Consider the following 71,195-nt stretch of genomic DNA (forward strand, 5'->3'; position numbering starts at 1 on the left):
AATATTAGACTGGAAAAAGATTCGATTCTCACTCACGAAGTCAAATTCTGTCTTAACTGAAACCTGGCAACCCTTTATGAAACACCTGTCCAACATCACCACCTCGATGACACCTTGGATATCATCTTTTTTTTTTTTTTCTGATACCAACCTGTATTGTAAAAAAAAAAAAGTGAAAACAGGAATAAAAAGATAAATAATAATTATTAATTAATGTATTAATAAATAAAATAAAATAAAATAAAATAAAATAAAATAAAATAAAATAAAATAAAATAAAATGAAATAAAATAAAATAAAATAAAATAAAATAAAATAAAATAAAATAAAATAAAATAAAATAAAATAACCACTACATGGATATTTATTGATAACTGTCTCATAGTTCCATGGATGGATGGATGGATGGGTGGATGGATGGATGGTGGATGGATGGATGGGTGGGTGGATGGCGGTATGCAGTCACCTTTTGGATGGCGGCCTGCCTCAGCCAATGGGCTGTCAGTGTTTGTTAAATGGAGCAGTGCAGTGGAGGCCGGTTTCATAACGCCGGGACTCGTTATTGAAGACGGGATGAAGTCAGCAGCCAAACTGAGAAGAGCCTTTGTTTGGTGACGGAGCAGCGTCTCCGAGGACGGAGCGACACCGCGCACAACTTCACACATTATTATGGTTTTAGAGGGGAAAAAAAAGCTTTATTTATCTCTATTTATATTTTCCCTCTTTTATTTCCTACTATTTTATACTTGCTGCACACCATAACCTTTAAAAATAATAATAATAATAATAATTATTATTATTATTATAATTATAAGAAGAAGAATAGTAATAACAATTTGATTATTTGTAATTGTTACGTCAAGAGGACCAGAAGCAATATCACAGTTTAACCTTTATAAAAAACCTTTCTGGGGGGTTTTTCTAATCTGCCAATCGATTTTTAAATTGATCCGTTGTGTGTAAAATGTCTCTCCAGGACTTCGAGGGTTAAAGGAAGCCAGCACCAGAATGTTAATGAGATAAAGTCTATTTGAAGGAATCTAATAAACCCCTGAAAGACAAACGCAGCCTTCTGTTAATCAAACTGCCTGTTTTAAAACGTGATCGTATAACTTTATTGAAAATATAAAGTATAAAGTGTTTCTTTTATAGACGTAAAAGAGGGAAAAAAAACTGCTGAATAAAAGCGACATGATGATGGAGAAAAGATGTGTTCCAGTTTGCCCCGGAACTGGGAATTTCCTCGTAGTTTTGTTTGTGGTTCCCACTTAGAAAGAAGGATGTGGGAAAGTGGGAATTCAGAAGGTTGATAGGCCCCGCCCCCTTTGGAATGGAACTCCACCTTTCAAAGTGTTGGGCTCGAAAAACTTGGAACTTTTCTGGAGAAATAAAATAGTTTGTTCCTGATGGAGGTCTGAGCCTCTGATGGAGGTCTGATGGAGGTCTGATGGAGGTCTGAGCCTCTGATGGAGGTCTGAGCCTCTGATAGAGATCTGATGGAGGTTTGAGCCTCTGATGGAGGTCTGATGGAGGTCTGATGGAGGTCTGAGCCTCTGATGGAGGTCTGAGCCTCTGATGGAGATCTGATGGAGGTTTGAGCCTCTGATGGAGGTCTGATGGAGGTTTGAGCCTCTGATGGAGGTCTGATGGAGCTCTGAGCCTCTGATGGAGGTGTGATGGAGGTCTGAACCAGTCTGATGGAGGTCTGATGGAGGTTTGAGCCTCTGATGGAGGTGTGATGGAGGTCTGAACCAGTCTGATGGAGGTCTGATGGAGGTTTGAGCCTCTGATCGAGGTCTGATGGAGGTCTGAACCAGTCTGATGGAGGTCTGATGGAGGTCTGAACCAGTCTGATGGAGATCTGATGGAGGTTTGAGCCTCTGATGGAGGTCTGATGGAGGTCTGAACCAGTCTGATGGAGGTCTGATGGAGGTTTGTTCTGCTTCCTTCAGTCTCTGCTTGTTTGTGTATTTTTCTACCAGTCAGTCGATGTTTCTATTCGAGGCCTTTAAACCCGATGTGAATCCATCTTTTCTTTCTGTGGAGGGGGAGGAGCTGGTGGGGGGGGGAGGGGGGGGGGGGGGGGGGGGCATACCAGCGCGTCTCTCCGGTAACGAGTCGTGTCAAGGCGCTGCACAAACTTGCACAAGGCCGCTCGAGTCCATCAGAACATCAACAGAACCTCCAACTGCACCCCCACCCCCACCCCCACCCCCACCCAAACACACACACACACACACACACACACACACACACACACACACACACACACACACACACACACACACACACACACACACGCCACTGTGAGCGGACAGGTGTGTCCGGTCCAGATGACCCGGACGGTACCGGGTCGTGTCGTCCTCCACGGGCAGGTTCTGCGCTCCCCGCGCCGGGGGCCCCGGTGACCCCGGAGGATTACCGAGCGGCACATATGTGTGAGATCAGCGGCTGCGTCGGCGCGTCCAGCGGATGATAAATGGGCTTGGCACTTTGCGCGCGGCGCCGCATCGCAGCGGCTCCACGAACCATTCCTCTGAATAATGGAAGAATATGAACAAGCACCGAAATCAGCGCAGCGGCTTTAGACGCACGATGTCACGTTACTGGGGGGGTGGGGGGTGTTTATGAGGCTTTAGATCGTTTAGGCCCGAAAGAAGCGAAAGATCCAGAACGACGGAGGGTTAGGGGGGGGGCGGGGGGGGAGGGGGGTGAGGGTTGTGTGCAGAAAAATAAACCACACAAACACTGCGCGCACGCACAAAGAAGAGACGCACCAAGTCGCTGGAAACGCAGCGCATTGTTGTTCTCCCGGGAGGCTCTAATAATGAGATTAAAGACATTGGCGGGGGATTAGTGCGGTTCGGGACGCGGAGGACCTGCTGCGGTCCGGAGGTGATGGAGACGCTTCTCCTCCAGGAATCCGCCTGAAAACACGTCAGCGCGGGAGGTGACGGGCGGAGATGGCCGTTTCGGGTGTTTATCTGGGATGGAGACGCACGCGCGGCGCACAATTGAGGCGCTATAGCGCGCGCACGGCCGCAGGCGGGTCAGAAAGACGCCCGTTTCCTCCGTCCGCAGGACATTTCTCCCCGTCGAGACGCGCCGAGGCCCAGCCTCCTCCACCTCATGCAAAAATCAAATATATATATATATATATATATCAAGTGACAAGACGAATGCCGATGGAAAGAACCGGGACGCGGCGCGCGGCGCGTTTTTCCCGGCTCTCCGCGCGGTGCCCCGGTGTTTTGCACCGGCGTGTGATCGGACACAATAACGGAGAAACGTCGGTGTTTTTCTTACCTGAGTGCAGAGAAGCGGCGTCGTCTCTTCAGCGGCAGCGGCTCACCGGGGCGCACACGGCTTCTGCTGCAGTGGAGGCGGGCGGCCGGAGCGGGGCGCTGCGGAGCGCGCGCGCGCGCGCACACACACACACACACACACACACACACACACACACACACACACACACACACACACACCGGGGGGGTAGGGAAGGCTCCTCCGCCAGGGAGCGCGCAACGGGGCCGGCCGAGGAGCGCGCGCCGCGGGTCCGGTTCTCCTGAGGTTGTAAACAAAGAGGCAAATACAGGAGACATTAAAAAAAAAAAAAAAAACATTTTCACTTTTCTCACACGTCAAATTTGCATTTAATTGTTTCGAGGTCAAACACCGAGGTGAAGCTCAGACACTCTTAAAGTGGCACCACTGGACGGAACGACACGTTTGTTCTGTGAACTTGAAAAGTTTTCCACTTCAGAAAGTTTTAATCTGTCGTTGGGAATCATTGAGGACTGGACTGGAGGCGGCAGGCCGACGCCTCGAGCCTCATTTACAAACACAAACACCACAAAAAAAAACAAAAAAACCCCACAATGTTTGCTTCAAATAAACATCTTTATATTGTCACTGCATTAGAACGACGAGTTACGCTACTACTCCACCAGGAGGCGCTGTGCTGAATTAACACTGCAGCCAAAGAAGAAAATAAAGTGACAGTGACAGCAATTTAAAATTTTTATTTACATTTAGATTTTTTTTTCTGGATTTTTTATTTTCTAGATAAAAAAAAAAAAAAACAATCTTTGAATTCGTTGTTTTGGTTCATTCGGGTCATAAAAGAGGAGAAAATAAAAACCCCAGATGAAGCAGAATGCCGGCGACAATCAGAGCGACAGTCGCTGATCAGAGGCACAAAGGTCGAGTGTTGAAACACGAAGCCTGCGGGGCTGAACACTGCTCCGTTGTGTCGTCACCCCCTCCTCACCCCCCCCCCCCCACCCTCTCACCCCCTCACCCTCTCCTCGCCATCGTCACACAGCAGGTGCCAACTTTTACACCAAGTCGAGAGAAACTGAGGAAAACAGCAGTGGAATTATTGACGCAGAGGCTGTTTGGGAAGGTCGAGGACGAGACAAGACTCTTTGTGTCCTCCATCTCTTTCTTCACCCCCCCCCCCCCTCCTCCCCTCCTCCACCCCCTCCCACCCTCCACCCTCCGTCTCTGTTTTGTTATTTTTTTTTGTGGGAAATCTGCCCGGAGCAGCAGCTGCCACGAGCCGTTTGGCTGAAGATGATTTGGGTTTTATCGCCCAGATCTCCGCCAACCCTTTAAATCCTCACGTGGCCCCAAAGATCCACTTCACTGACCGCGGGAAATTCCAGTTTTTTCCAGGGTGCCTGGACTCCCTGGAAATCCATTTCAACTGTGGCAATAAAGTTTTTTCCTGTGAGTTTCTATCCACATTGCTGCTGTCTCACCTGCCGCTGCCACTAGGGGGCATCGTACCGTCTGGAATTTAAATACCCGTTACCTTGATAGATGAAAGAGGAAGTTCACTGTCACAGCACTACTTTTTAAAAAAATTCCTTTTCTAACATTTTAAAGACGCCCCACGGAGCGAAACCCAGCATTTACAGCAGTAACCGTTTAATTTTAACCACGTCACGTTAGAAGAATGCAGAAAATCCATCGCTCATGATACGACTTCCAGAGAAATTCGATGTGATTTCATCTGGCGAGCGTTTGTGGCGGATTGATTTCACTGAAAAGACCTTCTGTTTGGTGGATTCTTCTCTCGTGGCGGATCGATTCCACATAAACACTTCGGCCGGCGCATGAAAACATCTTCCTCTGTGACGGGAATGTTTGTGTCCCTTTGAAGTAGAGTAGAAAGAGAAAAAGAAAAAGAACTCATTCTGGTAAAGTGTGTGTAAAACGCTTGTGGCAGCAGATCCACATTAAAGCCTCCATCACAACCGGAACATTCTGCAGTGCCTGACTCCATCTGCCTCCACCTGCCTCCATCTGCCTCCATCACTCTGGAGGAAATGTTGAGAAACGGGACTTTAAAACCACGAGGACAAGAGTCCAGAGGGAGACGCTGCAGTTCCGCAGCTCCTCCACTAGAGGGAGACGCTGCAGCATCAACTGTGAACCACAGGAGGTAAACAATGCAGTTCCACAGTTCACCACTAGAGGGAGACAATGCAGTTCCACAGTTCACCACTAGAGAGAGACGATGCAGTTCCACAGTTCACCACTAGAGGGAGACGCTGCAGCTCCACAGCCTGAGTTCTCCTTCATGCAGCGTCCTAAAAAAAAATAAAAAAAACAAAAAAAGACGAGAGAGGCAGAGATAAAGGGAGAGAAGTGAAAAGACAGACTTGAGGAGGAGTGTGTGGAGGTCTGAGTGGTGGTCTGGGTGGAGGTCTGGGTGGAGGTCTGAGTGTAGGCCGAGGGGCCTCAGTACCCCCTGGAGGGGTGAAGGGTGGAGGCTCCACTGCAGCACTGAGCCGGTCTGAACTCAGGACGTCCAGCAGTTCAGGGGTTAACATGAAGGATCAAACGTTCCCCGTCTCCCCTCAATGGTCTCACCCGCTGGTTCACATGCCGCCCCCCCCCCCCCCCCACCCCACCCCCCTCCAGCCGTCCCCCCGTCTGGACGGTGTTGTCTTTGCCTGATGTAGCTCACACTCCTCCAGCTGCTGCGCCCAGAGTGAGTGAGAGTGTTTGTGAGCCGCCATGGAGATGAACGGGAACCAGCAGGCTGTTCAAGACGGATCCTTCATCTTCACCTCCGAGTCCGTGGGAGAGGGGCACCCTGGTGAGTACCGGGCCAGAGTACTGGGCCAGAGTACTGGGGCCAGAGTACTGGGGCCAGAGTTTCGTACCAGTGTACCGGGCCAGAGTACCTTACTAGAGTACAGGGCCAGAGTACCTTGCCAGAGTACCAGACCAGAGTATCGTGCCAGAGAACTGGGCCAGAGTACCGTACCAGAGTACTGTGCCAGAGCACCATACCAGAGTACCGTGCCAGAGTACCGTACCAGAGTACTGTACCAGAGTACTGTGCCAGAATACCGTGCCAGAGCACCGTGCCAGAGCACCGTACCAGAGCACCGTACCAGAGTACCATACCGGAGTACCGTACCAGAGTACCATACCAGAGCACCAGGCCAGAGTACCGTACCAGAGTACCGTACCAGAGTACCGGGCCAGAGCAGCGGTCTGGAGGAGCGTCCAGCTCGTTTCTGTCTCACTGATCATCGATGACTCCGAGGAATGTGCAGAGTGCAGACTTCCAGAGTCGTCCTCTCAGGGATCCTGGAACGACTCAACTTCTCCCGTCAACAAAACGATCTGAGGGTAGCGTCAGGACGGGTCCCGTCACGAAGGTCGTCAAAAACAACGTGTCTCGTGACATTTGACGTGTTGCAGCGCGGGGCAGATTACAGGCCAGATTACAGGCCAGATTACAGGCCAGATTACAGGGAGGTGTGCAGGTCATCAAAAAAACAAAACGTTTAAATTCTTCTACAGGAGGGAAATAAAAGATCCTTCTTCTTTCTGCACCGTCTCATTCAAACACACAGAACCTGTTGAACGGGATTATTTGAAAGACTAAACAATCGGAAGTCAAACGTTGATGGTGCTAATCCTAATCTGGGACCTCCGAACAGCGGCTAGGAATCTGGTCCGTCCAGAGTCTGGAGAAAAAACTAATTCTTGTTCTCTTCAGATAAAATCTGCGACCAGATCAGCGACGCCGTGCTGGACGCTCACCTGAGACAAGACCCCGACGCCAAGGTGGCCTGTGGTGAGTAACTAGTTACTTTAACCCAACTAGCAGACCGGGAGGGGTCAGAGGTCACCGACTCACTAGTTCAGTTCAGATTAATTTACATCGCTCAGGAGGAAGATGCTCTATAATCTGTTAGAGGAGGAAGATGCTCTATAATCTGTTAGAGGAGGAAGATGCTCTATAATCTGTGTTAGAGGAGGACGATGCTCTATAATCTCTGTTAGAGGAGGAAGACGCTCTATAATCTGGATGTTTTACAACTTCAATGGGTGCATACAGATTTCTTCCGGAGTGACACTCTGACCTTTGACCCCGAGCAGAGACGGTGTGTAAGACGGGCATGGTGCTGCTCTGTGGCGAGGTGACATCCAGAGCCAACGTGGATTATCAGAAGGTGGTGAGAGATTTAATCCAGCACATCGGCTACGACGACTCGGAGAAAGGTGGAGAACCGCGACGCTCCTTCTCCCGGACGGAGTCGCTCGGCTCGGCGCTGAATCTCCTCTGTGCTCAGGGTTCGACTACAAGACCTGCAACCTGCTGGTGGCGCTAGAGCAGCAGTCCCCGGACATCGCCCAGGGCGTCCACGTCGACCGGGGGGAGAGCGACATCGGCGCCGGAGACCAGGTGACCTGACGTCACTCCGTCAGATTCTACCGCGCTTTTATACAATTTGGAAGAACAGGAAGTTCACTGCTCAGACAGGAAGTTCACTGTTCAGACAGGAAGTTCACTGCTCAGACAGGAAATCTATTGTTCAGACAGGAAGTTCACTGTTCAGACAGGAAGTTCACTGCACAAACAAGAAGTTCACTTCACAAACAGGAAGTTCACTGCACAAACAGGAAGTTCACTGCACAAACAGGAAGTTAACTGTTCCGACAAGAAGTTCACTGCACAAACAAGAAGTTCACTGCACAAACAGGAAGTTCACTGCACAAACAAGAAGTTCACTGCACAAACAGGAAGTTCACTGCACAAACAGGAAGTTCACTGCACAAACAGGAAGTTCACTGCTCAGACAGGAAGTTCACTGTTTCGACAGGAAGTTCACTGTTCAGACAGGAAGTTCACTGTTCAGACAGGAAGTTCACTGCTCAGACAGGAAGTTCACTGTTCAGACAGGAAGTTCACTGCTCAGACAGGAAGTTCACTGTTTCGACAGGAAGTTCACTGCTCAGACAGGAAGTTCACTGTTCAGACAGGAAGTTCACTGCTCAGACAGGAAGTTCACTGTTCAGACAGGAAGTTCACTGCACAAACAGGAAGTTCACTGCTCAGACAGGAAGTTCACTGCTCAGACAGGAAGTTCATTGTTCAGACAGGAAGTTCACTGTTCAGACAGCAAGTTCACTGTTTCGACAGGAAGTTCACTGTTCAGACAGGAAGTTCACTGTTCAGACAGGAAGTTCACTGCTCAGACAGGAAGTTCATTGTTCAGACAGGAAGTTCACTGCACAAACAGGAAGTTCACTGTTCAGACAGGAAGTTCACTACATAAACAGGAAGTTCACTGCTCAAACAGGAAGTTCACTGTTCAGACAGGAAGTTTACTGCACAAACAGGAAGTTCACTGCACAATCACAATTCCGTGTGCGTTGCATGAACGTGGACGAGATATTGTGGATTAGAAGATGTTGAATTATTCTGTTTGCAGATTAAATGTTTGAGGGGAAATTCATCTATTTTCATTCTGGTTCTCGACGTCAGATTTGGGTGGAGCTCAGGATATTTGATGATTTTCATTAGTGAGCGTTCTTTACACTGGGGTGATCCGACGAGAAGCTAACGGTGACTCTTCTCTTCTCTGTGTGTGTGGAAGTAGAAGAGGATGTAAAGCAGAAGTAGAAGAGTGAGTGTGAAGAGATTATCGATGATCCGTCTCTGGTGTCGCAGGGCCTGATGTTCGGTTACGCCACGGACGAGACCGAGGAGTGCATGCCGCTCACCATCGTCCTCGCGCACAAGCTCAACGCCAAGATGGCCGAACTGCGGCGCAACGGCAGCGTCCCCTGGCTCCGCCCAGACTCCAAGACTCAGGTGGGATTACGGCAAATTAATCTGTCAGTTAATCCGAGTTCAGGAAGCAACTTTGATAAACTGCACAGACATTCCCTGTTTGTTCAAGTCTGTGACTCTTCAGATGTAATCCAGATTATAGAGCATCTTCCTCCTCTAACATCCAGATTATAGAGCATCTTCCTCCTCTAACATCCAGATTATAGAGCATCTTCCTCCTCTAACATCCGATTATAGAGCATCTTCCTCCACTAACTTCCAGATTATAGAGCATCTTCCTCCACTAACATCCAGATTATAGAGCATCTTCCTCCTCTAACATCCAGATTATAGAGCATCTTCCTCCACTAACATCCAGATTATAGAGCACCTTCCTCCTCTAACACCCAGATTATAGAGCATCTTCCTCCTCTAACACCCAGATTACAGAGCATCTTCTTCCGCTAACATCCAGATTATAGAGCATCTTCCTCTCTCTGACTGATTTAACTTCAGCTAAAACTGGATTATTCCCAGATTAAGACTAAACTGCGAGATGAATAAAAAAGTAAATCAAAGTCAAAGTAACTAGTTACTTTTTATCTTTCACGAGGTTAAAGAGCCAAATAAAGACACTGATTATATGGCGTGTACCACAGTTGGCATCCGCGTTACCATGGTAACAGGTCGACATGTGTGTGTGTGTGTGTGTGGTTCCACCTGCGTCAGGTGACGGTGCACTACCGGCAGGAGGGGGGCGCCGTGGTGCCGGCGAGGGTCCACACGGTGGTGATCTCGGCGCAGCACGACGACCACGTGAGTCTGGAGGAGCAGCGGAAGGTCCTGAAGGAGAAGGTGGTGAAAGCCGTGGTTCCTCCCCGCTACCTGGACGAGCAGACCGTCCTCCACCTGCAGCCCAGCGGCCGCTTCGTCATCGGGGGGCCGCAGGTAACGGCGTGGGGGGGGGGGGGGGGGGTTAGCTCCAGTGGTTAACCGTTGATGCTGCAGCGTCTCCTTCTAGTGGTGGACTGTGGAGCTGCAGCATCTCCCTCTAGTGGTGGACTGTGGAACTGCAGCGTCTCCCTCTAGTGGTGGACTGTGGAGCTGCAGCTTCTCCCTCTAGTGGTGGACTGTGGAGCTGCAGCGTCTCCCTCTAGTGGTGGACTGTGGAGCTGCAACGTCTCCCTCTAGTGGGGGGGTCAACATTAACATCAATACGTCAATAAAACACTACTAATAAACCAGTTTAATCAACAATTTATCAACAATTGGTCAGAATGAAAGGTTTGAAGTGATTAATTATAGCAGTTATTGGGAATTGTAGTTGTTTCTGCAGATCACGTGTATAAATAAGTGTTTAATCGGATTTTTATAAATTAAGTTTAAAAAAAACTTTATCAAACAAACTTGTTCCTCATCTTCACTATTCAAACTGTCTTGTTTTTTTATTTAATTATTATTATCGTTTTAAATCACAATTTGATTAATTTCATCACTTTAAACCACAGAGTGGACAAATACAAGTCGTCGGCTTCCAGTGACGTCGTTTCTCAGATTAAATGAAAAAAAACTAGATTTCATCCCCAGAAGCAGTAAAACTTCCTCCGTTTTAACCTTGAAATTAATTTACGACTTCAGCTCCTGAACTAAACATTAAACACTGAATCGTTTCAGGGCGACGCCGGCGTGACGGGCAGGAAGATCATCGTGGACACGTACGGCGGCTGGGGGGCCCACGGCGGGGGGGCCTTCTCCGGGAAGGACGCCACCAAGGTGGACCGCTCGGCGACGTACGCCGCCCGCTGGGTCGCCAAGTCGCTGGTGAAGGCGCGGCTCTGCCGCCGCGTGCTGGTGCAGGTCAGGGGGCTTTTATTGTGAAGGTCATTAACGTTTTAGGGAAATTAAAGCACTGGATCTTGCTGCTAAACAGGTATTTTAGGAAAACTGCAGGTTTTTAAACGGAAGTTAGTTTAGAGGTAATCTGGGGGTTTAACGGTAATCTGGGGTTCGAGGTAATCTGTGTTTAGAGGTAATGGGGGGGCAGAAGATATCTGTAGGGGAGGGGTTGAAGTAATCTGGGGGATTTGTACGTAATTTAGGGACTTTGTAGGTAATCTGGGGTTTTAGATGTAATCTGGGGGGTTTAGAGGTAATCTGGGGATTTAAATATAATATGGGGAGTTAAGAGGTAATCTAGGGAGTTTAGAGGTAATCTGTCGGAGGTTAGATGTAATCTGGGGAGCTTAGATGTAATTTGGGGAGTTTAGAGGTAATCTGGGGAGTTTAGGGGTAATCTGTCAGAGGTTAGATGTAATCTGGGGGTTTGGAGGAAATCTGTGGGAGGTTAGAGGTAATCTGGGGAGTTTAGAGGTAATGTGGGAGTTTAGAAGTAATCTGGGGAGTTTAAAGATAATCTGTGGGAGGCTAGAGTTAATCTGGGGAGTTTAGAGGTAATCTGGGGAGTTTAAAGGTAATCTGTGGGAGGTTAGATGTAATCTGGGGAGTTTAGAGGTAATCTGGGAGTTTAGAGGTAATCTGTGGGAGTTTAGAGGTAATCTGTGGGAGTTTAGAGGTAATCTGGGGAGTTTAGAGGTAATCTGGGGAGTTTAGAGGTAATCTGGGGGAGGTTATGAACGACTGCTGTGAATGAAGTCTCCAGCTGAGACTGATGGTGTTCACCTGTGTTTCCAGGTGGCCTACGCCATCGGCGTGTCCCACCCGCTCTCCATCTCCCTCTTCACGTACGGCTCCTCCCGGAGGAGCGAGAAGGAGCTGCTGCAGATCGTCAACAAGAACTTCGACCTCCGACCGGGAGTCATCGTCAGGTCGGGGTTTCACTGCCTCCGTCCCGTCCAACAGGATTCACACTGACTTGACGAGGGAAACACGTTATCCCTCTGTGTCTGACACACACTTTAACTTTTAAAAACCTCAATGTATCCTGCAGAGAGCTGGACCTGAAGAGACCCATCTACCAGAAGACGGCCTGTTACGGACACTTCGGCCGGAAGGAGTTTCCCTGGGAGGTTCCCAAAAACCTCAACTTCTAGAGTGCGTGGATGTCTTCGTACCGACGGAGGGACAGTCGGTCCGGAGGAGCGAGATCCTACCGGTCAAGAGACAAACAAACCACCGCTAATTTGTGTCACTATCAATCAACATTTTTCTCTTATTTAGTTTTATGGCAGCAGAACCGATCGTCTCGATCTGGACGATCCAAAGACTTAAATCAAAACCTGTTAAATCAAAACCCGACCGATGGTTTTATTCCTTAAATCCACATTGGCGACACAAACGGCTGAAGAGTCGAGGCTATTTCTGCTGCAGACACACGCAAAATACCAAGAGTTGTCAATCTGAAATATGTCAAAGAGAGTTTGAACTTGTGTCTTATGCATCATTTTAATTCTGCATTTGAAACGTGGCTGCAGACAATCTGGAAGTTTTGTTTTGTGGATGTTTTGTGGATCTTGAAGGAAATAAAAGGTGCTATGTTAATTTTTTTTTTTTTACTGCGTTAAAACTTCTTTTGTTTCAACTAAAAAAATAGTCGTTTTCATAAAACTCATGATTGTTGATCATTTCTGCACCATAAATGTATTCGATGTTTCATTAAAGCACATTTTAAGAAGACAAATCATCACGGAGGCGGATTAAGACACGGGTGGCAGCAGAGAATCTTCTGTTTTTAGCGCTGACTGCGGGATTAGTAGAAAACTGGCTCCCTGCACCATCTGGTGGCCACAAGCGGTACTGCAGAAGCTGATTATTTTGTCAAGTTGTACTTTACCTGAAATGATGCACAGCAGAAACCCTGTGAATATTTAACATCTGAAACTGGAAAATGCTTTTCTTGCTCATAACAGCTTTATTTCTTTGGTTTTCTGCAAACATTGTTCAATATAACATAGAAAACACTCCCCTTCTTGATGTTTTGGTCCTTTTGAAGCAGAAGGAAGTCATTTCCCCACACAGTTCCAACTATTTCTTTTAACCGATTACAACAAAATATACAAAGAATCTTATTTGCGATATTAAAAGGCAGCTTCTGTGGCGATATAGTCATAATATGCACTCCAGATAAAGGATAGATTCCAAAAAATAAAATATTTGGTCCATAAAAGCGTTAAAGTCTGTAAATGAAACATTATTCTTGGCACACTGGGACGTCCTCTCATTGTGGAGGGCCTTTGGAAACGTCACCTTCCCTGCTGGAGGTGAGGAGCTGGTGATGTAACAGAACTTCCTGAGTGAAAACAATACGTGGGCTCGCTGTCCAAACCGCCGCCGCCGGAGGGACTTCTGAGGCGCTTCCAGGAGGCTCGGCCGGCGTCGGCGCAGAGCGACGGTTACGTCAAGAGGGAGAAGCGAAACAAACTGAGCGTGTGTCTCTTCGCAGCATCACACCGGTCCAGGTCCATCTCTAGCTACAGGATGGATAAGCTCTCCGGCTGGTGGTGCCCCGCGCCGCCGCCGCCGCCGCCGGCCCCGCCCACCTCCGACTTGTGCCCAGGGAAGCGGCGCGCCGCCCCGCCTCGGGCCAGGACCGCGAGCGTGTCGCCCGACACGCCGCCGAACTCGAAGGCGAAGGTGCCGTAGAAGAGCATGACGAGCATGCAGTAGAGCCACTCGAAGATGGCGGCGGCGTGCTGCAGGGCGGCGCTCTCCTGGCAGAAGAAGACTCCGCCTGAGGATCAGAGGTTAAGGAGGACAATGGCCGCCCGGCGGGACGCCGGCCCGACACAAGACCCGCGACACGTCTCGTCTCCCCGCGCTGCTTCTGCAGGACTCCGGTTACGTAACCTTCGTTCCTTTTTTTCCCTCAACTTTTAATTGTTTTTGATCGGTGCTTTTAACGGGACCTTCCCAGGAGGCATTCTGGGAATTTGGGGGTTTAAAGATGAGGACTAATTGATTTCTTTAGATATTGGACAAAAACAGGAAGAAGAGTTTCCTGCAGGGGTTTTTTTTTGGGGGGGGATGAAAAACATTAAAAAAAACAAACTTAAATGAACTTTCAAGTGCTTAAATGAGAAACTGGGGAGGGGGGGGGGGGGGGGGGGGGGGGCACCATATAGAACAGGGGTGTCAAACATGCGATCTAATCCGGCCCGCCATGTGATTTTAATTTTTTTTTAGTATAAATGTGAAAACTGACAGAGGCTGATCTAAAAACACTAGATTGGCAAAAATGACATTCAAAACCACCCTTGGTCAGAATTTATTAATGCATCTGTGGAGGTCACATGACGCAACACCTTTCACAATAAAAGTGTCCAATTTATGTGAAGTGATACTTTAGACACATAAACTCAAAAAACTTTCCAGATGATGACAAATTGTTTTAATCCTGAATAAAAATACGATATCCAGGTACAGATATTGTGTTTCCTTTTTTGCAAATATAATAATATCTGATTTCCTTTAAAATGTACATTTCAGAATAGACTGGCACATTCTTGCAGTTACAAAAGGATCAAAAGAAGGAAAGACTTTGACATTTGTCCATATCTGCAGTTTAACATGTTACGTTTGACTTGTTCGGCCTCCAGAGGTCAGGTTACGGGTGGATGTGGCCCCTCGACTGAAATGAGTTTGACACCCCCGATATAGAAAACAACCTTTGCTCCTGCAATACCAGCTGTGACCACCAGGGGCTGCAGCAGTCGTGTGGAGTTAGCATGTTCTCTCTCCAGGTTTTCCAGGATATATCTACAGACGGTAGGGGACCAATCAGTTTGAAGGATACTGAGCACGAGGGCGACCAGCGCCAGCAGCGTCATGGCCGCCCGGAGGTGAGCCGCCCGGTACTCGCCCTGCGTCTTGGCCAGCCGGTAGGTCAGAGCCGACTGGAGGCACACGAACAGCATGCTGGACGGGAAGACGACCCCCGCCCCCACGTAGTGAAGCACTTTGGCAAAATCCACCTGGCGAGCACACAAACACAAAACTCCCCGTCACTGGATTTGACCTTTGACCTCCCCGGCGAGGAGCTCGCCGACGCAGCGTCGTCACGGCAACCTTAGAAGAACCTGGTTCATTACTTCTTTCAATTTTTTTTCCCCAACCATCATTAGTATTATCATTCTTCACATTTCTTATTTTGTCTCATTGTCCATTCATTCATTCATCCAATTTTCATTTGTCCGTTGATTCTTTCATCAATTCATCCAATCACTTCCCGGTTTCTTTGTTCAGTGTCAAACCGCGGCGCGTCAAAGACCCCCGGCTGTTCCGTCGGGACGCAACAAAGCAGACGAGGTCAGGGCGACTCGGCATTCTGGGTAATCGCCGCTGAAGTGTCCCCAACAAAAGGCTGCGCGAGGACGAGAGGACGCCCCGCCAGGCGGCCGGAGGACAAACACGGGGCAGAGACACAAACCGACGACGTCCAATTAAACCGCACGTGTCACAAGTCAAGGCCGGCGAGGGCGTAATGGTCCGACTGGCTTCAAATAAATACCGTTTCCAATAGAGGCGCAGTGCGGGATTTCTGCTGCGCGTCTATTAGGAACAGTACGGTAATTACATGTGCCTTTGTTGACACGGAGGTAGTTCTACACATAATCCAGATTAAGATGTTTCTGGCGGCTGACCACCCATCTGACAGTTATTTAAAACTGTTAGCAGTTACATTTATTTTATATTATATTTGTTTACATTTAGTTACATTTAAATCGTCTTACAGTTACATTTGAGGGCGGCCGTGATGCTGATGTGATGTTTAAATGATAATTTACCGGTTACTACTCTTCCTGTAAACGAATGACTAAATCTCCAGGAGAGAAAAGAAGATTGAAGACACACAGAAATATATATAAGCGGCATTAAACACTGGAACTGTGGACGTTTTCTTAGGCTGTTCAAAAGACTCTCCTGTTAAATATATACAAAGATCTTGTAATTTAGTAGTAAAATAATTAATTGTTGTACTGCACTCAATCTTTTAAAAGCAATAAATAAATAAAATACAATAAGAGATATTCTTCAACATAAATACTTTGATAAATTGGTCCAAAATAAAGGCGAGGCGAGGAACTCCAAACTTTATTCTCCATTGCAACACATTTCTCAGAGACGCGTTTCTTTTCTCTCATCTCTCCAACGTGTTACAACAAAACTACTTCCTCTCTATAAAATAAAGTTCCCCACCCCCCTCCCATAGTAACTGTGGGAATTATGTGTGGGGAGCTTTTATTTTGTAGAGCGGCGGAGAGAGAGAGAGAAGAAAAGAGTTCCTGAGAAGTGTGGATCCTCCGACTCCCGTTCATCGGCTCGACAACATTGTTTTATTCTGATGAAATGATTTTAATAAATGTACCTATTAAAATCTATTTTAGCTCTTCGGGCCCCTCTTTGGTATTTAATAATAATTTAAGTAGTTTCTCTTCTTTATTTTAATCACTTTGTCATTTATTTTCACTAATTATGTTTGTTGTGTTTCTTCATTTCTTACATTTTATGGTCATTTCAGAGGTTTGTGTCACTTTTCCTCGTGTTTTTGACGGTTTTCTGTTGCATCACTTTGTTTTGTCTCTTTCTGTTTCTTAGCAGCCGATTACACAGATTACTCAGATTACACAGATTACAGTGTGAGCCAGAACCGACGGCTCCAGATGTGCCTGTGCAGTAAAACGACTTCCTAAGACTGAGCTCACCTGGAAGTTTCCCACCATGATGAGTCCGGCGGCGCAGATCCAGGCGGTGGAGAGGCCGGCCGTGTTCAGGACGCAGTTCTGGTGCTTCTCGATGACGTGGGCGTAACGCAGCAGGCCAATCAGCATCACTGCAGGAGCGGCGGAGGAGGAGGAGGAGGAGTCAAACCAAAGCATCACCTGGGACCTCCTTGATTTTCCCTCCATCTAAATCTGGGCTCACAGGAGCTCCTTTCATTTCCCACAGAACGAGTCCTGAACGAGACCCGGCAGCCGGAACAACTAAACTCTGGCTGGAGCAGCTGCCAAAACAAGTCAGAGGCTCTCAATGTGGCAGTGTGTTCAGTACACACACACACACACACACACACATACACACACACACACACACACACACACTAGAACACTCACCGCTGAAGGCGCCGCTGCTGCATATGAGGCTGAAGAAGCAGCTCTCTGGAGGGAAACTTCCACATTTACTAGAAAGTGAAGCGACGAGACAAGGAGGTGAAACTTTGACTCAAGTGAAACTCCACTGACTGACCGACTGACTGACGGACCGAGGGACAGAGGGACCGACAGACGGACCGATCGACCGAGGGACCAATGGACGGACCGACAGACCGACCGACCGACTGAGGGACCAAGGGACGGATCGACGGACAGACCGATCGACCGACCAACTGACCGACGGACCGAGGGACAGAGGGACCGACAGACGGACCGATCGACCGAGGGACCAAGGGACCGACGGACCGAGGGACAGAGGGACAGAGGGACAGAGGGACCGACGGACGGACAGACGGATCGACCGACCAACTGACCGACGGACGGACGGACCAAGGGACCAACGGTCCGACGGACCAAGGGACCGACCGACTAAGGGACCGATGGACCAACGGACAGACGGACCAAGGGACCAACGGTCCGAGGGACCGACGGACCAACGGACGGACGGACCGAGGGACCGACGGACCAAGGGACGGACGGACCGACGGACCGACGGACCGAGGGACCGACGGACCAAGGGACAGACGGACCAAGGGACCGACGGACCGACGGACCGACGGACCAAGGGACCGACGGACCAAGGGACCGACGGACCGAGGGACCGACGGACCAAGGGACCAACGGACAGACGGACTGACCGACCGACCAACTGACGGACTGACAGACCTGATGAGCGGGACGTTGTCCAGGGTGCAGCAGAGCTCCGTGTCCCTCTGGAACAGCAGCTGCTCTTCACAGGACTCGTTGTAACGCCTGGAAACAATGAGACAGTTTCTATGAACACAAACGTCTCATTCATCCTCATGAACCTCATGAACCTCATGAACCTCATTCATCCTCATGAACCTCATTCACCTCACTGAACTTCATCACAATGTGGATCAAAGTCCGACTCATCATCTTCCTCTCAGGTCAGTTTTACTCACTAAGTGTCGCCTCACTGCTTCATTATGAAACTCAAGGACGTTAATGGTACACACACACACACACACACGTGCACGCACACGCACACGCACACACACACACACACACACACACACACACACACACACACACACACACACACACACAGATCAACTATTGGCAGTAAAACTTTCTACAAGACAAGAAATAATGATAAAAGTATCACGTTTCTTTTAAATACCAGAGGAAAGTTTTCACTCCTCAACTTTAGTTTCCTTCCTGAATTTCACCTCATGAATGTTTCCCTGAATATCTGAGATTGAAAAGTACAACCGGTGAGCAAAGTGTGTGAAACATTAACCATGTCGAAATATAAACAACAACCTTGTTTGCAACAATGTGGAGAACGTGTTTATGTCCGACCATGAAACACCAGGAACCAGGAGGTTCTCATGTTCATGTTGTCACACAAACATCGGGACTACATGAGACGTAGAGACACTTTATAATAGAAACGCTTTCAAAGATTAAATAATCTGGAAAACGAGTCGACACTCGTTTGAACAAACATCATGATCTGAATATTCAACAGTTATTTAACAGGCTTTTACTCTGAAGAGGCTTTCATTTAATATCAAACTGCTTGTGTGTGTGTGTGTGTGTGTGTGTGTGTGTGTGTGTGTGTGTGTGTGTGTGTGTGTGTGTGTGTGTGTGTGTGTGTGTGTGTGTGTGTGTGTGTGTGTGTGTGTGTCGTACCAGTTGTGCACAGGACAGACGTGCTGGTTGTAGAGCGCCATGGCGTACCTGTGGAGGGAAAACAAGACAGACAGGAAGTTGTTTCATCATCCTTCACTCTCACATCTGAAGTAACACACGCTTGAGGTAACACACACCTGAAGTAACACACACCTGAGGTAACACACACCTGAGGTAACACACACCTGAGGTAACACACACCTGAGGTAACACACACCTGAGGTAACACACACCTGAAGTAACACACACTTGAAGTAACACACACTTGAAGTAACACACACCTGAAGTAACATACACCTGAGGTAACACACACCTGAAGTAACACACACCTGAAGTAACACACACCTGAGGTAACACACACCTGAGGTAACACACACCAGAGGCAACACACACCTGAGGTAACATACACCTGAGGTAACACACACCTGAAGTAACACACACCTGAGGTAACACACACCTGAGGTAACACACGCTTGAGGTAACACACACCTGAAGTAACACACACCTGAGGTAACACACACCTGAGGTAACACACACCTGAGGTAACACACACCTGAAGTAACACACACTTGAAGTAACACACACTTGAAGTAACACACACTTGAAGTAACACACACCTGAAGTAACATACACCTGAGGTAACACACACCTGAGGTAACACACACCTGAAGTAACACACACCTGAGGTAACACACACCTGAAGTAACACACACCTGAGGTAACACACACCTGAGGTAACACACACCTGAAGTAACACACACCTGAGGTAACACACACCTGAGGCAACACACACCAGAGGCAACACACACCAGAGGCAACACACACCAGAGGCAACACACACCTGAGGTAACACACACCTGAAGTAACACACACCAGAGGTAACACACACCAGAGGCAACACACACCTGAGATAACACACACCTGAGATAACACACACCTGAGGTTACACACATCTGAGGTCACACACACCTGAAGTAACGCTTTCATGGTCACATAATACATCAATCAATGTTTTAAACATTGTAAAAACAGCAGGTGGTTCTAAAGAAGTGCTACCCGGTGCTGCCACAGTGCTCATGAGCAATGTGCAGACTGAGCTGAGGTCAGAACCATCGATCTTCTGGTCTCCAGCCGTTCTGCATTTCTACCGTCAATAATTCAGTTAAACTGCAGAAGCTGCGTGTTTCTTCACCTTCGACCTGAAGACGACGATTCTGACCTCACTTTTCTCAAGAATTCTGCTTTTCCTCAAACCGACACGGATTCTTTTGGGGGAAAAAAACCTCAAATGGTGACGAAAGTCTGCAGAATGAAGTGTTTTGTGTCGTTTCAATGAATCCTGCCTCCAGACAGAACTGAGGGCTTCATAACACCCACAATGTTAAATACTACATTCAATTAAATCCACAATTTTTCAAAAGGACAAAAAGAGAATTGAAAAATATTTCGACCAATTATATCAATGCATTTTAAGAGTCTGAACTTGTTGAATCGGTTTGATCTTCACATTTTTTTGTGTTAAAATTGGAGCAAAAATGAAAATGATGAAACAAACTAAATCAGTTAAATTGACATAAAACGGAATTTTAATTAAAAACATATCAAACTAATGACTGACAAGAGGTTTAATATATTTCAGTTTCATGTTTTATGAGCTGAACTTATTTGTTTAAAGCTGGTTTTCGTGTGTGTGTGTGTGTGTGTGTGTGTGTGTGTGTGTGTGTGTGTGTGTGTGTGTGTGTGTGTGTGTGTGTGTGGTACTCACACCACCCAGATCCCAGTGATGGTGAAGACGGGCAGACTGACCGGGAGAATCATCCACAACGACATGATGACCTGCAGACCTGAGAGGAAACAAGCAACACAACACACACACACACACACACACACACACACACACACACACACACACACACACACACACACACACACACACACACACACACACACACACACACACACACACACACACACACACACATTGAGCAACACACACACACACAGGGTTTTTGGAGGAACTTGTTGACACCCTTCAGATTATTGATCCTGCATTGATCTTTTGGTTCTGAGACCAATTGAAAGAGGTTTTTTGGGAGTTTTTTTCCCTGCAACTCTTAAAAGCTCTTATCTCGCTGGAGAACGTTTGTCCACATCAGGACTTTAAACTAAAGAAGCGTCACATGACGACACGTCCACATCCGCAAAGAGCAAAACAAGACAAATCACAACACAGATTTCTTCCAAAGTAATTCTTTAGCTGTGCTTCTTAAAGTCCTGCAGGTTATTTAGACACGAAAAGCACAAATATCACCCAAAGATAGGCTCGAGAAGTGAAAACTAAATGAAAAAAATATTCAGTAACTTCGACACCGGGGTGATAAAATACCGAATAAATCACCAAAAGCCAGAAGTGCAAATTGTAGGTAAACATTGAGAAGTCGCAGTTTAATTATTGTTTTTTTGTTTTTTAAGTTTTCAGGAATAAAGAGTTTTTTATGCTTCCAGACTGAAATATTTAATACTTATTGCAGGTTTTGCTGTAATTTTTTAGACAGTTTCAAACCTGATTGTCTCTTGTTTTTAAATGAACCATGTTTGTTAAATGATGTTTGTATGTTGGAAACTGTTTACCGTGTTTTAGAAAAAAAAAAATCGGAGACAGAAAGATGAGAAACATTCGATCCTACCTGGTTCGTTTAGAGATAAAACTTCAGTCTCATGATCCTCAGATCCTCAGAAATCCGAGAAAAGCTGCGCGAAGTCGCTTCATCCTCCAAGAAAATGAGAAGAAATGGAGAGAGAGAGAGAGAGAGAGAGAGAAAATCTCCTCTCTCTGACTTCTCCTCCTCCTCCTCTTCCTCCTCCTCTTCCTCACACATGATCAGTTTGTTTTCGCTCCATTCAAAGGTCTCAGGTGAATCTTAAAACTGTAAAAAAAAAAAATTAATAAATTGAAAAATAAAGTTGTGGATTTTTTCCTCCCTCCTTCTGGTTCCTGGAAGCTGATTTTCGAAAGTCTTCCTCCCTGCAGGTTTTAACTTTCACGGCCTCACGTGCGTTTCTCTTCTTTCTTATTAAAGTTCACTCGAACTTTTTCCTAGAAAGCGACGTGATGCCTTCAATGACCGTCCGGAAATTCCAACTTCAGGATGAAACGTCCCACCAATTAATTAATCAATCAATAATTTTTTTACATAATTTAATGTTCCTCCATAAAACCTCATTCTGACATCAAACATTCTGACGAGGCCTCGTTTGTATTTTACAAAAAAAAAAAACGGAATATATTGCAAGAAAATACACTAAAGTGCAAAAAAAACAACAAGAAAAGGTTTAAATAAGCATAAATTAACGTGATGATTTGTTTACTTTAATTATGTTATTAAAATGTAACTTCACAATTTTGGAATCAACACTTATTTGGAATTTCACTCCAAATAAGTGTTTTTTTTTTTTTTAAAGTTTGAACCAAAATAACCATTTTCTTGAGGGTACGTGAACGCACCCTCACGTGGCCGCTCTCATACACACACAGCTGGAGTTCATTAACGCGCGCGTCACCGGCTGAGGCCGCCAGAGGGCGCTGCAGACTGAGACTTCAAAGTGGATTTAATTCAACGTTTCAACAAAGTGACGAGTGGAAACTCACATCAACACGTGAAGGTTCGTCTTAAACACGAATAATCCAGAGATTTGACTCCTTCTGAGACTCGTTCGGTTGTTTTACAGTGAAAGGTGAAGGCAGGAAGTGTTCATTAGTGGTTAAGAAATATCTTTTATTGTTGTTTACATATTAAAACAGTTTAAAAAAAAAGTCTTCAGCAGATCACAGTGAATCAGTTTACAATCAGAGCAGCTTTAAACGGCTTAAAAACATAAAAATTAATGAAATAATTCAGCACAAAATAAAAAATCTTTACAATGAAATTAACATGTCTACGGGTAAACTAAAAGTTCTGTAATACAAATAAACAAAGTTATCCAGTGAAAAGAATCGGCCTCGTTTTACTGGAAAACTTGGTGAAAAAAATGGTGAAAGACTCAAAAACCTTTTAATTTTTAACGTGCTAACTTCCTGTTTCTGGTCTTTCTTCCTGTCAAGAGTACCTGATCGATTATTTTTAACTTGAACAAACAAACAAAAAAAACGTATTTCATTTTCAACAATGTTCCCAGGATGAGATATAACGGGTTTTTAAATAATCCATAACGGATAAAAAAAAAAAGACGGTTGAATAAAAGCAAATGTTTTTACAATGTTTAATTACATTTTCAAAGAAATTAGTTTTATGTGGAGATAAAATGCATTTGATTTTGCTAGCGTCGTTTTTGTTCTACCATTTCTAAATTGCAAACTGTCTGAACACAGTCTCTTACATTTTTCTTTAAATTCCAGGTTCCACGAGGAAGATTAAGAGTTTAAAGCGACTCTATGTGGAATCCGAGCGACGCCACCGTCATACACCGGGTGGCAGTACTGAGTCAGTACCCCCCCCCCCCCCCACCCCCGACTCGTCTTCATGCTGCCGACTGAAGTGACTCGACGCGCCACCTGCTGGTGCGACGCTGTATTACAGGACTGAACATCGACTGGCCGGACGACTCCGGTGTTTGAAATGACGTCAGGACCGTCGTCGTCTCGCGATCCGAGGTAATACTGATTCACATTCGGGAAATTATTAGTGCTGTCAAAAATAACGCGTTAATTGATTTGACGCTTTTAATTCGTTAAAAGAAATTTGACGTAATTTGCGTAGTTTTGTTAACTTCCTTTTTTTTTTTTTTTTTTTTCTCTACTCCTTTGCCAGAGCAGCAGTATGAGCAGATTGGAACAATAAATTAAAAGTTTCCTGACGACTGATTGAGAACGTAAAAGTCATTAGCTTTACTTTGAAAAGCTGAATTTTACAACCTCAAGTAGAAACTCTGCAGCAAAACGGCAGGTTGCCATGTTGGCTGACCAGGAGCCGCCACACTGCTGCAACTGCAGGAAATACTGGTTCACTCTCTCTGAAAAACAATGCGATTAATCACAATTAATTACAGAAAATTGTGCAATTAATTTGTAATTTTTTTTAATCGATTGACAGCACTAAAAATTAAATCGCAACTTTTTAAAGAGCATCATCACCTTGGCAGCAGGAATCAAACTGTACGAAGGAAAAGTAAAGGTAAACATCTGCATCAGTGGTTACTGGTTTCTAAGTGGTTAATATTTTATTTTATTTTTTTAATTTAGAGTTTGTAATATTTTCAACACGTAAAAAAAAAAAAAAAAAAAAAAAAAAAAACAACTAATGAAAGACGACAACAGTGACGATGTCGTTTTATTATGAAATAACCAGCCGGTCCAAGTTCAGTAAATTCAGCCTCACGTTCGTCCGAAACTCCAAGAAACCTTCTTTTTTTAAAGAAGCTGGATTGACTCACTGCTGCCACCTAGTGGACCGAGCAACGGATGGAAAACTTTACGTAAAAATAAAACATCGATGGACTTCATCAGAGCGACGTCGACTCCGTCCGTCAATCGACTCCAAAAGCGTGAGAAACTTTTTGAAACTGTTGCCGGAGCTATTTGAAGTTCATTTAAACATTTTTAAGTCCAGAACTTTCCCGGCAAACGTTCCGAATCCCCTCCTTTATTCACGCGACCCTCGGCGAGGATTCGGCCTTCATCCATTTTCTTGTCTCATATTTTTCCCACTTTCTTCACTTTTTTTTCCTGTTTTCAGCAGCTAAAATGTTTTTGTCTCATATTTCCCCCAATTTTTTTCCCATTTTCAGTAGCTACAATTTTTTTTCTCATATTTTTCCCACTTTTTTCCTGTTTTTGGCAGCTACTATTTTTTTTGTCTCGTATTTTCCCCACTTTCTTCATTTCCCCCCCATTTTCAGCAGCTACTCTAGTTTTGTCTCATTTTTTCACACTTCACTTTTTTTTTCCTGTTTTCAGCAGCTACAATTTTTTTTGGCTAATATGTTTTACAATTTTTTCCCATTTTCAGCAGCTAAATTTTTTTTGTCTCATATTATTCTCACTTTTTTTCCCTGTTTTCAGCAGCTACAGTTTTTTTGTCTCATATTTTTCCTACTTTCTTTATTTTATCCCCCATTTTCAGCAGCTACTCTAGTTTTGTCTCATATTTTCCCCCACTTTCTTCACTTTTTTTCCTGTTTTCAGCAGCTAACACTTTTTTGTCTCATATTTTTTCCACTTTTTTCCCATTTTTTTGTCTCATACTTTTCCAACTTTCTTCACTTTTTTCCCATTTTCAGCAGCTTATCAGATTCACAGACGGAAGCGGTCGAGTTTCACGTCGATTCCCTTTTTAAAATTATTTTTTTTTTAAATCCTAAAGACGGAATTGTGGCACTTCGCCGTATGAGAGCGCGCACACACACACATGCACACACACACACACACACACTACTCGGCCTTGGCGTCCTTGGCGGCGGCGGGGCGGCGGAGGTAGCTGTTGTAGAAGAAGGAGGCGAAGAGCAGGAGGTAGCTGAGGTACATGATGGAGCCCCACACGATGTTGTGCAGGTTGGAGGGGCAGCGCGTCTCGTGCTTCCAGACGAACACCAGCCCCAGCACCGCCAGGCCCATCGCCATCTGCAGGATCTGCGTGGCGGTGATGACCATGGCGAAGGGGCGGGGCACGCGCAGGCCGGCCGCCCGCGCCGCGTAGTACGTGTACATGAGGGAGTGGACCAGGTAGTTCATGGTCATGAACCAGCCGCCGCCCGCCACCTGGTCCTTGTAGGAGTACCAGGAGTACAGCAGCACCGTGATGTGGTGGTACCAGTGCAGGAAGATGAGGCGCTGCTTCCGCAGGATGATGAACACCGTGTCTCCTGGAGGGAGGAGCCACACACACACACACATACATGCAAGAGACCGAAGACCGTCAACAAAGAGTTCGGGTGCTAAAGGGTTGAGGTGTGGGGACGGCGTGGAGGACAGGAAGTCTCACCCAGCTCGGGAGCTTTGCTCAGGACGAAGGCGTAGGCCCAGAACTTGGTGACGGGGGCGCTGTAGAAGCTGTTGTCACACACCGACTGCCTGAAGCCGCTGGTGGTGAGGACGTGGAGCATGAAGAGGCCGGTCCTGAACGCCCCCACGATGCTGCACCGGGAACCAAACACACGTCAGGGAACCAAACATACCGACGCGTCGGGGAACCAAACATACCGACACGTCGGGGAACCAAACACACATCGGGAACCAATATATACCGACACGTCAAGGAACCAAACACACATCAGGGAACCAAACATACCAACACGTCGGGGAACCAATATATACCGACACGTCGGGGAACCAAACACACGTCGGCGAACCAAACATACCAACATGTCGGGGAACCAATGTATACCGACACGTCAGGGAACCAAACACACCAACACATCAGGGAACCAAACATACTGACACATCAGGGAACCAAACACACTGACACATCAGGGAACCAAACACACCGACACGTCAGGGAACCAAACACATTGGTGAACCAAACATACCGACATGTCGGGAAACCAAACACACATACCGACGCGTCGGGGAACTAAACACACATACCGACACGTCAGGGAACCAAACACACATACTGACATGTCAGGGAACATAACACATATACTGACACGTCAGGGAACTAAACATACTGACACGTCAGGGAACTAAACATACTGACACGTCAGGGAACCAAAAATACCGACACGCCGGGGAACCAAACATACCGACACCTCGGGGAACCAAACATACCGACACCTCGGGGAACCAAACACACCACAGACACACTTTACTGACTCTTCAGGACACGAAGCAGTTTGCTGCAATTTGAAACCGTTTTTTTGTTTTTTCTCCTCAAAATGTCATCAAAACGTTTGATCATCAACGAAACACGACCCAGCGAGAGGCAAAACTACACTTCATCACCTCGTAACTCCAGACTTGGTCATAAAAACGGACCAGGCTGCTCGTTGAGGGACCTGCGACACAGTTCCTCATAAAAACATCGACTACAGGGACGTTTCCTGATTCCACTGCAGCTGTAAAGACACGTCGCTGCTCAGGCAATAAAACGACTGGGTTCTGCAGTGGGAGTGGAATCCAACAGGAAAACAATACAAACCAGCAATGCTTGTTAATATTATTACCTCCAAACCTTATTCTCAATTAAACTTGAATTTTGTAGTTATCTATAAGGAAACACAAGCATTATAAAACATGCGACATGTAAACTAAACTTGATCTGATGTCGACCTTTGACCTCCAGTCACATTTGAAGGAACTCCTTCAGTCGTGGCGCGTAAATATGAATAGAAAGAGATTAAATCAGAGCAGGTCTCACACACACACATATATACAGTATATGTACAGTATGTTCCTCACCTGAAGACGGCGAGGCCCAGAGACCAGAGGGCCAGCGGCCGGCGAAGGTTCAGTTTGGGCCTCTGCCTCATGAAGTGCTGGCCGCCGAACACGAAGGCGGCGTAGAGACCGCAGAACATGAAGGACTTGTTCCTGCAGGCGGAGGAAACAAACAACCATCGGTCAGAAAACGACTCCTTCAGCCAGCAAGTACAGCCACAGAGTTGAAAGCAAGAGTTGGAGATCAAAGAGTTACATTATAGAGTTAAATCAAAGAGTTGTAGAACAAAGAGTTACATTATAGAGTTAAAACAAATAGTTATAGAACAAAGAGTTACATTATAGAGATAAAACAAATTGTTAGAGAACAAAGAGTTATATTAGAGTTAAAACAAAGAGTTAAATTATAGTGAGACCCAATAGCTATAGAACAAAGAGTTACATTATAGAGTTAAAACAAAGAGTTATAGAACAAAGAGTTATATTATAGAGTTAAAACAAAGAGTTATAGAACAAAGAGTTAAATCATAGAGTTAAAACAAATAGTTGTAGAACAAAGAGTTAAATTATAGAATTAAATCAGGAACGATAGAACAAAGAGTTTAAAATATAGAGTTAAATTATAGTTATAACAAAGAGTTAAATTATAGAGTTAAAACAAAGAGTTAAATTATAGAGTTAAAACAAAGAGTTAGAGAACAAAGAGTTAAATTATAGAGGTAAAACGAAGAGTTAAAACATAAATCTGCTGTTAAAAACCAAAACATCCTGTGAAAGTTTCCCTCTAAAATCAACTTTCCTGGGAAAACAAACATTCTGGCTCGTCGAACCCAAATCGCCTCGTCAGACCCGAGAACTCGGGACGATCCCACCGACGACGTGTCGTTCTTATGTAATCAGATTACACAACGAGGGTGAACGGACCAGACGACGGCAGTCGAGAACAAACACGACCCGTCGACACAGACGGCGAGTTCGCCCGCCTGCCGACTGACGGGAGGCGTTTCCACAGACGGCGAGTTCAATCTGGGGGATTAGGGGAGATTAGCTGCCGACACTCCGACGGATCGCAGCTCGTTCTCCAACGATCCGATTTCACAACGAGCTGCGAAAGGAAAACCGTCAAACAGCACCGCCAAACCGCTTAATCCGAGGCGCCGTTTACAAATACGAGCGGTTCCTTCTGCTCATGCGCTAGTAAACAAAGATGGCCGACCCGTAGCGGTTTGACTCTCCAGTTTTAATCGACCAACGTCGGTAGTTTTAGAGTCGAGACTCTCCACCTGATAGCATTTCGACGCCTCGTCAGTCTAAACGGATGTCGGGTTTCTCTGCACATGCGTCTGTGCGGTTTCCTTACAAAAACAAGCAACAGCGCCCTCCGGTGGCCCGGCGGTCTAACGGCACGTTCCATTGTAAAATGGAAACGCAACCACTGTTTTTGGCACAATAAACGTGACATCGTGGAGCTGCTGGGGCGACGCAACACATCCGCCTTGATTCCTGTATGGTGAAACACACACACACACACACACTACTATTTGAACAGCGAAGGGCGAGGAGGGTAAAGTTCAATGAACTCCAGAAGTTCCGGAACAGCAGACGGAGGCGTCACCTCTCGGTCGTTATCTGATCGGAATTCCTGCAGAGATTCAGATCACAAGTGGAACCGACACAAACCCTGATGGTTTCACGGGGGGTGTGGCGGGGGCAAGGGGGGGTGGGGGGGGGGGGACCTAGAGATACGCTCGGTAGAGCGGCAGACCTTCGCCAACGCCGCATTAGTTTGTGGAAACAGAGTTGGTGTCGCCAGCGTGTTAGCTGTTAGCTCATATCGATGCCAACTAGCCCGTCGGGTAACGACGTCACAGTGTGAAACGCTGAGCGGAGGGGGGGCGCGTCTCCATGGCGACAGATCTCCTTTGATCTCCTCGGTGAGGCGCCTCTCCCATTGCTTTGTATGGGAATTTTTGGGGGATTTAATAGGGAAAAAGTGGCAAAATACACAGACGTATGAATGAATAAATAAAATTAATTAATGAATAAATAAATAAGACAACTTAATAGGTAAATAAATTAATCAAAAAATAACAGATGACGTCAGTTCAGACGAACACGTTTCCTCTCCGGACACCAGGAGAAGATGTGAAAACTCGACATAAAGTGGGATTTATCTGCAGGTGAGCGAGAAAAAAAGGTGCCTCAGCAGCAAGTTAATATCTTGAGTCGGCACTGATAACCTGCTGTTCTTTACGCCGACGCAGCCCAGGAGCAAAGTCGGTCTTCTGACAACGTTTCTGCACATTTAAACGATCTCAGTTCCAGCTGTTTTACATCAGCAGCTCAGAATAAGACTGGAGGAGAATCAACCTTCTGGACGTGAAGCTCAAAATATGGATGTTTTAGATAAAATATCTAAAGATCTCACATCTAACGTCAGACGTGTCGTCGACGTTCTACTATCAGGAAGATTATTGCAGGAAAAAAAAAATTGTAATATTGAAATCACGATTATGTCTTTGATTTAGGAACAGCATTTATTGAATGTTTAAAAAAGAACTCTCCTGTTAATTATATAAAAATATCTTGTAATGAAGTAGTGAAGTAGCACTCAATCTTTTTAAAACAAGTAATAAATAACTTTAGACACTAATATAAACTACAGTAATGAATCACATGTTGATACTTTGTGGCAAAGCTAAGCTAAGTACTGAAAGCTAGGTAATGCTAGTAGCCGCCGTTAGCGTTACTTAGCTTTAAAATGACACGGACCCTAAACCACGCCGTTATTATTATCATCAATATATGTTAGTTTACAGCAGGTTTATCACCAGACGTTCATAGCTTTTTGGGGAAATTTAAAAGTAGTAAATTACCGCTAAGTAGCTAGCGCCGGCGCGTTTGGGCTAGATGTGTCATCACTTCCTGTCTGACGGCGGAGCAGCTCCACTAAAGATCACGGGCCCAGTCGTGTTTTTGTTTCCTCCGTGACGGGCAAACTGAAAAATGCTGCTCTGCCAGGTTGGGAGGGCTGACCCCCGCAACCGTTTAACCCTCCATCCATCCATCCATCCATCCATCCATCCATCCATCCATCCATCCATCCATCCATCCATCCATGTGTTTGACTGAAACCAGCAGGACTGACATTATAGAAACTATTGAAGCTGTTCCACTGAGAGCTGCTTGAATTATTGATTTTAAGAGAGAAAAATAAAGGGAAGAACCGAGAGAGCAACACAGAGCTTTGTACTGTGGGAGAGGAGGAAGAGGATGAGGAAGAGGAAGAGGAAGAGGAGGAGGAAGAGGAGGAGGAGGAGGATGAGACTGAAGACCAGCAGGAGGAAGAGGAGGCAGTTTGTGCAACCAAAACACGTGGAGTTAAGATTTCTCTTCATGCAATGATCAGTTCTTCACCAGTCTCTCTCTGTCTCTCTCTCTCTATCACCAGTCTCTCTCTCTCTCTCTATCACCAGTCTCTCTCTCTCTCTATCACCAGTCTCTCTCTCTCTCTCTCTCTATCACCAGTCTCTCTCTCTCTCTCTATCACCAGTCTCTCTCTCTCTCTATCACCAGTCTCTCTCTCTCTCTCTCTCTCTCTCTCTCTCACCAGTCTCTCTCTCTCTCTCACCAGTCTCTCTCTCTCTCTATCACTAGTCTCTCTCTCTCATCAGTCTCTCTCTCTCTCTCTATCACTAGTCTCTCTCTCTCTCGTCTGTCTCTCTCTATCACCAGTCTCTCTCTCTCTCTATCACTAGTCTCTCTCTCTCATCAGTCTCTCTCTCTCTCTCTATCACTAGTCTCTCTCTCTCTCTCACCAGTCTCTCTCCCTCTATCACTAGTCTCTCTCTCTCTCTCTCACGTCTCTCTCTCTCTCACCAGTCTCTCTCCCTCTATCACCAGTCTCTCTCCCTCTATCTATCACCAGTCTCTCTCCCTCAATCACTAGTCTCTCTCTCTCTATCACTAGTCTCTCTCTCTCTCTCTCTATCACTAGGCTCTCTCTCTCACACACAGCCTCTCTCTCTCACCAGTTTCTCTTTCTCTCGCTCTCACCAGTTTCTCTTTCTCTCCCGCTCTCACAGTCTCTCTCTCTCTCTCTCTGCGCCACTCTCACCAGTCTCTCTCTCTCTCTCTCTCTGCGCCACTCTCACAGTCTCTCTCTCTCTCTCTCACCAGTTCTCCTGCATCCACTCCATCGCTCCTCTCTCGTCGAAGCGCCGCTCGAAGTCGAACTCCTCCATTGGAAACGTCTCGTTCATGATGAAGAGGAAGAGGATCGGGTCGTGATGGAGTGATGAGTGTGTGAGTGTGTGCAGGTTTATCAGGAGGAGAGGAGGAGGAGAGGAGAGGAGGACGCTCTCGCTCACATGGACTTCCTCTCGCTCGGTTCCTCTGCGCGTCAAGGCGGCGCGTGAAAAGCGCGCAGATCCGGAGCAGAGGACAAAATAAAACCCGGGACGTCCCGGGACAGAGGCGCTGCTCTCGTCTTTTCTCACGTTCCACTGAGAGGAAAATAAAGTTTTCACCGTGAGCTCGATGGAAAATTAACCTGAAGCCTCGTGGAGGACAAAAAAAACTTTCTTAGGACTTTTGACGTTTTTTCTCACGAATTTACGTTCAAGTTCTCAAAATTCAGATTTTATCTAAATATTTTGTGCTTTAGATTCCTATTTTTCCACTCATATTGTTTAAAATTGTCATTTCGTTGTGGAACAACTACTAAAACATTTCATTATACCGTCTGGAATCGTTTGTTTCACATTAAGGCCTCTTACTGGGGAAGACTGTTCTTTTACTTTGACAGTCCACTGGCTGTCTTTCGGTGCTGCGGGTGTTGCCATGGGACAACTTGACACGTCCGGCGCGCTCTCTCTGCTGTGACGCAGCTGCTGGAGGGGCGAGGCTATGACGTCATATCGTCTGGTGAGCGGCAGCGTGAAGCCACGAGGAATCGACCAATCCGATGGCAGCAGAGAAGATCACGAGCAGTCACATTTAACAATCAATAACCACTAATTATAGACTATATATATTTTTAAAAATTAATAAATAAAAAAATAATAATATTTAAAATTTAAGTGTAAAATTATTTAAATATTTCAAAAATATATATTTTTTTTTCTTGTTTAAAATTATTTTAATAGAATATATTACCATAACAGTACCATAGCATGAGCAGTCACATTTAACAATTAATAACCACTAATTATATATATGTATATATATATGTATAAAACATATATTTATTTTATATATATATATATATATATATATATTTAAATTAAAATTAAAAATTATTTAAATAAAAAAAAATTATAGAACATATTACCATAACAGTACCATAGCAAAAGGAGTCACATTTAACAATTACATTTTTATGAGAGTATTTGCAGAATCAAAACAAAAATTGGATAGAATTAAAAAAAAAAAAGAAAAAGAAGAAGAAGAAAAAAAAGAACCATTTCACCCAAAATCCTCATCAGTTTTTCATTCAAGGCTTAATTTAAAAACATTCAATATTATTCCAGGGCAGCTGGTTTGTATTCCAATATTTAGAAATAAATGTAATAATTTAATTAAAATAATTTTTAAATGCAAATTGTTTTTATGAAGAAACGAAAATTAAAAATAATGAATTTATTCAATTAAAAAAATTACTGTGCTGCTTCAAAAGATGAAAAACTGTCTTTGAGTCTTTTGTAGTCATAAACGAATTATCTTTGGATTTTCGACCTTTTATCAGAAAAAGTCAGAACATTCAATTCTTTACCTTCGACCTTTGTTCGCTTTGTCGATCTTTTCTCTCTCACACACACACACACACACACACACACACACACACACACACGCACACACACGCTCATGTTCTCTGTGTTCCCCGGGGTTAAAAGGTCAAAGGTCAGCGGCAAGCGAAAGTGCAGTTTACGTAAGACCTCCGTCTGTCTGTCGGAGGAAGAACTGGGACCAAAGATCAAAGGTCAAAACTACAAATAGACTTAAAACAAGGTCAATAAACTGATAAAGAACCTCGATGAGACAAACTAGACGAGTCACAAAACGACCCAGACTGAGAGACCAAACAACAAAAAAGTACATCTAAAATCATTGATCTTGAGAAGTTAAAGCCCCACCTGCAGGGGGCGCCACTGTTCCTCCTGCGGTACAGTCTATTGATCAGCTTGTGAATCCTGTAAATCATACAAAGTCAGCAAATGACTGAAACAATACGGAGGAGATGAAACGAAGGGGAAAATGTGACGGAAAACGAAGTAAATCCACCAAAATATGACAAAAAAAATAAAGTAAGAGACGGAAAATAAAGACGAAACTCGAAATATGAAGAGAAAAACAACTTGGAGGAGGAAATTCACCCTGAACTTTGGTTTCTGAGGAGAAAAACACACTTTCATAACATCCGACCAGAAAAAAAAAAGAGAAAGTTCTTTGTAATCGCCGGAGTTGTCGCACTTCCCGCTTTTCACCAGCAGAGGGCAGCAGAGATCAGGGATTTTATGAGCAGCAGCATTTTAAGGGAAAATGTGGAATTTTAGAGGATAATTATCATAATAACATATTAAGAAATAAGAATAAGACATAAGAAAGTTGCCTCAGTGATGGAATACATTATTATAACAGCACCAAACACATAAATCCATCAAGAATATGAAAAATATACCAAAGAATTAACCAGAAACAGAAGCAACAGGTGGTGCATCATTTAACAGAAGTAATAGATTACACTACAAAAAGCATTTGCACATGAGACAAATGTAATACCGACTGTGACGTTTGAGTTAACTGTACTTCTGTTCAGTTTTTACTGTAATCTTAGTCTGGAACACTCGTGTCGGCGGTCGACGGTGGAGAATTCAAGCTGTAATCTGATTACTGACAGCTGCAGACGATACCAGCGGATGCATAACGCCGGCAGACGCTAAATATCTCTAAATGATTCATTGCCCCACCGGAGCGTTGCTCCATTTATAGCGGAACAACATGTAAAAGGGATTAAGGGGGAATTATTCCCTGCGCTCAGGCTGCAGGCACCATATGCACGAATACGTTTTTTTTTGTGTCAGCAACTTTTCCAACATGATGAGGAGCGCGTTAGGCTTGCAGTTCAAATTTGCGCCACAAGGTGGCGTATCGAGTCACATACAACACGACGGCAGAAGCTGCAGAACAAGTGACGGAGGAAGAAAAGCTAAATAAAATGTCTTTATTCGTTAAGAAGAATCGATCGATTTAAAGAAAGAAAGGTGTCAAAAACAAAATGAGTAAGAAGATTATTTATTAAATAAAAAGGTTCATTTGAAACGCCCGCGACTCACTGCTGCCCCCTGGCGCAGAGAAGTGGCATTACTTGAAATACACGCTGCACCTTTAAAGGGAAGCACGTGATGATGATGATGGTGATGATAATGATGATGATGATGATGAAGGTCAAACTGTGAGGAAGAATGAAGTGATAAAGTGTGAGGGAGGCTTGGGGGGGGGGGGTTGTAATTGAGTATTTCTGCTTTGTAACTTACAGCCGATGACGCGGAGGAAGGGACTGGGCATGCCCAACCTGGAGGGGGGGGAGAGAGGGAGATAGAGAGAGAGAGAGAGAGAGAGGGAGAGAGAGAGAGGCTGCACGGGAGAGACGCGCAGAAACAGAGTTGAGATGTTTGACCGTGAAAACCCGACAAGCAGCGGCTGGTTTCACGCGTCCGTCCCCGCCTGAGTGACGCGGAGCGGCCGGCGCCTCCATCGCTCCTCACGGTCTCCCCGGCGGACGCAGGAACCGGGGGAGGGAGGGAGGGAGGGCGGGGGAGGCAGAGAGAGAGAGAGAGAGAGGGAGAGAGGGAGGGAGGGAGGGAGGGAGGCGGGGGACGCGGGGTGGATGTGGACCGCAGTGGCTCCATCAGCTCGCTGCCCGCAGGCTGCAGCACCGGGCGACGCAACAGTACCCGCGGCTTCCTGGCAGCCCGCAGGCTGGACGCGGCGGATTCCGCACTCCGGTGAGTAACTGCGGCCGCGGAGCCGCTGGCGCGTCCCGCCGCGCCGCGCTGCGCTGCGCACACCGCGCGCATACGGTGCGCAAAAAAAAAAAAAAAAAAAAAAAAAAAAAAAAGTGCGCCGCGCCGCGGGGGGTCCTCGCGCCTCCTCGACCGGGCTGGAGATTCCGCGCAACTCAAAAGGCTGATGAGGCTGCAGCCTCCTGCGGCAGCCGCGCCGGACCCGGACCGACCGTCCGGACGGTAAGAAGGAAAGGTCACCGCGGCGCGCGCACGCACGCATACGCACACACACATATATACGCACACCTGTGTCATTGACGCATCTGTGCGTGCCTGCAGAGCGCGCGCCAACTTGATGCTGAGGGCAGGAAAAGTTGGCTCTGGGGTGTGTGTGTGTGTGTGTGTGTGTGTGTGTGTGTGTGTGTGTGTGTGTGTGTGTGTGTGTGTGTGTGAGGACGTGCAGCGCTTCCTGATAAGTTTGCGTTCACCTGTACACGCACACGTTCACCTGTTCCCCCACGCGCCGGGACTGATTGTTGTTTAATTGAAGAATCACGTGACGTGTGTTTTTTGTTTTTTTTGCTCACACTCTGGATCCAGATGGTCACGTGCCGCCGCACATGCCGGTTATTTAACAATAACATTTTATCTTCAGGATTCTCAACTTTTAATAAAAGACTTTACTGCTACAGCGAAAACTGTTTGGTAAAAAAAAAAAAAAAAAAATCATAAAAGATGAGATTAATCTCACATTGTGACTGGAAATAGAAAAATCCTGCAGATAAAATCGAGGCAGAAGGAATCAGAACTTAAAAATGTGTTGAGATTTAGTCAGTTTGACACTTTTAGCAGGAAATTAAGGCAAAAAAATCAAATGACTTAGGAAAGAGATACAATTCCATAAATAGTGAGGGATTCAACAGATATTTGTAAAAAAAAACTGCTCCTTTAAGGATTGAATCTTTAAAAATAAAAATATTAATGTAATATGTAAATGTAATATTTCTTCATCTTATTGGCAGAAAAGTGATTTTCGACAGTTTGACTCAAAACGAACGACTGAAAGTGAATCTGTGTTTTTATTGACGAGGAAACAAACCAAAGACATTTACACACTCGTTACACACTCGTTATACACTTGTTACACACACGGAAGCAGAATGTAAACAAACAGGCATAAAAATACAAACAATGTGAAGAAAGTGGCACAAAATGCAACAAAACAGAAATTAAATCAACAAGAATCCAGAGTCCAGAGGCATCGAACAGCAGTTTTAAGTGAAATAAAAGCCACATTTAGATCTGGATATAAAAAAAAAAAAACTGTGTTTACATATAAACGCAGCGACGAGTCGCCACAAGAGATGATTAGTTTGATATTAGTATATTATTAGTAAACGCTCCACTGGTTTATCGGGCCAAAAACAAAACTGAAGAACAGGAAACGACTCGCACCATTTGTGGCATTGTGCTTGTTTGTTTATTTCCAGGACTCTGATTGGCTCTCATGGCTTCATGCTTCTCGCTACACTGCCCCCTGCAGGTTGGGCTGCTCACAGCAGCTCCGAGTGCAGCTGTGTGTGAACAAAGACGGGAAACTATCCGTTTTTGGTTAAAAACCCCGGGAACGTGTGAACGTGGCCGTAGAGACAAGGAACGGAAATTAAACAAAACAAAAACAAAACTGCAACAAAAAGCTGAATAATGAAGGAAAAGATGTAAAGTGAGTGACACGAGGAGTCATGTGACAGGAGGAGTCATGTGACACGTGGAGTCATGTGACACGAGGGGTCATGTGACACGAGGGGTCATGTGACACGAGGAGTCATGTGACACGTGGAGTCATGTGACACGAGGAGTCATGTGACACGAGGGGTCATGTGACACGAGGAGTCATGTGACACGTGGAGTCATGTGACACGAGGAGTCATGTGACACGAGGGGTCATGTGACGCTCCTGTTCCACCTGGTCACTTCAGGATTTAATCTTTAATCTGAAAACTTTTCTCACCTGATGATTCCTCTACAGACTAATCAATATATCGGATAATTAACAGATGAACATCTGTGATGTTTACATGCAGATGGACGGGGACATGATCAGGTGTATTGATCAGGTGTGATCAGGTGTAATGATCAGGTGTGATGATCAGGTGGATTGATCAAGTGTGATCAGGTGTAATGATCAGGTGTAATGATCAGGGGTGATTAGGTGTGATGATCAGGTGTATTGATCAGGTGTATTGATCAGGTGTGATCAGGTGTGATCAGGTGTATTGATCAGGTGTAATGATCAGGTGTGATCAGGTGTGATCAGGTGTAATGATCAGGTGTATTGATCAGGTGTATTGATCAGGTGTGATCAGGTGCTGCTGCAGCTCCTCATGATAAATTACTCTGCAGGAAAAGTGTCTCCTGCTCGTCTGCAGCAGGGGGAGGACGACCGTCCCCCCCCGCCCCCGTCCCCCGTCCCCCCAGAGGAGGACCGGCGCTGCTGCTGAAGCAGTTTGTCTTCATTTGCAGGTGGGGGGGGGGGTGGTTTGTGGGGGGGCTCAGTCTAGACGCTCTCTGGGTTTCAGTTGCTGGTCTGCTCGTCGTCTCCTTCAGGACGAAGGTTAAAACACGAAACAAAGGTCCTGCTTTGTGTTTCTCCTCACAGTGCTTCTATGTGTAGCTGTGAGCGGGGGGGGGGGGGGGGGGGGTTCTGGTGGTGGGGGGGCAGTTCTTCATTTACCCCAGGGTCACTCACATGGAGGCTTGATGACCTTGAAGAGATTCAGGCGCCATTTACACCGCAAACCCGTCTCACGTCGTCCTGGTCTTTGTCATCCGCACGACACGAAAACTCGTTTTTTTTGGGAAACGAGTTCCAGATTGAAGGAAAAGCTGCTGATGCTGTTTGTTTTTACCCAAGCTTTTCATGTCTTCTTCTGCATTTTGAATGTATTCAGTGGGTTACAACGCCCCCTAAAGGCCGGGCCTATGCACTACATCATTTCAGGCTGGTGTTAATGAGCGTCAGTTGTTGTCGCGCGCTAAAATCCCTTGTTTTAACCGTTTGAGACGAGTTATTCTCAGCTGCTTTATCGTGAGCTCAGAACACTGTCGCCACCTGGTGTTCAGAAATGTCAACGGATTAGTTGTATTTAGACAAAAAAAATTTTATTGGTAGTACGAACTACATGTTTTATTTTCGGAACATTCCGGATTGGAGTCTGGAATCTACTTCTATATTTCTATGTGCTCTGTCGTCTTCTGCGTTTTTGGTGTGTTTGGTGAGTCACAGCGCCCCCAGAGGCCTGGCATGTGTACTACATGCCCTGAAGCTTCGTGTTGAGTCGTGTTCATAGTGTTCATTGTTTTTTGGGGGGGGGGGGGGGGGGTCGTTTTTAGCCGGTGTGGCCTGAGAGTCGTCACGTGACCAGAGTTACTGTTTCTCTCTTCCCACGTCTGTTTTTCTTCCTTCCTACACTCTCTGCTCGCTCACAGCCTCGCTCTGAAGACGCTAGTGAAACGGCGAGTGTGTGTGTGTGTGTGTGTGTGTGTGTGTGTGTGTGTGTGTGTGTGTGTGTGTGTGTGTGTGTGTGTGTGTGTGTGTGTGCAGGAAGCACGTTGGAGGTGTGCCGGCGAGGTGAGAGCTCTGGCAGTGAATAGACTCTTTTAGCGTTTGGAAAGGCGCGAGGCGGCGTGTCGCCGCGACGGCGACTCGTCGTCTGCCGGCATTTGTCACGTCCGCCGGCGCCGCCACGGACGCAGCGCGTCGAGGATCGTTTGGTCTCGTTTGTGGCTGCGGTTGGAGTCGTCCCGTCGCAGAGCTCTGACTCGGCGGTGCCTCACACTGCCGCCAGCCTTTGATTTTGCACGTTCTCCTGTTTGTCCCGTGACCTTTGACCCCCCCCCCCCCCCCCCCGACTGAGGTGGTTAGCACTGTCAACTCCCAGCAGGGGGTCCCCGGTTTGATTCCAGGCTTGAGCGTGGAGCGTCCTCTCCTACCGTCACCTACTTGATTCTACTTGGATACAAATACTCCTTATCTACTTTATTACTTTCATATACAACAAGACAAACGTCGACACATCAAACGAACTTCTGTTGTCTTTAGCGTCGTGTTTCTCTGACGTCCCTGATTCCCTTTCAACAGAATAATTATTGACTTAAAAAGGTCGAGACGAACGAGATTTTCTGGACTGAACTGTTTGAGTTTCAATAAAGTTAATTGAAGTCAAAATACTGTTAAAACACTTTGAAATACTCTAATTTGAGACCAGAGTACTGTGTAATTTCACCTGCTATTAAATCAATTACCTGAATTAAACCCATTATCTGAGTATTACGTCCCAGTTCTGTTCCGCCTGTCTTCATATAAAACAAGTCCAGTAGGACTGAATGTCACCGATGTTTTTTTTTAAATTAAAGTTTTCTTTAGACTTTAACAACACAAAACCACAGCGGCACATAAATGATCTCTGATTAAAATTACATATTATCTTGAACACAGTTGCCGGTTTGTCTTCCTGACGTGATTTCAGATCGTTTTTCTTCAGTTTTCTTTTCATATTTCGACTCAATCAGCATTTTTTTCTTCTTCTCATGTGTATTGAACGAACAGCAGCAGCAGCTGGAGGTCAAAGGTCACACCCGCCGACCCCCCTTGCTTCAGCTTTAACTCCGTATGCACAGGAGTCGCGCTGCTTGTTGCTGGAGACGATATCACCGATAGATGCTAGAGTCCAGGAGGCTTTTACTTTGAAGTGACCGACCTTCTTCACCTGACGCCAGCAGGATGAACCAGTGAAGGGCGTCCGGCCTTCCCTCCGCCACGCCGGGTTATTTTTAAAGCTCGTCGATCAATGAGGCTGTTGTTCCCTCAAGTTCACCTCCCGACACCAATCAAGCTAATCTCGTAACGCCATTGTCCTTAACGCCGTTCGTCTGGAACCGGAGGTCAAGATGAGACTTTTCTTTAAAACTGGCCACCGTTCGGTGGTCTGGATTGGAAGAGGGCCGGTTTTCATTCGGGTTCGATCGTTAACGTGTCGGACGCTGGGGGCCGAGGATTAATCCCGTTTCTCTCCATTAAATCCAAAACGTTCTTTTTTTGAGGGTCTTTCAGTGAAAGAAAAGAAGGAAGAAAAATAATTAGAACACAAACTGAAATGCAAGCCTCAATCTTAAAGAATATATAAAAACTTGAAATTAATACATAAAAGTAAGATTTCATTTTTTATTAAAAAAACATTTTTAATTATTTTGTTGATGAAAGAAAGAAAGAAGGAAAGGAGGGGAAAAAAATCTAAATTTTTCATGTATTAATAAATACAAGAACACAAACTCAAATGCCAACCTGAATCTTAAAAAAAATATATAAAAACTTGAAATTAATCCATAAAAGTTATATTTGCTTTTTTATTTAAATTTTTATTTTTTTTTATTTTTTGGGGTCATTCAGTGAAAGAAAGAAAGAAAGAAAGAAAAAGACAAAAAAGGAAAAAAAAATCAAAAATGTTCATGTAATAATTACAGAACACAAACTGAAATGCAAACCTGAATCTGAAAAATATATAAAAACTTGAAATAAATACATAAAAGTAAGATTTCCTTTATAAAAACAACAGATTGAGGTAAATTAAAAGTTAACTTAAAAAAAAGTCTTACTGATGCACACAATGAATGTTTAGTTGTAAAGATAGTTTATTATTATTATTATTATATTATTTAAAGCGAAATGAGCAGTTTCGACCTCAGAAATGCAAATATTGTCTTTTTCTCTGAAGGATTTATTTATTATTGGAAATGACAATGAAGAGTTCATGAAATGTCTAATTATTCAATAAATCTGATCATATTTAGTCGTTTGAAGTGAAACAGATGAAATGACGTTCTAAAGTGAAGATATAGAAGAACTGCTGAGACGAATGAATGAATGAATGAATGAATGAATGGTTCATTTCAGTTGCAGTTACTGTGCAAAAATGTAATTTTGTGCATTCAGTTTATATCACTTCAAAATTCACATGTACTTTTATATTTTTTACAATTTCTGTAGCTGAAGTGGGTATAAAAGCTGAAGCCAAGGCTTATTTTTGCTTATCTCTTAAAAATCCATACATTTACTCATTACACCAGAGATAAAACAAAAAAAAACTGAATATAAAACTTATATTTTGGGTAAAAAATTGTGTAAATCCATCTGGAAAGTGGCGGAGCTGCAGTTTCTCGGCTCACCACTTCAGTTGCCGCGTTTCATCTCGTATTTAAACACAAAATCCTCCGGCGACGAAGAGTCTTTGTTATTTGAACGTGATGCTTGTGCTCCGGCAGCGTTGAGAAGTTCCCACGCCGACTGTATACGTGGCGCTGAATTATTTAAACCCGGAGCAGGAACGCGGAGCTGTACGTCCCAAATATAGACGTTACACAACTCCGTGACGAGGAGGTGGCTGACCTGCTGCTCCTCCTGGAAGGAGGTGAACTGGCTCGTGGTGGTCGCTGGTTTTGTTTTGGTTTTAATTAATTAATTGGTTTGTAGCTGAAGCTTTTTGAACGGATCAGCAGAAATGACAGTTTTCTTATTTGTGCCTGTTTGACAGAGCGACTATGAACCAAACTGGATCCCAGCACAGGGAGGAAGAGGAGGAGGAAGAGGAGGAGGAAGAGGAGGAGGTGGGAGGAGGTGGACAGAAGTGGGAAGAGGAGGAGGAAGAAGAGGAGGAGGAGGAGGAGGGTTTGGGGGAATCTAGATTGTGCTGCTGCCGGGCGCCTCTCTCACCTCCTCCTACCTCCTCCCACCTCCTACCTCCTCCCACCCCCTCCTACCTCCTTCCACCTCCTCCCTGATCCTCCCACCTTCCTCCTACCTCCTCCCATGCGCCTCCCTGCTCCTCCCACCTCCTCCTACCTCCTCCCACCTCCTCCCACTTCCTCCCTGCTCCTCCCACTTCCCTCCACCTCCTCCCTGCTCCTCCCACCTCCTTCCTACTCCTCCCACCTCCCCCCACTTCCTCCTACCTCCTCCCATGCTCCTCCCTGCTCCTCCCACCTCCTCCCACTTCCTCCCACCTCCTCTTACCTCCTCCCACCTCCTCCCTGTTCCTCCCTGCTCCTCCCACTTCCTCCCTGCTCCTCCCACTTCCTCCCTGCTCCTCCCACTTCCCTCCCTGTTCCTCCCTGCTCCTCCCACCTCCTCCCACCTCCTCCCTGCTCCTCCCTGCTCCTCCCACCTCCTTCCACCTCCTCCCTGCTCCTCCCTGCTCCTCTCACCTCCTCCCACTTCCTCCCTGCTCCTCCCTGCTCTTCCCACCTCCTTCCACCTCCTCCCTGCTCCTCCCTGCTCCTCCCACCTCCTCCCTGCTCCTCCCTGCTCCTCCCTGCTCCTCTCACCTCCTCCCACTTCCTCCCTGCTCCTCCCTGCTCCTCTCACCTCCTCCCACTTCCTCCCTGCTCCTCCCTGCTCCTCCCACCTCCTCCCACTTCCTCCCTGCTCCTCCTAACCTCCACACTGACTCAGCATGTATGTGAGAGGCAGGACGGGGTGAGAGCAGAGTGCTAATAGGCTGTTGGGAGGAGGAAGAGGAGGAGGGGGAGGAGGAGGAGGAGGAGGAAGAGGAGGAGGAGGAGGAGGAAGAGGAGGAGGAGGAGGAGGAGGAGGAGCCGCCAGTCGGACAGGTCTGTGAGGAGTTTGTGACGGAGTGAGGATGAGAATGAAGGACAGAGGAGATGAGATAAAGCATGTGGGAGGTGAAGATCCTGTATGGAGGGAGAGGTGAGTGTGAGGAGGAGGAGGAGGAGGAGGAGGAGGAGGAGGAGGAGGACGAGGACGAAGAGCAGCAGGATGTTTGTGTGTCCGTAGTAGAAACGTATCAGTGAGTCTCTGTTTCTGCTGACAGCGGCGGTCGATCAGGATTAACTGGAGCAGCGAGGCTTCGCTGATACAGATGTTCAGGGTGTGTGTGTGTGTGTGTGTGTGTGTGTGTGTGTGTGTGTGTGTGTGTGTGTGTGTGTGTGTGTGTGTGTGTGTGTGTGTGTGTGTGTGTGTGTGTGTGTGTGTGTGTGTGTGTGTGTGTGTGTGTGTGTGTGTGTGTGTCTGACACTGGCTGCTGCATATTTCAGTAGAATCAGTAGTTGTGGGCAAGTTGCTGCTCGTTGTGTCGCCTGATTTCACTGTTTCACTGTCGTGTGAACGTCTGAAGGAGACGTTGATTATTGATCTGATCTGAGTTGATTATTAAAGATCTGAGTTGATTATTAAAGATCTGAGTTGATTATTAAAGATTTGAGTTGATTATTAAAGATCTGAGGTTGATTATTAAAGATCTGAGGTTGATTATTAAAGATCAGAGGTTGATTATTAAAGATCTGAGGTTGATTATTAAAGATCTGATCTGAGTTGATTATTAAAGATCTGAGTTGATTATTAAAGATCTGAGTTGATTATTAAAGATCTGAGTTGATTATTAAAGATTTGAGTTGATTATTAAAGATCTGAGGTTGATTATTAAAGATCTGAGGTTGATTATTAAAGATCAGAGGTTGATTATTAAAGATCTGAGGTTGATTATTAAAGATCTGAGGTTGATTATTAAAGATCTGATCTGAGTTGATTATTAAAGATTTGAGTTGATTATTTAAGATTTGAGTTGATTATTAAAGATTTGAGTTGATTATTAAAGATCTGAGGTGATTATTAAAGATCTGAGGTTGATTATTAAAGATTTGAGTTGATTATTAAAGATTTGAGTTGATTATTAAAGATCTGAGGTTGATTATTAAAGATCAGAGGTTGATTATTAAAGATCTGAGGTTGATTATTAAAGATCAGAGGTTGATTATTAAAGATCTGAGGTTGATTATTAAAGATTTGAGTTGATTATTTAAGATTTGAGTTGATTATTAAACATTTGAGTTGATTATTAAAGATCTGAGGTTGATTATTAAAGATATGAGGTTGATTATTAAACATCAGATCCACACGTTGCCGTGCAACAAAACTCAGTCAGGATTTCGATTTCTGATCTCGTTTTAACTGATTCGTCAACTTTAAGATTCTTCGGCTTTCAGTTCTACAATCTCACTTCTTCATTTTAATCTTTTATTTTTCTATTTGCAGCAAATTTCCTGAACCGTATTTTCTACATTAGATTCTACTTCTATTGTTAGATGACACATATGTCATTTAAAAAATATATAATTCACAGTTTACTTCAATTCAGGCTTTTAATGTTATTTAATATAGTTTCATGTGATTCGCTTCATTTCCTATATTTCACTTTGTTTCTATTCCTCTGCTTGTTTTTGCCGCTTTGCTGACGTTTTCAATATTTGCAGTATCAATTGTTAATTTTGCGATGATATTTTGTTGGATTATATGATTATGTATATTTTACTGCAGGTTTTTTTGTGTTTTTATTCACAGACTAATTTTCCTTTTTTTTTCCTTTGTTTTTTTGTTAATAAAAAATTTTTCGGGATCTTTCAGTGTTTTTCTTTTTCGCAGAATGGTTCATTTCTTGCTTTCCTATTTTAAGCTGTTTTCCTGTTTTTTATTCTTCTGAGTTCTTTTGGTTTTTCTTTAACCGTTTCTTGTATATTTGGATTTTTGTTGTTGTTGTCCTTTTGGCTCCTTTCTTCTCATCGTGTGTCTTTTGTGTTTCTTATTTTGCTGCGTTTTCTATTTTTGCTTCATTTCTAAAACGAGCAGCCATTTTCCCCCCCCTGTACGTTTGAAGTTACGTGTTTTCTGTCGCTGCAGGTTGTGATTTACTCGTCTTGAAGCTCACGTTTTCTATTTTTACTGCAGATTTCTATTTTTAGTTGGATGTTTACTGCAGATTTCTATTTTTAGTTGGATGTTTACTGCAGATTTCTATTTTTAGTTGGATGTTTACTGCAGATTTCTATTTTTAGTTGGATGTTTGCGGTTTTCCTTTCATATTTTGTCGGCTCGATTTAAATTCCGCTTCGGTCTTTTGTATTTTCTGCACCAATCGCTTTGTGATTTAGTTATATTATAGCATTCTGCTTTGAAAAGCTATTTTTAGCCCAGTGTTTTGATTGATTTTTCTATTTTTAGTGTCGTTTTTGTTTGTATCTAACTGTTTTTTTGGAGTTTTTTTTTACATTTTTCTCTTTGTTCTGCGTTGTTTCAGTGTCACTATGTTGCTCTTCTGGTTTCAAAATACTTTTTCATCATTAATTCTACTCCCGGTTTCCTCTTCTTCTATATTAAGATGTATTTTGCATTTGACCTTTTCATTTTATCTCTTCCGTTTAATTGCTGAAGCCACAGTTTTCAGTTTTCTCTCCAGTTTGTAAGTTTGTGTTTCCTATTTTTTGCAGAGTTTTCTGAGTCGTCTGTCACTTTACCTTTAAGCGTGTCGTGTTCATGAGCCGCTCTCATTATTCTGCCGTTTCCATTATTTGCGCCTCTGGACTATATTTAGCTGTTTTTTTTTTCACTTTGCTGGAGTTGCGACTTCTATTTTTTGCAGCGCGGTTCATTGTCTGGTCATGTTTACTTTCTCTGCTGCTCGTAGTTTGTTTTGTTTTTCACTGTGAAGCACTTTCTCTGTTATGTTGATGAACTTGCTCTCTCTCTCTCTCTCTCTCTCTCTCTTTTAGCTCTTGCTCTCTTTTTGCTCTTGCTCTTGTTCCCTCTATATTTTGTTGTCTGTTTTTTTGTAGTTAACACATTGTACTCAAATCAGAAAAGCGGAGAGTTCGTAGGAACGTCTCAAACTTGAAGACGACAGTAGATGTTGCTCGCTCCTGAATCGGGGGAGGGGCGACGACAGCAACGTCAAAAATGAGATTATCGACGACAGAGAATTTGTTCCGCTATCGTTCATGTTCAAGGCGCTTCGTCGTCGTTGCTGTTGTCAAGCAGCTGCACTCTGGTTGATTCGATTCTTATTTCCTGCAGGATTTGTCTTCAGTCATTCGTCCCGAATCGCAGGACGGGTAACAGGACTCAGTTGGAAGGTGAACGGACGAGCGGTTTGTTCAGAAAGGTCACTTCTATCTGCTGCTCGTCCTGCCACTTCTATCTGCTGCTCGTCCTGCAGGAGCGTCACGATACCTCAGAGTTCGGGGGGAAACCCACAGAGCAGATTTGACAGGAAGTGGCGCTCTGCTCAGCTTCACCGCAGACAGAAGCTCTCCTCACGTTACCGCGGCGATCTAACGCTAATGCTTCAATCCAATCAATACCGCTGCTCATATTGCTGCACGTCGTTACGAGCGGCGGCGGCGTCCTGATTCTCCTCCGGCGTTGAAACGAGCGGAACACTGAGTCTGAATGACGACGTCTGATTCTCTGTCTCGCAGGGGAAATGTTCCCACGATGATCTCGAAGTGGGATGACTTGCAAAATTGCACGGTGTTCATGAGGTGCCGGAGGTAAATACTTTAATAAGCTTGTCATATATAAGGGACATGTTTACAAAATGATTGTCAGGATTAGTATGACCGGTGTTGGACTGTTGGCCTGGAGGGGAGGAGTCACGCCTGACATAACAGACGTTTGGGTTCCATTCCAGTCTTTTCATTTTTATTGTTAGGGTTAGGGTTTACACGGTGACACGGTGTACGTCCAGATAGGACGTACACCGTGTGTCCCGGCATGCAGGGGTGTCCTTACCGGCGGAGGTTTCCTGCAAGCCACCAAGTCACAGCAGGAATTCTTTGGCACGGTGGACCTTTACAACCGCTTCCTCATGCAAGCAGCTCCCCTTGTATGAAACTCTTGAGGGCCAATCAGGACGTGGACCAAGGTTACGTTCTCCACCACCGCCGATCTCCAACGGCACCTCGGACTACGCGGTGGGGGGCGTGGCGACTGCGTGAGAGGAAGTACCGCAAACCCGACTGAGATCTCTTGGCCCTTCTTCAAACGTCCATCGTACTTTAGGTTTCTGTTGGTGGACCACGAACCCCTCGCCTTTGACCAAGTGCAAGACCTCGGCGCCTCGGTCTGTGGAAATACACTGCAAATGCTCCAACCAATTAACAAGACAAACGTCTTGGATGCCAATGAGTTTTCATTGTGTAAACGGCGGCCAAAGCTCAAGCCAGCCAGGCGTTTCAGACAGAGGAAACATTTCTGAATGTCGGCTCCGTCACGTCTCCCTTCGGTTCACGGCGACTCGGTTGGAGTTCACGGGGTTCGGCCTGCGCGCCACCGAGCCGCCTGCTATTCCCCCGACGTCCACACGAAGCCAGTCTGAGGCGACGCCGGGTATCAAATGTGCACAGGTCAATAGCAGCTTCGATCCGGCGTGAAGGTGGTGAGTAGCAGCTGGATGTTTTACCCCCCCCCCCGATTTCCCCGTCGCTCATGAATTAATCACCAGCCGCGTTAATCCACCGAGCTTTAATGTGTTTCTGCTTGTAGTGAAATCATAGCTGCTGCTGCTGCTCAGCGCCAGAAACAAGCTGAGCTAATATTAACACGACATCAGAGCCCATCGTAACCAGACGGATAATATTACTGGGGATGCACCGATACCGATACCGATACCGATACTCATACCGATACCGATACCAGGTCTGATTCTACTTCCTCTTACTCGGAAAGAGATACTCTGATGCAACCCGGCAAGAATAATGATGGTGTGTGTGTGTGTGTGTGTGTGTGTGTGTGTGTGTGTGTGTGTGTGTGTGTGTGTGTGTGTGTGTGTGTGTGTGTGTGTGTGTGTGTGTGTGTGTGTGTGTGTGTGTGTGTGTGCGTGTGCGTGTGTGATTTCAGAATTTCTCTGCTGACGTCTACAAATCATTCTTTTTTTTTAAAGTGAGAATATTTCTGAAAAGGTCAAACTGATGTTTTTTGGTTTTTGTTTATTAAGTTTGAGGTAAAGAGTCACATCAACAATAATGATTAAAACAAGTCTGTTTTAAGAAGAAAATCCCTCGAGCAAAACAATGTAATCTAAAAAGTACTTGAAACACGGAGCTTAAATACAAAATTAAAATTGTTTGTCAGAGTGATGGATGAGTAGAATGACTCGTTATTATTCGGGTCTTTAAGAATCTAAAAATCTAAATATATGAAGCTTAAAACAGTAAAAAAAAAAAAGAAGTTTAACAGCAGCTGAATACTACAGAGAGAATAACAGTTTCTTTATTACACAGCAGTAATGCATTCATTGGCAAGCTAAATAGTCATCACCGAACAATATTGCAGGAATTTTCCTGGAAAATGTGGCAAAAATGAAGGTAAATGAAAATATTTGAACAGATGCTCCTTGTTAAAATAAGAACCAGATGAAAGGGACGTGCCGCTGACGAGGCTTTGATGACATAACGGAGGAAGACGGCTTTCCTCCTCCCGCGACAATCGATCGGCTGCAGTGATTAACGTCCTCTATCGATCCCCGTCCACGTCCGTCTGCTTCACGCCACCGCGGTTTCTCCGCAGTAAGTCAGGCGGCGTGTGACAGGTGGCGAGCGCTAATGGTTTGTTTCTACTGTAACTCCTGGCACAGCGGCGTGCGCGCCCGCCGGCGTTGCCAAGTTGGACGACGGTCAGGAAACTGAGCGATCAAGGACGAAGACACTGCAGCACCCGGGACTCGAGATCAGAAGAGAGATACGGTGTGATTTTACCGGATAAATGAGCTCCATCAGATGGCGATACGCACTTGGAGATGTATTTTACATTATTTCACACCCAGATTAGGGTGGAGGAGGGCGGGGGAGGGGGGGGGGTGTTGATTTATTCAGTGTGGGATGGTACAATCAGCCCCCACACATAGAGATTGAAGCTTCTTTACCAACAGACCAAACTAAATACGTTGAATAAATCTATTTTAAAAGTCAAACTTACTGGAGCTTTTTTTTTTAATTTCTTCTTGAGTGATTCTCCGTCATTAATCTCGACATACTTGAGGACCAACTGCTTCATCAGAGTTTGCTGTGGTTCAGCTCAACCCACCACTACATATATATATACATATATATATAGCTATATATATATAGATATATAAACACTAGATGCCGCACGGCCTATCGGCGCCCGTTGACGTGCCGATACGGCGCCGCCATCTTGGCGAGGTCTCTCGCTCGTGCTAAACATGAAGATCCAGGCTAGAAAATCCACAAAAACATTTGTAGCTCGTTTGCTAGTCCACCTAGCAACACAAAACAAATACCTAATTTAAAAGCTGAGGGAAAGACCCCCCCCCCCCTCCCCCCCCCCCCCCCCAATAATTTTTCCATGAGATTGCCGCAATATAGAGCTTTGCTATGTGGACTAGCAAGCGAGCTACGACTGTTTTTGTGACCCACCCAAGATGGCGGCGCTGTAGGCTCATCACAGGCGCCGCATTGAGGCATCTAGTGTTTATACATCTATGCATATAGACTATCAGTCTTAATATGAAAAAAGGAGCACCCCATGGCTCGTCTCTAGGACTGCTTCTGTTTTCCTTTATTATTATTTCTCATTTATTGAATGATTCGCCTCCACTTGTTTCTGACTATGAAACACTGTTATACGCCGACGATACCGTTAATCCCTCGTCTAATGTGGATAAATCCATAACCAATAATTGTCCACAACGTGGGTTTGCCTCTTCCTGGACTTATTGGCTCCACGTTGGCTCACGAGACTTTAGTTTCATCCCGTTCTTCACTTTACAGGCGATATTCACTCAGTTATAAGTCATATCTTACTGTCCGTGCTGATTTACTCCCCGATATTAAAAAATATCGACGACGATGCGAATGACAAAGTTATGATCTCCAGCTTTTGCTTGTAAAAGTTAAACACTAGGACTATATACTGATCATGTATTGCGATAGCTTCATATAATAGTAAGTCTATTTATCAGTTATTAAAAGGTTCGTGGTTTAAAGGAATGACTCACGACGAGCGAACGTTCAGATTATGTAGGAAACGTGTGAACGTTTAACAGCCTGCATGTGTTTCCTGGCAGAGGGAGACGGTCGTCTTGGATCCGCGGCTTCTTTCTGGGTCTTCCTGTAACGCTACCCTCCCTCCGGCGTGGCGTCCTGCCAGCTCCGCTCTGCCTCAGACACGTGACTCGTCTCCCCCCCCCCCCCCTCCTCTGTCCATCCGTCTCCCGCCGTCGTCTCTCTCCTCCGACGAGTTCATATAGATCAGGAGGGCCGCCGATTCGGTTCGGGCCCGTCAGAGAATCAATCGGACCGCGGTCGTCTTGACTTCCTGTCCCCGCGGTGACGACTCGCCATCCCGTCAGGGTCTCTGGTAATGACGTCTGAAACAAGGCACTCAGATTTTGAGGAGTCGTTGTCGGTGTGTCGTCGCCTAAATTTTAAATCTGAGCATCAAATTTGTTTTTTCCGGGGTCGTGAACTCGAGAGCTAAAATTAGCCGACAGTCTTTCTCTGAGGCAATAGACATAGACGATTCCCAGTTAGACGATTCACAGTGAGACGACTTATTATATTAAGTAACATTTCAGTGACCGAGGATTAAAAACATTTAGACGACTTCATATATATAAGTGAATTATTTGTATTCTAGGTCACTAGAATGTTACAAATAATTCACTTAATAGCTATTTAGCCGTCTAAATGGGAATCGTCTATCTGGGAATCGTCTATCTGGGGGGGAAAAACACGGTTGTCTAACTGGGAAACGTCTATCTGGGAATAAAACACTGTCGTCTAACTGGGAATCGTCTATCTGGGAAATAAAACACTGTCGTCTAACTGGGAATCGTCTATCTGGGAAAAAAAACCACTGTCGTCTAACTGGGAATCGTCTATCTGGGGAAAAAAACACGGTTGTCTAACTGGGAATCGTCTCTCCGGGTTGAAACGACACATCATATGTCTTTAGCAACAAGGAGCCACATCGTCTTCCTCACACCTCTTCCAGACAATTCCCCCCCCCCCCACCCCCCTCCCCCCCCTCCTTCAGCCACCAACAACTGGACAAAGGCCTTTTCTGTGAGCGGCGTCGTTGTGGGAACAGAAACTCGGAGGTGTGAGAAACGGAGAGGCGGCGAAAGAAACGCAAACGAGGGTCATTAAAGACGAATGATGAAGGAAGAAGCTGCAGCAAGTATCAGTCCGGCGGCGTTGAAACGGGGGGCGGGGGGGGGTGGAAACATCCAATCGGGGTCAAAAGAGGGACGGTTTTCCGCGAGCGTCCCGCCAAACTTTAAATCCCAAGTTCTCTTTGTTCCGTCGACTTCTCTCCTCGCCGCGCTCGTTCCCCCCCGCCGCGACCATACGGCCATACGGCCGCGCCAATCTGTCGCTGCTGGCAGAAAAACACAGTTCACCACCAGCGACCAACTGACTTTTTCCTGTTTTTGTTCCCAGATAGACGATTCCCAGTTAGACAACAGTGTTTTTATTCCCAGATAGACGATTCCCAGTTAGACAACAGTGTTTTTATTCCCAGTTAGATGATTCTCAGTTAGACGACAGTGTTTTTTTCCCCCAGATAGACGATTCCCAGTTAGACAACAGTGTTTTTATTCCCAGATAGACGATTCCCAGTTAGACAACAGTGTTTTTATTCCCAGTTAGATGATTCTCAGTTAGACGACAGTGTTTTTTTTTCCCAGATAGACGATTCCCATTTAGACAATCGTGTTTTTTCCCCCAGATAGACGATTCCCAGTTAGACGACAGTGTTTTTTTCCCAGTTAGATGATTCTCAGTTACACAACAGTGTTTTTTCCCCCAGATAGACGATTCCCAGTTACACAACAGTGATTTTTCCCAGATAGACGATTCCCAGTTACACAACAGTGATTTTTCCCAGATAGACGATTCTCAGTTACACAACAGTGTTTTTTCCCAGATAGACGATTCCCAGTTACACAACAGTGATTTTTTCCCAGATAGACGATTCCCAGTTACACAACAGTGATTTTTCCCAGATAGACGATTCCCAGTTAGACAACAGTGTTTTTTTTTTCGTCTAAATGGGAATCGTCTGTCTGGGCGTCGACAGTGGCGGCTGGTGATAAAGTTATTATGTGGGGCTCTTCATTATTATTCAATGTCAGCCAATGTTAACTTAATTTAAATAGCGCGCGTTTATAAACCACATTACAAGCATCGATTTTCAGATTGGCAGACGCCTCAGGGATGAAAGATTATAACTCTTTCAAACAAAAAGCACTTATTAAGTCTCTTTTATTAACATACTTGTAAACAAATACGAGCAGAAGCTCCATTAGTCCCTTTTGGAAAACGAACGTGTTTTGAGGCTCGTTTACTGGAGTTTAGGAAAAACAAAAAGGTACGTCAGGTATATTTTCAAACAGCACATCAATCCGTCTTTCAAAGCATTTTAGAACTCGTTGAAAGAATCCTCAGAAAAGAAGTGAACAATAAACTGCTTTTTTTTTCTTAAGCTCTTAGATTTTTAGTCATTAATAAATAAATAAACATTAACAAAACTGGACACGCTTGCAAATTTGTGAACACATTTCTGTTTGTGTGCATTTAACAATAACTACTAGAAAACACACACACACACACACACTACTAGAGAGAAATCAAGAAATACTGTCTTTTATTAAAGATGATGTGTAGAAAATGAAGCGAACACAGTTCAGTATCGTTTCCCTGAAAGTGGACGTTGTTTGTTGTGTAAATGTGAAACTCCTTTGAAATCAAAACGGTGTGTTTCCATTTCTAACGTCGTCGTGGAAACGGGTCCTTAAAGATCAGCGTTGCCTGCTTCCGTGCGTCGCGCTCCCACATTGTTCCCAAAATAAATCCCGATCGGAGCCGGATAATTAGATTTACTGCCACGTCTCAACCCGGGGATCCTCGTCATCAACGGCTGAACGCGGAGCGTTGAATCGTTTGCGCCCGAGGCTCTTTCACACGACGCAGGACAGTTTCCTGTCTCCTCTCCTGTCCTCTCTGTGACACCACATTTCCACTCACACGTCCCCGAAGTCGGCGGTAATTAATTTGCACTAGAGACTTTTGGCCGAACGTGAATCGTGAAGAGAGTCGACGCTGCTCGGCTCCTCGTCAGCCGTTACCTTCGATACCAAGCATGATTTATTTAGGATATTTTTACTTTTTAAAAAAAAAAGGAAGTGCTGTGGCGCTCTGGAGGAGCTTTATGGGAGAAGTGACAGTGGCTTACCAGAACCGGGCTGCAAGAGCTTGTCTTAATCTGACACCGATTGTGTTTTTCCGGCGGTGCTTCGTGAGCGAGTCTTTAAACCCTGAGGTCACACTGAGCTGGTCTGACTCCTCCTGAAGTCCAGGCCTGAAACCAACTGAGCTTGAGACGAAACACTGAATATAGCAACTCGTCTTGAATCTGCCTTTATTGTATTTTGACTTGGGGAACAATCATTTCTTCAGATACGTCTCCACAGCGGAACGCCGAGTGGACCGCTACGTCGGATGTTTGGATCTTCTCGTCTGTGAAACGTCTTGGATTGTTTGTTCTCACAACGAGGAGCCGGCGGCGACATCGCGGCAGCGTTGTTATGACTTCGACTCGACCTTCGACGGACGGTCGCATCCTTGATACAACCCTTTATCTTCATCGCCGGGTTCCAAACCGACGCCATAGCGTCAAGGCGAACACCTCTAACTTCCTCTGACTCCGGCTCGCTTTGCCGTTAGATGTGCTCCAGTATTCGTCGACCCTCTTAACGCTGTTGTTTTCTAAACCGTCACTAACATTCATAGTGCTACACTCAGTCGTCTATATCTGACTTTTTTTTTTAAGCCTCTTTGACACAACGTTGGATCAACTTGGAGGCGCTTGAGTTTGAATACAGGCATAATGACAGTAGCTCTTCTCTTTCATTCGCAGGTATGAGGAATAGGAAGCTGTTGCAGTCGTCCTGTTCGGCCGGCGTCTCTCGGCTCTGCTCACACACACACTCCGGGCGGCAGAAGAAAGACCTTCTAAAAATAAACTGACGTCCACCAGCAGCAGAAACACAAAATCCAAACCAACAAAAATAGGAGATAAAAAGAAGTGTTTTCTCTCTCTCTCTCTCTCTCTCGCTCTCTCTGCTGCTCCACTTCTGTCTCTCCGTCCTCATTACGAGAGGAGGTCATGTCCCAGTCTGGAAAAGTCCTTCATCTGTATGTGGAAGTGAGGTCTGCCCCAGATCAGAATGGAGGGAAGGCGGCGTTCGGAGAGGGTGAAGAAGGCCTTGCTCAGGGGCACTCGGTTAAGGAGAGTCCCGCCGAGCTCCTGTCGCAGCTAGCGAGCCAGACGAAGGCCTCGGCGCCTCACCGCCTGGTCCAGGACTTCCCGCACGGCCAGTCGCCGTCTCGGCACAATGTCGGCTTCCAGCTGAAACCGGCCGGCGGCTCGCCGACGGCCCCGCACTGGAGCTCGCCGCTCCGCTCGTCCCCCTCGCTCGGCAAGGCTCCCCAGGAGGTCGGCGACGGCAAGCGGTCCGTGGTCACATTCAGCTACGTGGAGAAATCCAATGTGAAGACATTGGAGAGTCCGCGCAACTCCGTCCGCGAGAGGCGAGTCCGAGAGGAGCGATCCACTCCCTCCCACTTTCGAAAGCGCCTCAGCGACCCCGTTTGGCTCGGGAGTCCAGATTCGTCGTGCAGCTCCAGTCCCAAGTTGACGTTCCGATCCCCGGGAACTCACCAGCAGACGTTCTCCCCCGGCCTTCGACAGCCTCACCTGGACCCCATCGGACGGGCAGCTACCCAAAGGGCTGTGGAGGAGTTTGGCTCGCCGTTACTGAGGATTAAGCTAGCTCACGCCCTGGAGCAGGCCTCCTCCCCCTCTTCCTTTTCCCGCTACAGCCAGCAGACCCGCTGTCAGTCCTGGGCCGGGTCTCCGGTTCAGCGTCAGAACATTGGCATTAACTCCAAAGACCTCTTCGCCGATCGGAGCCAGACCGTTTGTGGTCCGCCTCGGAGCCCGGTGTTGGACCAGCTCTCCTCCAGGCAGTCCTCACAGTTTAGACCCAGGTCCTGTGGTGAATCCGAGAGCCCTCTGCACCGTTCCGGAGCGGGCAAAACCATGGCGGGGCAAAACATCGGCGGGGTCTGCACCAGCAGTGCCTCACCGCAACTTGGCAATAATGGAGTCGAGGGCTTGAACCAGTTGAGTGACAGTAAGTCTCTGTCTCCAGCTCAGAGTCCAGAAGTCGCCCGCAGGCTCGCCGAGGAGCCCACCGAGTTCAACTCCATTTTCACAGAGTCGAGGAGGTCCTCGTTGCACAACGCTTTAGGCGAGCTCGGCAGCAGCTCACACTCTGGAGACTCGACTCCAAATGCACAACAATCTAAACAAACGCTGAAGATGAACATCCCTTTAAATGACCAAAACACGCCAGCACCCGACAACACGGACCCTCACCAGCCCGAACACTTGCAGTCCCTTGATGCAGACTCTCACACGAACTGCGACGCACACCAGGAGGACTCGAATCAGGTCTCGATTCTGTCGGTGGCTCAGAGTTCTCCTGCCCTGCCGTCTCGTGTCCTTCGCCCCACTCATCCTCCCACAGAATTCGGTTCTCCGTTGAGGGACCCCAGATTGCTTCAGATGGACCTTCGAGCGCCAGACACCCCCACCCTGCACCGCCGACAGCCTCCGCAGTACACCGGCGACTGCTGGTCCCCGACCCTGGACCGGAACGCCGACCTGGCTGGTTTTGAGAAGGGGGACTGCACGGAGCTGGCTCGGAGGCTTTTCATCAATCAAAGTGTTGAGGAGGCGCCGGTGAGCTGGACGTCCAGGCAGCAGTGGGGGAACCAGTCAGACGGCAGCTCTACACCCAAAACTGACGCTGGACGAGAGTCCAACGGCGACCAGACCTCCGACTGCCGGTCTGGTCAGCGCCGCCGGCCACTCAGCCCCACCGCCCAGCAGAAACGGGCCGAGCAGCGGCGGAGAGAGATCCTCCTCCTGGGACCGGTGGCGCTGGACTCCGCGGACGAGGACGACGGCTGTGAAGAGGAGGACCAGGGGTACGAGGTGGAGGCGTCCAGCTCCCGGAGGGCGGACGAGCCTCCGGAGGTGGAGCACAACGGGGCGATGGGCGGAGGCTCGTCCTCGCGGAGCTCCAGCGGCGTCACCGGCAGTTTGGGGGACCGGGACTGTGTGTCGCCGGAGTCCAGCCAGTCCAGTCACCAGAGCAACGAGACGGGCGCCGCCACCTCAGGAATACAGGTGGGTCGCGTTCGGTCAAGAAATCCACAGTTATTTACTTTTTCCCTCGATCGGCTTGTTGCCATAACAGTTTCGAGTTTTGAAACGTTCTGCCATCGTGCCCGTGATGCTCGTTTTCCCGAACTGGGACTCGTCCTTCAGCGGTCTTCAGAGTTTGTCTCGGTGTGTCTCTTGCAGACGGACAGCGGCAGCGCGGCCCCCGTCCCCTCGCTGCACTGTCAAAGGATCGCTCGGGCGAAGTGGGAGTTTTTGTTCGGGAGCTCTGCTGAGGAGGCAGCGAGTCCAGGGGAGAAACGTGAGAACCGATCTTCCAGATTATATCTGGATTATACGTCCAGATTATAGAGCATCTTCCTCCTCCTTTAAAGAAGTAACTAGTCCCTGTCATCGTCTGTCTTACTGCTTCCATTTGTCCCTTGTCCAGATCCTCCGGAGGGATCCACAGCGCCCCCCAGCGGTAACTCCAGCGAGTCCCCCACCCCGACGCCCCCGTCCTCCCTCCCCCTGCTCTCGGCCAATCACGAGGTGCAGCACGTGGAGGTGGAGCTGGTGACCCCGCCCCCGGCCGTCACCGGCACGTCCCCCAAAACCGGCATCATCCGCCGCACGCTAAAGTACTCGGAGACGGACCTGGACGCCGTCCCGCTGCGCTGCTACCGGGAGACGGACATCGACGAGCTGCTGGCGGCCGAGCAGGACGACGCCGACTCCGCCTTCGGCAGCAACCGCAGCGTGCAGGGCAACTCCGGCGCCGGCAGCAGCCCCCTGGGGGGGCCGGCGTACGGGAGGACCGGGGGGGAGGAGGAGGATGGGGAGGAAGAGGAGGAGGAGGAGGAAGAGGAGGAGGAGGAAGAAATGGTGAGCTGGGCGAGCGTGAGGATGCAGGGAGACAACAGGAAGCAGCAGCAGGAGGAGCCCGAGGTGTTTGGACACCTGCTGAAGAGGTACAAACAAACAAACAAACAAACAAAAGGACAAATGCTATGCAAACAAGTAAACAAACAAATAGGAACATTAAAAACAAAAACACATAAAGTACAAAGGCTAAACAATCAAACAGGAAAATAAACACAACAAACAAGCAAGAACAAATGCTATGCAAACAAGTAAACAAACAAATAGGAATATTAAAAAAGCAAACACAAAGTAAAAAGGCTAAACAATCAAACAGGAAAATAAACACAACAAACAAGCAAGAACAAATGCTATGCAAACAAGTAAACAAACAAACAAAATAAGCACAACAAACAATGCCTGCAATGGAAGAAACATCATACCCAGTGAAAGATACGATAGAAAAACATTATAAACAAGTAAACAAACATCCACACTTGCAGGCAAACAAAGACATCAAAGCGATTTCATGCACAAACAATACAACGTTTGACACGGAACAACGGAACAACAAATGTGAAGATACATAATGTCCCAACAAACAAAACAATAACCAGGAAAACTATACATTTTTACAGCTAAACAAACAAACAAACACACGACGCGGAAACAAATAAGTAACACGGAACTACATAAAACACAAAAAGAACAGTTAATAAAGAAGCCTTTCAATATGCATTCAAAAGGTAAACAAACAAGTGGTCTCCTGAAGAAAAGGTAGAACACATCACACTCAAAAACAAAATAGAAAACAAAAAACATGCATGAGAGGCAAAGTAAAGTAACATGAAAATGCTTAAAAAACACGAATAGAAAATCTTTCAAACTCGTAAACAAAGATTCCACAAACAATAATACAGGAGATTAATAAAACACTAAACATACAAGTTGATATTAAAACAAAGGAGAAAACGACAAATGTTCAAACTGGGATGCAGCCGAGGGGAATTTGTGTGTTTGTGTTTGCGTTTGGCAGGTTGTTGGTAAACAGGTTTGGTAAACAGTCTTTCCTGTGTCCAGGCCGACGGAGACGTTCTTCGACAACCACAACCCGGCGCTGAAGTCGCCGCTGCTGGTGTCGGGGCCGCGCCTCGCCGCCGAGGACACGTTCAGCCGCCACTTCGAGAGCATCATGGAGTCCCACCGCGCCAAGGGGACGTCCTACAACAGCCTGGACAGCGAGGAGCTGCTGAGCTCCAGCGCGCAGACCGTGCTGACCTTCGACCTGCCCACGCTCACGCCCGCCATCCACGGCCCGGTGTGCCAGAGCGCCCGGCAGATCGTGCAGCTCAGCTTCGCGCCGCTGGCCCACGACGAGAGGCCCAGCCTCTCCGACTCCGTCTTCACCGTCACCGGGGACTCGGACGCCACCCGGGCGCCGTCCAGCGAGCGGCTGAGCAGCGGCTCCGACGACACGCCGCCGCGGGGGCGGCACTACACGCAGCTGGGCAGCAGCTGGTACAGCAGCCCCTCCTTCTCCCTGCCCAGGTGAGCCCACCGACGGGCAGGTTTCCAGGGATAAGGTGTAATACTGCCGGCGGCCTGTGGGGGCAGTGTTTAATATCTCTGAAATCCTGTGCGTTAGACCAGCGCTCTGCAACCTGTATGACTAAAAACAGCCATTTTCGCAGTTTTCCACCACATAAAATTGGTCCGGAGCCAATTTATTTACAAAACATGTAAACATAAATGTAAACTTGATCAACAAACAAACAATTCATAAAGTATTTTAGGAAAAATGTTGCTATTTTTTGAGATTATTCCTTTTTTTCTTCGTGGATTTTCTCATTTTAGACACTTAAGCTATTTAACTATTTATAGCCGCTGTGTTTATTATTCTTTTTCTTCCTCTTTTTTTCCTTCAATTTTCCCCACTTTCCTTCTTTTCCTGATTTAAAAACAAAAACAAAACAAACTACTAATTTTACTCATTTTGTTTTTAACTTTTCTACAATTTTTTTTACATTTATTCAAATTTTTATATTTTATCGAAAAAAAATAGAAAATAAATTGGTAATTCCAGCACTTCCATCTGTTTAGAGCGGAGCAGCGGGGAAGGAAAAAAAACGTGAAATAAATTGTTTATAAAAAACTTCCTCCAGAGCCGCAGGTTGCAGACCCCTGGTCTATGGTGTAATACTGCTGGTGGCCTGTGGGGGGCAGTGTTTCATACCTCTGAAATCCTGTATGTTAGACCAGCGCTCTGCAACCTGTATGACTAAAAACAGCCATTTTCGCAGTTTTCCACCACATAAAATTGGTCCAGAGCCACAAAACATGTAAATATAAATGTAAACTTGCTCAACAAACAAACAATTTGTAAAGTATTTTAGGTAAAATTTTGCTATTTTATTACATTTTTTGAGATTATTCCTTGTTTTCTTTGGGATTTGCTCGTTTTAGATACTTAAGCTATTTAGCTAGTCATAGCCGCTGTGTTCATTATTCTTTTTCTTCCTCTTTTTTTTGCCTTCAATTTTTGCCCTACTTTCCTTATTTTCCTGATTTAAAAACAAAAACAAAACTACTACTAATTCTAATCATTTTGTTTTTAACTTTTCTGCAATTTATTTTTTATTTATTAAATTTTTTTTAAATAAATGGTTAATTCCAGCACTTCCATCTATTTAGAGCGGGGAAGAAATAAAACGTGAAATAAAAACGCGAGAAAAGTGTTTATAAATCATTTTCTCAAAATTTCCTCCAGAGGTTGCAGACCCCTGGTCTAAGGTGTAATGCTGCTGATGACCTGTGGGGGCAGTGTTTCATACCTCTGAAATCCAGTACGTTGGATAGAAAGCGAAAAAAGCTTTCAGTGAAACTAAATAATCACCGGAAATCCTTCATTCATTACAATTTTAGTCAATTTGTCTGAAAATAATACCTTGAAAAAGAAAAAAACACAGTCACTTACATTGAGAAGTAAAACACCAAGAGGTGAGTGTGACCCTGCAGAGCTGCAATAAAACCTGCTTCTGCCTCAAAAAAGGACTTTTTTTTTTTTTTACAACCTGCTGCAGCGTCAAGGTGCCTCGGATTCTGCTGAGTGGCATCCGCAGTCCGGTTCAACCCAACTTTATTGGTAGGGCCTCAAATACGACACAGTCCGATTCTGAAGCACAACAACAAACAAGAAGGATGAAAGTGGGAAAACTCGTATTAAAACCTAAAGGACGGCGAGTCAGAACATAAGACCGTCGACGACGGTTTTATCGTAAATACACTGAAATGAAATGTAACCAGTCAGCTGCTCTTTTGCTCCATTCCAGTTTGATTCTGCAGGCAAATGAAGAAATAGTTCACAAGCTGGTAGTTCAGCATTAATGCAGCTTTGATGTCGGCTCCTCCAGAGGTCGCGACCTCTCAGAGGTCACGACCTCATTAATGGACTGTCGTTGGACTCCAGATGAATCTCGTCTGCGTCGCTGCAGTGAGAAGTGAAGGTCGCCCGGAGGGGTGTGTGTGTGTGCGTGTGTGTGTGCGTGTGTGCGTGTGTGCGTGTGTGTGTGTGTGTGTGTAGGTATGTTTTGCAGAAGCAGATGGCTGCTGCAGCAGCAGGGGAACCACCTTGACACTTGGCGTCCCGGAGACACTTTTTTTCTTTGTCTCTAATCTGCATTTCAATTATTGTTGCTCCCCTCCACCTCCCCTCCACCTCTCCTCCACCTCGCCGTCGACGCTGCGTCGCAGCTCCCGTCTGTTGCTCCTGTCAGTCGCTGTGATCGAGGAGGGAAAGCGCTGATGCGGGTGTGTGTGTGTGTGTGTGTGTGTCAGTGACTTTGTGAACGTCACCTTAACTTAACGTGACGGCACTGCAGAGGGCGAGCAGCTGCAGGGCGCTGCTTCGGCCACTAGATGGCAGTAGAGGACAGGGAGCCTCAGCGCAGAGCTCCAGGTGTGTGTGCGTGTTTGTGTGTGTGCGTGTTTGTGTGTGTGCGTGTGTGTATGTACGTGTGTGTGTGTGTGTGTGTGTGTGATTGTGTGTGGGTGCAACATAAAAAGGAATCCCATGTTGACTTTTAGCTGAATCATGTCACAAACAAACCTTGTTGTGAACGTAAACAGCTAAAAAAATAAAACTTATAAAACGCTGTCTGCGCTGCACTGATCTCCTGGAGCCGGAGCTGCAGAAGAAAACCTCCTCGGGGCTCGTTCATAAAAGTTGGAATTCCACCCCCCCTCGCCCTTCCACCCCCCCCCCCCCTCCTCCTCTTCCCTCTCCCCTTTCAGACACTGTGAACGTCAGACAGAGGCTCATTGTGCAGAGCTGCTCAGCAGAATGAGCGCCTGGATGCCGTTAAACCAGAGTGTGACACTGGGAATTCTCTCAGGACCTCCGGCATTGTGCCGGCGGTGCATGAGCCGGCTGCTGCCAGGGGGGGCGGAGCCTGGTGGGGGGGGGGGGCAGGCGGAGTCACAGGCCTCGGGCCCGGCCGTGGCCGCCGGACGCCTCCGGGCAGCATAAACACCTGCCGTCACCAGAAACAAGGTGGACGACAGTTTGACAACGCGGAGAACAATGAACGCTCTGGAGAGGGTGTGAAATCAGAGAGAGAGAGAGAGAGAGAGAGAGAGGGAGGAATGAATGGAGGAGGGGGGAGGAGGGGGGGAGGCGGTTTTTTAGGAAAGACACGAGCCAAGTCTCATGCCAAAGCTTCCAATCCAAGGTCAGCGGGGGACGGTGAGAGTTTACACAGTGGGACGGGGAGGGAAGAAGAGAGGGAGGAGGGAAAAGAGGAGGGAGGAACGACGGCAAACAGACTGGAAAGATAGAGAGAAGAGAGGAGAGGAGAGGAGAGGAGAGGCGGGACAAACGGCTCATCTACTTTTAGGGGGGAGGACGGGGGAGGACGGAGGAGGGGATCAGGGATCAGATGACAGTAAACAGAGCGAGGAGAGAAAGTGGAGGGAAAAGAGTGAAACAGGGTCCATGAAGCCTCAGACGGCGAGCCGAGCGGAGCAGCGGTCGGTGGAGGTGGAGGAGGAGGTGGAGGTGGAGGTGGGGGTGGAGGTGGGGGCCATGCGTTCAGGTTACAAGGCCAGGGGGAGGAGGGGAGGCGGGGGAGGGCGGCGGCGGGGCGGCGGTGCTCAGGTGATGAGCAACCCGTCGGTTTTCTGTTGTCACGTCTCGCCTGCGGCTCAGGATGACAGGGGTCTGACTCACAGGAGGCCTTACCTCAGGTACGTCCTCCTGAATCCGTCTCACCTGGCTGTCTCACCTGTCTGTCTCACCTGGCTGTCTCGCCTGGCTGTCTCACCTGGTTGTCTCACCTGTTGCCATCACCTGTGGATCTCCCCTGTCTGTCTCACTTGTTTGTCTCACCTGTCTCTCACCTGTTGTTTTCTTCTGTCACCCTCGCCTGTCTGTTTCACCTGTCTGTCTCACCTGTCTGTCTCACCTGTGGATCTCACCTGGCTGTCTCACCTGTTGCCATCACCTGTGGATCTCCCCTGTCTGTCTCACCTGTTGTTTTCTTCTGTCTACCTCACCTGTCTGTCTCACCTGTCTCACCTCTTGTTTTCCCCTGTCTGTCTCACCTGTCTGTCTCACCTGTCTGTCTCACCTGTCTGTCTCATCTGTCTGTCTCATCTGTCTACCTCACCTGTCTGTCTCATCTGTCTGTCTCACCTGTTGTTCTCCCCTGTCTACCTCACCTGTCTGTCTCACCTGTGGATCTCACCTGTCTCACCTCTTGTTTTCCCCTGTTTGTCTCACATGTCAGTGAATGTAAACATAAGGTTTGAGGAGCAGTTCCAACTTCCTGCGTTTGTTCTCAGTAGTTTGTTCTCAGTAGTTTGTTCTCAGTAGTTTGTTCTCAGCAGTTCGTCACATTCACACATTCAGACGTTCACCGTGACGGTTGCCGTACAAATTCTCTTTGGAGTTTGGCCCAAGGGCACAAAAACAGAAGAGGAAGATGTAAATTGAAACCGTTGGACCTTTGCATTGTGAGACATCCTGCTGATCCTGATCCTGATCCTGATCCTGATCCTGATCCTGATCCGGATCCTGATCCTGAGGTCGTTCAGGAATCGTCTGATTGAAGTGAGACGACTCTGGGGTTGTTTTGCGCGGCATCGTCCCTGAAGTTTTACTTTTAGTTTGTTTTTCCTGACGTCTCCCTCCATGACTCTGGAGGCTTCACCCCTACCACTTGACCATCTGACCGTCTGACCATCTGACCATCTGACCGTCTTACCGACTGACCGTTTGGCGCTTTAGTGAAGCTGGGAAGCGTCGTTGCTCATCAACGATCAGCCAGAACATTATGACTGTTGGTTCGTCAGCAGGTGTCGCCTTCGGTTCTTCTGTGACCTCCTGGACTCGTTGTGCTGCAGAGTGAAGCTCTGGGACTTTGTGTCTTCTCTTATTTTGAAATCCAGCCGAGCGCCGGCCTCCTTCACAGAGTCTCTCTCTCTTGTTGGTTCCAGAATGTTCTGACGGCGCGTCGGAAACTAAAGTGTCCAGCGAGGAGAATCTGGAGAGAACGAACCTGGAAACCTCCTTCCTCTCCTCTATTCTCTCCTCCTCTATCGCTCAGAAGTTTAAGATGTGACTTTCAGACATAAAAACTAATTACTCATTTAAAAGGATTTGCTCTGAACTGGATCAAGACTTGAAAAACTTTAATGATGGTGAAGACTTCTGTCCTCCAGACCTGCTGACCTCTGGTTCTGGTTCTGGTTCTGGTCTCTCAGCAGGGACAAGGCTCGCCTGGCCACCGACTCGGAGCTGGACCAGGACCTCAGCGAGCGCCTGGGTCTGGGCAGCAGCGACACCCTGACCAACGGCAGCCGCCGCGCCGACGTGGCGGCCGCCAAGCGCCTAGCCAAACGCCTCTTCAACCTGGACGGCTTCAGGAAGTCCGACGTGGCGAGACACCTCAGCAAGAAGTGAGTCCTGACTGCCGGCTCACGTTATCGCTCGGCGTTCTCGCTAGGACCGCCATGAGCCTTAACCCATTAGGACCACCATTAGCATTTACACGTTAGGACCCCCATTAGCATGAACATCTTAGTACTGCAATTAGCATGAACATATTAGGACCGCCATTAGCATTAAGACGTTAGGACCGCCAATAGCATTTACACTTTAGGACTGCCATGAGCATTAATGCATTAGGACTGCCATTAGCACAAACACGTTAGAGCTGCCATTAGCATTAACATGTTAGGACCACCATTAGCATTAACACGTTAGAGCTGCCATTAGAATTTACACTCTAGGACCGTCGTGAGCATTAATGGATTAGGACCGCCATTAGCATAAACACGTTAGGATCTCCATTAGCATAAACACGTTAGGACCGCCATTAGCATGAACATGTTAGGACCACCATTAGCATTAACACGTTAGGACCACCATTAGTGTTAACACGTTAGGACCACCATTAGCATTAACACATTAGGACCGCCATTAGCATGAACACTCTTTATCTTCAAGATGGATCCAGTTCCGCGTTGTGAAAAGATTACGTGAACGAACAGCCACAGTGTCTAACCGATACAAGCTAATGCTAATGACGCGTTCCTTTGCCAAAGAAACAGCAACCGTGCTGCTCTTTAGCAGCTTTAGCGAATGCGAATGCTAAAGCTAACAGAGGATGAGAGCAGTTCTGACGCTATGAAACGGTTCCATTCACAATAAAAGTAATAGAATCTCAGTAACTGAATGAAAGATTTCTATACGTGAAATAGTTACATGTTGCTGCCGAATAACAAAGGAATCGTCACGTTGTGAGTCGTTTGCTTGTGTATAGCGAGACGTTTCGTTTCTGGGCTTTGATCTTTAAGAGCTGGATTACATTTAGTCCGTGGTACTTCTTGACGTTCATCCGTCAGCCGCTCAGCTGATGAGAAAGAATCTGGGATGAAAGTTTTCCTCGCCTCCTGACAGATGCATCCTGGGAAATCTCCCACTTTTCTTCTTCTTCTTCTTCTTCATTTCCCGACACCTCCTCCCTCACCCTGTTTCATGTCTGTTTGTCTGCAGCAACGACTTCAGCCGCATGGTGGCGGAGGAGTACCTCAGCTTCTTTAACTTCTCCGGCCTCGCTCTCGACCAGGCCCTCCGGTGAGGAAAACACTTCTACCTCTTTCACTTCTATTATCCTGAAAATCACCGAGTGGTTTCAGAGATTAACTGTGTCTTCAGGAGGATTCTTTCTTCTTTTTCTGTTATTGTTGCTGTTTTGAGGCCTTCTTTATGTCGTTCATGCGTTTTAATGGATTTTATATTTGTGAACAGCGCCCTCTGCAGACCATTCAAAAACTCTTATATTTCAACTCATTTTCCAGATTTGTTGAAACTCCAGAAGCTTCATCGTTACAAAATGTTGATTCTATTACTAATATCTAGCAGCAGCAGACGTGCATTTTAATGAATGGAGGATTAACAGGCGCCTGCAAGAAATATTAAAAGTGCAAAGTGCTTGGTACGGCACTGAGAAGGAAAAGAAAAGGTGAATACAAGAAAAAGACGTGCGGGAAAACATAAAAAAATTTAATTAAGAGGGTTTGTTGAATAGAGTTTTAAATATGTTTAAAATGACCAGTAAACAACATAAAATAATAAAATCACAAAAATATGTAAGTGATTAATAAAAATGGATAAAACTATATTTAAATATATAATATATATAAAAAATAGATCAAAAGTAGTCACAGGCAGACGAGTAAAGATACAAGTAGTAAAAGTAAATGTGCTGATTGAACAATTTTCTTTTATTAGTTGTGATAAAAGTGGAAAAGGGGAGAGTTTAAATTAAAAACATTTTTTTTTAAAAGCAACAATTACTGAAAAATTCTGTGAATTTTACAATAAAACAAACACAAAGCTCTTTTTCTTAAAAATAAAAATACAAACTTCAGCAATTAACTTTCAGACCATGTTGAGCGTTTCCGGTGAGTTTGGTGAACGCAGTCAACAGATGTCCTTTAATCTGATTAAATTTTAATATTCAACAGCAGGTTTACACAGCGCCGCTTTACTTTTTAAACCCTTTAATCTATTTGAAATGTTTTGTCCTCTGCTGAACCCTTTAATTTTTCTTTTTTTTTTTTTACACAGGAGAAAAGTCATTATAACCTCTTTAAACTAATTTAATTGCAGCAGTAAACTTCTAAATAAACAAATAAGTTTATTAAATGAGTAGATATAGTCGGTGAAGATGAAAGGGATTATTTTTTGTGTCTGTTTCTGCTTTCATCACTGTGGAGGGAAGCTGGGTTTTTTTTTTTTTATATATATTCTCCTTGTGGTGAAATAATAAAGCACAAGCGGAGATGTACAGACCAAAGCAGGGGAACATTCATACATTCATTGATACACTGAAGTGGAAGTAAAAACTGGAGCCGAATCCAAAACTCGGTCTTAAATAAATGCACTTTGATCTTTTCCCTGATGAAAGCGTGAACCTGTGCGTTGCAGGACGTTCCTCCGGCAGTTCGCCCTGGTGGGGGAGACGCAGGAGAGGGAGCGAGTGCTGTCGCACTTCTCCAGACGTTACCTGGACTGCAACCCCAAAGCCGTCCCCACCGAGGGTGAGGCCACGGCCTTCCTGCCGTCCCGCCAAAATAAAACACGCACTGTTGCCTGCGCAGTTCATGATTTAATGGCATTCTTAGAATCTGTTGGATTATTTTCGATCGGATGTGTGCAGTGACAGTTAATGTCCACCTCATCTTGTTTTAACCCAGTCGGTCACAGGGGGGCGCTAAAGAGCTTCGGGGGGGGGGGGGGGGGGTCGATAATCTGCTTCTTTCTCCCAGCAGGGAAGAAATCAGGACTAAAATGATTAACTTTCAGTGTAAAGCTATGAGTTATTTCAATTAAAACACATTTAACGGCTGAATTTGTTTCAAGTGTAAAGGAGAGAAAAGAAGAAGTAGTTTAATGTGATTTGATTCCACAGTAAGAGGTGATGTTTTTGTTCCGTAGACGCCGTTCACACGCTCACCTGCGCCCTCATGCTGCTGAACACGGACCTGCACGGCCAGGTGAGTGAAGCTCAAACTCGTCATTCCAATACGAAAGGAACGTTTATATATTCCAACACTCATGATTCATAGTTTTAAAGGACAATAAATATGGAAAACCTTAATCAGAGTAAAATAAAACAAACATGCTATTTTATAAGTTTGGATGAAATTTTAGATCGTCTAAATTAAGTTTTTGAATGGATTATAAAGTCGTACATGAAGAAGAGCTGCTGTCTCTCTACACTCGCCTTCTGTTAGCCACACCTCCACCCTGTTAGCCACTCGCCTCATGTTAGCCACACCCCTCCTGTTGGCCACACCTCCTCCTGTCAGCCACTCCCCTCATTGTAACCACACCCCCTCCTGTTAGCCACACCCCCTCCAAGGATCAGTTAGAGGATCCACGTTTAGATATTTTTAAAGGTAGAAACAGTGAAATATGTGCGATTCCTTAGTTTTCCAACCACTTTGCTTCATATTTAATTGAATAATTGTCATGTGATCATGTGGCTTCATACTTTAAAGTGTGAAAATGTTCAATTTACACATTTTCATCAGTGGTTTAACTGTTAATTACACTTTCACACCAGCAGTGAATCAAGAATATTGCGAAGATAAAAGACAAAACGTCTTTTAAACTGAACGACGGAGTGAAAAACTGCAGTTTACATCAAACAGATGAATGAGTGAAAGGATCTGATTTTTTTGCTTTTGTATGAAATAATGTGAAATTCTCATGTTTGACTCCAGAACATCGGGAAGAGGATGTCGTGTTCGCAGTTCATCGGGAACCTGGAGGGACTGAATGAGGGCCAGGACTTTCCTAAAGACCAGCTCAAAGTAAGACACACACACACTCACACACACACACACACACACACACACACACACACACACACACACACACACACACACACACACACACACACACACACACACACACACACACACACACACACACACACACACAGCCCGGTGATGTTCTGCGAGAACTGGGTCGGTGCAGGTTCTCCACTGCAGCTCATGACGTTGCTGTTGATGTTTATTATTATGTCAACATGTTGTTTCTTTGTAACCATGAGCGAGCAAAGACATGTCCTGATGTCGTGTCCCGCCGTAGTGACGGGGATGTGTCCCGAGATCATGTCCAGAAGTCGTGTCCGGCCGTAGCGAGAGTGAGGACATGTCCCGAGGTTGTGTCCCGCTATAGTGAGAGCGAGGTCGTGTCCAGAAGTCGTGTCCAGAAGTCGTGTCCCGCTGTAGCGAGAGCGAGGACATGTCCCGAGGTCGTGTTCCCATGTAGCGAGAGCGAGGACATGTCCCGAGGTCGTGTCCCGCCGTAGCGAGAGCGAGGTTGTGTCCCGAGGTCGTGTCCCGCCGTAGCAACGAGGTCGTGTCCCACTGTAAGGGCGAGGACATGACCCGAGGTCGTGTTCCCATGTAGCGAGAGCAAGGACATGTCCCGAGGTCGTGTCCCGCCGTAGCGAGAGCGAGGTTGTGTCCCGAGGTCGTGTCCCGCCGTAGCAACGAGGTCGTGTCCCACTGTAAGGGCGAGGACGTGTCCCGAGGTCATGTCTCGCTGTAGCAACAAGGTCGTGTCCTGCAGTAGCGAGAGCGAGGACATGTCGCAAGGTCATGTCCCGCCGTAGTGAGAGCGAGGTCGTGTCCTGAAGTCGTGTCCAGAAGTCGTGTCCAGAAGTCGTGTCCCGCTGTAGCGAGAGCGAGGACATGTCCCGATGTCGTGTCCCGCTGTAGCGAGAGCGAGGACATGTCCCGAGGTCGTGTTCCCATGTAGCGAGAGCGAGGACATGTCCTGAGGTCGTGTCCCGATGTAGCGAGAGCGAGGACATGTCCCGAGGTCGTGTCCCGCTGTAGCGAGAGCGAGGTCGTGTCCCGAAGTCGTGTCTCGAGGTTGTGTCCCGCCGTAGCGACGAGGTCGTGTCCCGAGGTTGTGTCCCACCGTAGCGAGAGCGAGGACATGTCCCGAGGTTGTGTCCCACCGTAGCGAGAGCGAGGACATGTCCCGAGGTCGTGTCCCGCCGTAGAGATGGGGACGAGTCCAGAAATGAAAAGCGGCTCTGGGTATCGGGGTCAGATGGTATCGGGACGGCCGCGAGCGAAGACGGAGACAAAAGCAGTCGTACATTAGCGGCTTCAGTTCTGCTCGTATAAATCCTGGATTTTCTCTCTTTAATCGAGCCTCGACTTTCCAGCAGATCCTTTGTTCTTCGTCTTTCTCCTCCTGCTGCCTGGAGCCCAACTCTCTCTCTCTCTCTCTCTCTCTCTCTCTCTCTCTCGCTCTCTCTCTCTCTCTCTCTCTCTCTCCTCTCATCCTCGGACTCCACTTGTTCTTTATCTTTGCTCTTGTTTGACTTCGCTGCAGTTTAATCACCTTTATCTCCTCTCGTTCACCTTCACACAGCTCTGAGCCTGTCCTCTCCTGTCCTCTCCTGTCCTCTCCACCTCTCCTGTCCTCTCCACCTCTCTTGTCTTCTCCTGTCCTCTCCTGTCCTCTCCACCTCTCCTGTCCTCTCCTGTCTTCTCCACCTCTCCTGTCCTCTCCTGCCTTCTCCACCTCTCCTGTCCTCTCCTGTCCTCTCCACCTCTCCTGTCTTCTCATGTCCTCTCTAGTCGTCTCCTGTCCTCTCCACTTCTTCTGTCCTCTCCTCTCCTGTCCTCTCCTCTCTAGTCCTGTCCTGTCCACTTCTTCTGTCTTCTCCATCTTTTCTGTCCTCTCCTCTCCTCTCCTCTCCTCTCCTCTTCTGTCCTGTCCTGTCCATGTCTCCTGTCCTGTCCTCAGTTCTTCATCCTGAACTGAAACAACAGAATGAGACAGAATCTTCCTCCAGCAGCAGATCAGACTCGTGATCCGTCTCTTAAAATCTGCCTGATTCCTGAATTCAGATTCATTTGATCACAAAACTGTCTCATTTTCAATTCGGTCAGAATTCTGTCCTTTTCCCTCCGTCTGTCTTCACGATGGACCGACTGGACCAAGATCCCGTCCCTCTTCTGACTCGTCCTTCACGAGTCCGGAGCCATAAACCTCCTCCTCCTTCACTTCATCCCCCACAGCCTCCAGCTGCTGTCCCTCCTCCTCTTTCACCGCTATCACTCCATCATTTCCTGCAATGAAACCACCTCCTTCTCCTCTCCTCCTCCACCTGCTCCGTCCATCCGTCCCTCATTTCCTCCGCTCACATTCTGACTTCTCCATTTCCCCTCTGGTGTCTGTAGGAGCAGTAATATACGCCAGACCTCCTCCTCTCCTCTCCCCCCTTTCTCCCCCGTCTCTCACGAGTTCGTTTAAAAGAATAAAAAGAAAGGATCTGAAACGAATCAAACTAAATTTTGAAAATTTTAAAATTTAAAAAATCAGGATTTGGCAAAATAAACAAACTCAAAATAAAAATCTTTTTACGTTTTGTCAGCAAAGCATCAAATCTGAGTTTTTTTTAAACTGCTTACTTCCTCCCTCCATCCCTCCATCCCTCCATCACTCCTCAATCCGTCTCTCCCTCCTTCTCTCTCTCCTCCTCTCTGTCCTTCCATCCATCTCTTGCTCGCTCCCTATCTCACTCCTTTATTCATCCCTCCCTCACTCTATCCATCCATCTGTTCCCACTCCTTTCTCCCCCCTCCCTCGCTCCCCTCCCTCACTCCCCCATCCATCCATCCATCCATCCATCCATCCATCCATCCATCCATCCCTACTTCCTCCTTCATCATCCAGCTCACTCCCTCCATTTTTCATTCCTCCCTCTTCCCTCCCTTTTTCCATTCCTCGCTCGTGCCCTCCCTCCATCTCTCCTCCATCCATTCCTTCCATCCCATCCCTCCTCGCTCCCCCATCCATCCATCCATCCCTACTTCCTCCCTTCATCCATCCCTCACTCCCTCCCTTTTT

The 71,195-nt window shown here is 46.3% G+C and overlaps 4 protein-coding genes across 4 annotated transcripts in view; 2 read left to right on the forward strand and 2 right to left on the reverse strand.

The window, feature by feature from the left end:
- Positions 1-6,000: 6,000 nt before the first annotated feature.
- Positions 6,001-12,135, forward strand: LOC308145513 (S-adenosylmethionine synthase-like; the record flags this gene model as incomplete). Its single annotated transcript, XM_080516977.1, has 9 exons — positions 6,001-6,109; positions 7,025-7,102; positions 7,408-7,530; positions 7,602-7,714; positions 8,984-9,127; positions 9,815-10,033; positions 10,760-10,942; positions 11,777-11,910; positions 12,033-12,135. Exons 1-9 carry the CDS (start codon positions 6,028-6,030, stop codon positions 12,133-12,135), a joined length of 1,179 nt encoding a protein of 392 aa, XP_080373103.1. The 5' UTR covers positions 6,001-6,027.
- A 1,309-nt stretch (positions 12,136-13,444) lies between these two features.
- On the reverse strand, positions 13,445-20,745 carry LOC308145432 (transmembrane protein 150A-like). Its single transcript, XM_080516876.1, has 7 exons — positions 20,675-20,745; positions 18,910-18,957; positions 17,917-18,003; positions 17,152-17,219; positions 16,744-16,871; positions 14,835-15,012; positions 13,445-13,772 (listed from the first exon to the last, which is right to left on the reverse strand). The coding sequence occupies exons 1-7, from the start codon at positions 20,737-20,739 to the stop codon at positions 13,513-13,515; spliced, it is 834 nt and encodes a 277-aa protein (XP_080373002.1). The 5' UTR covers positions 20,740-20,745; the 3' UTR covers positions 13,445-13,512.
- A 2,700-nt stretch (positions 20,746-23,445) lies between these two features.
- On the reverse strand, positions 23,446-31,553 carry LOC308145433 (very long chain fatty acid elongase 6-like). Its single transcript, XM_080516877.1, has 4 exons — positions 31,457-31,553; positions 27,302-27,433; positions 25,887-26,038; positions 23,446-25,767 (listed from the first exon to the last, which is right to left on the reverse strand). The coding sequence occupies exons 1-4, from the start codon at positions 31,540-31,542 to the stop codon at positions 25,337-25,339; spliced, it is 801 nt and encodes a 266-aa protein (XP_080373003.1). The 5' UTR covers positions 31,543-31,553; the 3' UTR covers positions 23,446-25,336.
- A 22,769-nt stretch (positions 31,554-54,322) lies between these two features.
- LOC308145514 (uncharacterized protein) overlaps positions 54,323-71,195 on the forward strand; it is a gene marked incomplete at both ends in the record, with an annotated part of 45,665 nt that continues 28,792 nt past the window's right edge. The window contains 9 exons of the mRNA XM_080516978.1: positions 54,323-56,413; positions 56,591-56,708; positions 56,838-57,357; positions 58,328-58,795; positions 64,007-64,201; positions 65,301-65,381; positions 66,738-66,850; positions 67,248-67,306; positions 68,039-68,128. Coding sequence (XP_080373104.1) covers positions 54,323-56,413; positions 56,591-56,708; positions 56,838-57,357; positions 58,328-58,795; positions 64,007-64,201; positions 65,301-65,381; positions 66,738-66,850; positions 67,248-67,306; positions 68,039-68,128 — 3,735 coding nt within the window. The remainder of the gene's footprint in view (positions 56,414-56,590; positions 56,709-56,837; positions 57,358-58,327; positions 58,796-64,006; positions 64,202-65,300; positions 65,382-66,737; positions 66,851-67,247; positions 67,307-68,038; positions 68,129-71,195) is intronic.

This window comes from Blennius ocellaris, assembly GCF_963422515.1.
Source record: "Blennius ocellaris genome assembly, chromosome: 21".
Lineage (NCBI taxonomy): Eukaryota > Metazoa > Chordata > Actinopteri > Blenniiformes > Blenniidae > Blennius > Blennius ocellaris.

Coding starts and splice junctions, on each gene's coding strand:
- LOC308145432 (XM_080516876.1), bottom strand. CDS start 20,739: ATGTCGTTGTGGATGATTCTCCCGGTCAGTCTGCCCGTCTTCACCATC. Junction 17,220..17,916: donor GACAACGTCCCGCTCATCAG/GTCTGTCAGTCC, acceptor TTCACTTTCTAG/TAAATGTGGAAGTTTCCCTC. Junction 16,872..17,151: donor CAGCAGCGGCGCCTTCAGCG/GTGAGTGTTCTA, acceptor CCGCTCCTGCAG/TGATGCTGATTGGCCTGCTG.
- LOC308145433 (XM_080516877.1), bottom strand. CDS start 31,542: ATGAACGAGACGTTTCCAATGGAGGAGTTCGACTTCGAGCGGCGCTTC. Junction 26,039..27,301: donor CTGGGCCTCGCCGTCTTCAG/GTGAGGAACATA, acceptor TTCCCGGTGCAG/CATCGTGGGGGCGTTCAGGA. Junction 25,768..25,886: donor GAGCAAAGCTCCCGAGCTGG/GTGAGACTTCCT, acceptor TCCTCCCTCCAG/GAGACACGGTGTTCATCATC.